This window comes from Symphalangus syndactylus, chromosome 2 (genome assembly GCF_028878055.3).
Source record: "Symphalangus syndactylus isolate Jambi chromosome 2, NHGRI_mSymSyn1-v2.1_pri, whole genome shotgun sequence".
NCBI lineage: Eukaryota > Metazoa > Chordata > Mammalia > Primates > Hylobatidae > Symphalangus > Symphalangus syndactylus.
In genome coordinates this window covers 32344611-32416699 of record NC_072424.2, presented here as the reverse complement: position 1 = coordinate 32416699, position 72089 = coordinate 32344611, and the positions used below count along the sequence as shown (strand labels likewise).

General features: G+C 36.2%; 1 long non-coding RNA gene across 1 annotated transcript; it reads left to right on the top strand.

Moving 5' to 3' along the window:
• Nucleotides 1–23025: 23025 nt before the first annotated feature.
• On the top strand, nucleotides 23026–71551 carry LOC129462658 (uncharacterized). The gene is made up of 5 exons (XR_008650915.2): nucleotides 23026–23186; nucleotides 66601–66713; nucleotides 67389–67436; nucleotides 69793–69870; nucleotides 71388–71551. It is a non-coding gene; the product is annotated as an uncharacterized lncRNA (long non-coding RNA).
• Nucleotides 71552–72089: the final 538 nt, after the last annotated feature.

The window sequence follows — 72089 nt, the reverse complement described above, 5'->3', positions numbered from 1 at the left end:
AGACACACATAGGCTTAAAATAAAGGGATGGAGGAAAATTTACCAAGCACATGGAAAGCAGAAAAAAAGCAGAGGTTGCAATCCTAGTTTTTGACAAAACACACTTTAAGCCAACAAAGATCAAAAAAGACAAAGAAGGGTATTACTTAATGGTAAAGAGATGAATTCAACAAGAAGAGTACCTATCCTAAATGTATATGCACCCAATACAGGAGCACCCAGATTTATAAAAAACAAATTCTTAGAGACCTACAAAGAGACTTAGACTCTCACAGAATAATAGTGGGAGACTTCTTTAACACTCCACTGTCAATATTAGATCAACAAGAAAAAAAATAATTAACAAGAATATTCACCACTTGAACAGAGCTCTGGATCAAGTGGACCTGATAGACAGATATCCACAGAACTCTCCACCCAAAAACAACAGAATATACATTCTTCTCAGGACCACATGGCACTTATTCTAAAATCAATCACATAATTGGAAGTAAAACACTTCTCAGCAAATGCAGAATAACTGAAATTGTAACATCGCTCAGACCACAGTGCAATCAAATTAGAATTCAAGATCAAGAAACTCAAAACCACACAACTACATGGAAATTGAACAACCTGCTCCTAAATGATTTCTGTGTAAATAAAGAAATTAAGGCAGAAATCAAAAAGTTATTTGAAACCAAAAAGAACAAAGACACAATGTACCAGAATCTCTGGGATGCAGCTAAAGCAGTGTTAAGAGGGAAATTTATAGCACTAAATGTCCACATCAAAAAGCTAGAAAGATCTCAAATTAACATCCTAACATAACAACTAAAAGAACTAGAAATCCCAAAGCAAACAACCCCAAAAGCTAGCAGAAGACAAGAAATAACTAAGATCAGAGTGGAACTGAAGGAGACAGAGACACAAAAAACCTTTCAAAAAATCAATGAATCCAGGAGGTGTTTTTTTTGAAAAAAAAAATTAATAAAATAAATACACTGCTAGCTAGACTAATAAAGAAGAAAAGAGAGGAATCAAATAGACACAATAAAAAATGAGAAAGGGGATATCACTGCTGACCCCACAGAAATACAAACAACCATCTGAGAATACTATAAATGGCTCTATTCAAATAAACTAGAAAATCTAGAAGAAATGGATAAATTCCTAGACACATATACTCTCCCAAGACTAAACCAGGAAGAAGTTGAATCCCTGAATAGACCAATACAAGTTCTGAAATTGAGGCAGTAATAAATAGCCTACCAACCATAAAAAGACCAGGACCAGACATTTACAGCTGAATTCTACTAGAGGTACAAAGAGGAGCTGGTACCATTTCTTCTGAAATGATTACAAACAATTGAAAAGGAGGGACTTCTCCCTAACTCATGTTATGAGGCCAGCATCACCCTGATACCAAAACCTGGCAGAGATAGAACAAAAAAAGAAAACTTCAGGCCAATATCCCTGATGAACATCTATGCAAAAATCCACAATAAAATACTGGCAAACCAAATATAGCAGCACAACAAAAAGCTTATCCAGCATCATCAAGTTGGCTTTATCCCTGGGATGCAAGCCTGGTTCAACGTATGCAAATGAATAAACGTAATTCATCACATAAACAGAACTAAAGACAAAAACCACATGATTATCTCAATAGATCCAGAAAAGGTTTTGATAAAATTCAACAACCCTCTATGTTAAAAACTCTCAATAAACTAGGTATTTACGAAACATACCTCAAAATATTAACAGACATTTATGACAAACCTGCAGCAGATATACTGAATGGGCAAAAGATGGAAGCAGTCTCCTTGAAAGCTGGCACAAGATAAGGATTCCATGTCTCACCATGCTTATTCAGCATAGTATTGGAAGTTCTGGCCAGGGCAATTAGGCAAGACAAAGAAATAAAGAGTATTCAAATAGGAAGAGAGAAAGTCAAACTGTCTGTTTGCAAACTACATGATCCTATATCTAGAAAACCCCATTGTCTCAGCCCAAAAGCTCCTTAAGCTGATGATAAGCAAATTCAGCAAAGTCCCATGATACAAAATCAATGTGCAAAAGTCACAAGCATTCCTATACACCAACAATGGACAAGCAGATGATAGGCAAATCATGAATGAACTCTCATTCACAATTGCTACAAAGAGAATAAAATACCTAGGAATATAGCTAACAAAAGAAGTGAAGGACCTGTTCAAGGAGAACTACAAACCACTGCTCAAGGAAATCAGAGAGAACACAAACAAATGGGAAAATATCCCATGCTCATGGATAGGAAGAATCAATATTGTGAAAATGGCCATATGGCCCAAAGTAATTTATAGATTCAGTGCTATTCCCATCAAACTACTCTTGACATTCTTCATAGAATTAGGAAAAAAAAACTACTTTAAAATTCACATGGAACCAAAAAGAGCCCATAGAGCCAACACAATCCTAAGCCAAAAGAACAAAGTTAGAGGCATCTCGCTACCCAATGTCAAACTATACTACAAGTCTACAGTAACCAAAACAGCATGGTTCCGGTACAAAAACAGACACATAGACCAATGGAACAGAAGAGAGATCTCAGAAATAAGACTGCACATCTACAGCCATCTGATCTTTGACAAACCTGATAAAAGCAAGCAATGAGGAAAGGATTCCCTATTTAATAAATGGTGCCTGGAAAACAGGCTAGCCACATGCAGAAAATTGAAACTGGATCCCTTACACAAAAGTTAACTCAACATGGATTAAAGACTTAAATGTAAAACCCAAACTATAAAAACCCTAGAAGAAAATCTAGGCAATCCTATTCAAGACATAGGCACAGGCAAAGATTTCATGATGAAAACACCCAAAGCAAACAAAAGCAAAATTTGACAAATGGGATCTAATTAAACAAAAGAGCTTCTGCACAGCAAAAGAAACCACTGTCAGAGTGAACAGATATCCTGCAGAATGGGAGAAAATTTTTGCCATCTATCCATCTGACAAAAGTCTAATATCCAGGATCTACAAGGAACTTAAACAAATTTACAAGAAACAAACAACCAAATCAAAAAATGGCCAAAGAACATGAACAGACAGTTCTCAAAAGAAGATATTTACGTGGCCAACAAACATGAAAAAAAGGCTCAACATCACTGATCATTAAAGAAACGCAAATCAAAACCACAATGAGATGACATCTGATGCCATTCAGATGGCATTAAATTATTAAAAGTCAAGGAACAACAGATGCTGGTGAGGCTGTGGAAAAATGGGAATGCTTTTACACTGTTGGTGGTAATGTAAATTAGTTCAACCATTGTGGAAGACTGTGTGGCAATTCTTTAAAGAGCTGGAACCAGAAGTACCATTTGACCCAGCAATCCCATTACTAGGTATATACCCCAAGGAATGTAAATCATTCTATTATAAAGATACATGCACATGTTATGTTCATTGCAACACTTTTACAATAGCAAAGACATAGAATCAACCCAAATGCCCGTAGACTGGATTAAAAAAATGTGGTACATAGATACCATGGAATACTATGCAGCCATGAAAAGGAACAAGATCATGTCCTTTGCAGGGATATGGATGGAGCTGGATGCCCTTATCCTCAGCAAACTAACACAGGACCAGAAAACCAAACACCGCATGTTTTCACTCATAAGTGGGAGCTGAACAATGAGAGCACATGGACACGGGGAGGGGAACAATACACACTGGGGCCTGTTGGTGGGGCAGGGAGAGGGAGAACATCAGGATAAATAGCTAATACAGCTGGGCTTAATACCTAAGTGATAGGTTGATAGGTGCAGCAAACCACCATGGCACAGATTTACCTATGTAACAAACTTGCATGTCCTGCACATGTATCCTGGGCCTTAAAATAAAATTTAAAAAAGAGAAAAGAATATGGATACATAAAGGGTCTGATAAATGAGGAGCCATGGAAAAACAACATGAAGTGTCAAAGAGATCAAATACAGTGTTCATCTACTTTTCAGATTTGTGTGAGGACTAGAGGGGGCATAATAATATGATTCACCTGAAAAATATAAAAATGAAATATTTTAAAAATAAAATATGGGTGGTACATTAGTCCATTCTCATACTGCTATAAAGAACTACTTGAGACTGGGTAATTTATGAAGAAAAGAACTTTACTCAGTTCCACAGGCTGTACAGGAAACCTGGTTGTGAGGCCTTAGGAAATGTACAATCATGGCAGAAGGTGAAGGGGAATTATGCACGTTTTGCCACAGTAGAGCAGGAGAGAGAAGGAAAACTGGGAGATGCCACACTTTTAAACAATCACATCTCCTGGGGACTCATTCACTCTCAGAAGAACAGCAAGGGGGAAATTCGCCCCCATGATCCAATCACCTCCCGCCAAGACTTTCCTCCAATTTGATATGAGATTTGGGTGAACACACAAATCCAAACCATATCAGGTGGGTAGTAGGGAGTATTTGGAACAACAGCCTGGCCTGCACAAGAAGGATCCAGGCCCGGGTGCAGTGGCTCACGCCTATAATCCCAAGCACTTTGGGAAGCCGAAGTGGGAGGATCAGTGGAGCTCAGCTGTTTGAGAACATCCTGGGCAACATAGCAGGACCTCATGTCTACTGAAAATAAAATAACTAGCCCGGAATTGTCATTCCTGCCTGTGGTCCCAGCTACTTGGGAGGCTGAGGTGGGTGGATCACTTGAGCCTAGTAGGTGGAGGCTGCAGTGGGTGGTGATAGTCAGGCTGCACTCCAGCCTGGGTGACAAAGGAGACTCTGTCTCAAAGAAAAAAGGATCCACCTTTTCATAATCAGTTAGGATTGACTTTGAGTCTATCTCTGCAATTTTTTCTTTCTCTACATCCTGAGGTAATCCTTCCCATCGTAATCCCACATTTCAGAGGGCTTCCTGATCAGCCCTGTTTAGGCTGAACTCACCTAAGTGGGAATAAAGCAAGGAATCAGAGAACAACCCAACGAGCCACCAAAAACCTGTGGTTCCATCCAGGAATGACAATAGGTTCCATCAGCATTCTACACAAGTATGGGATTCCTAGCCACCTGTGCTGTTGCTGCTTCTGTACTTTTTGTTGCTTACGTGTTTAAAGGTCCAGCCTAGTGTCTCCCACCTCACTGATGGAGGCAGACCTGTGGCTTCCAACATGAAAGGCAAAGACTACCACACTGACACTCTCTGTAAATGATAGCAACTTTCTTTCTAGACTTCTTGATTGTCAGCTGCACAAAGGGCATTCATAGCCTGGTAAAATATGACATTACCTGACCTGCCAAAGAGGCACCATCATTACAGACAGTATTTTGTCACTGCCAGTCATGTCCAAATGGCCAGCATTGTCTGCACTGCCCAACACAGCGGCTGGATTGCTGGGAAGTCAATTGTGTGATATGTCAGGACAAGCAGTACTTATATATCTCTCAATTCATTCCAGAATATTGACATTTCTTTAAAGTTTAAAAATTTTTAAAGCAATTCCAAGTGTGTTCTTTATAGTCATAAAATCCCTAACAGATAGGGTGGGAACAACTGTTACGCTTCAAAATCCAAGTTTTTATCATTACACAGAGTATGTGGAAACATATGTGATCCCGCAGAATGGATTCTTTTACTCTCCAGTTAGGCTGCATGTATCACGAAAACGATAATTATCCTTTTTCTTTTAATTTTACCTCTATATCATCCCATCAAACAGCTGTCCAAATAATACTTCTGGCTGATATTCAGTCTTGCATAAATTATATATTTCTGCTAGTTTTATCTTCATGTATTTTTTTTAAAAATAAGTCATTATTTACCTGGAAAGCCCTTTCATCCCAGTCCTAAATCACATTTGCAAGCTCACCTTCTACCTTATTCCTAATATCTATTCCTAATACCCCCTCAGATCCACTCAGAATCTTAATTTGCCTCCTTCAATACCACATTGGTTGGAACTCAGATCACCTACCCCTGTCTACCATCTACAAGTGCTATTTATGTAACCTTCTCCGTCCTTTGCGAGATCATGAACATCCAGAGGCCAGGGAATTTATGTTTGAGTCCCAGAGTCTAGCCAATAGCTGATACATAGTAGATGCTCAATAAATTTTGGATGAATCAAATTCACGCCACTTTGTCATTGTTTTGAAAAAGAATCATAAACCAAAGAATTATTTACTAGATCATGATCCCCTTGAGATCAAAAAACCACTTTTCTGTTCTTTTCTTTTTTGTTGTTTGTTTTTTGATACAGAATCTCGGTCTGTAGCACTGGTTGGAGTGCAGTGGCATGATCTCGGCTCACTGCAACCTCCACCTCCACCTCCTGGGTTCAAGTGATTCTCCTACCTCAGCCTCCCAAGTAGCTGGGATTACAGGCACACACCACCACGCCCAGCTAATTTTTGTATTTTTAGTAGAGATGGGGTTTCGCCATGTTGGCCAGTCTGGTCTCAAACTCCTGATCTCAAATGATCTGCCCACCTCAGCCTCCCAAACTGCTGGGACTGCAGCCTATAGATAGGTCTCATTAAATTTATTAATTATATAACTGCAGATGCACTGCAAACTTTTCATGATATTTAAATTCCTATATAACCAGGTGAGTGTATCTGTGTATCTGCTCATTTTAAAAATAATATCGATGTTATATACTAAATAAAAGGGACAGGATTGAGGTGTTCTCACCCAGGAAGAACTGTGACAGTGCAGAAAAATACCAGCGTTTTTAAAAATGCCCTTTCTCATTGTCTCCCCAGCAGTGCACAGAAAGGACATCATTGATAAAAACTACCTTGATGGCTCAGCCTTCAAAATCAATTGCACTGCTCATTGCATCTATTGTTAGTCAACAATGCCTACCTCACGCTCATTGGAAAACGTGTAATTATTTGAGCAGTAACAAGTTTAGGTAATACCAGGGGAGTCATAAATAGTATTTAGAGGTTTCTGTAAAAGCTGTTTGATTTGTTACTCCACAGCGCATTTACCTTGTATGCTATATGTCACAGAAAATACACTTCTAAGATACAGGGACTGGAGGCAAAATGTTATGCACATCATGGTGTGTTATAAAAATGTACCTTTTCATCCTCACTAAGGCTGCTATAGAAAGCAAGAATCTATGGACGTTAAGGCCACAGTACACAATTCAGAAATATGTGCAGCTCTTCTAGGACTGTGGGTGGCCTACATGTGTTTTAGACAGTATGCAAGAGGTTTGGTACTAGGCTACAGTGACTAATTGAAACAATTCCATAGGCTCTGGTGAACATGAAAATCTGCTGTACTCTAACTGGAAAAAAAAAATCTACTGCTTTCTCTTCCCTTCTTCAAATCCTAAAGAGAGAATAATTAGTTTTGCGTTCTTAAGATCATGTTTTCTTTAGGGGACCACTCATGTTCTAACTTCCATAGTGGGAAAATAGAAACATAACAAAACAAAAATCTATTTAATATATCGTTGTAAATAATTGGGACTTTTTGTTAATAATGGCTGTATGGATTGCTGGATGTTTTTGTTATACCAACCTGCGGGGTAAAAAGATTGTGAATCTTACAGCCAAAGAGCTTTTTTGTCAATGTGTAAGGAGGATCGTTTTCAAACTCTCCAATTTACAGATTCTAAAAAATCCCACACTCTTTCTTTAAATCCATCATTCAACCTATAACAGTCTTTCAATGGTTTGACCTTAACTCACTTGCCTTATAATCTAAGCTCCATGTTCTTTTCACTAGTATCTAATTATGCCAGTGTTTCCTTTATTCCATCCATTGTCTCATATATCATTATTTTTAGGTTAAAATCTAAGCAGTTCCTGAAGATTGGACTCAATTCCGTGGCATGTATAAAGCTTTTAGAATCTACTGAAAAGGTAGTTTGACCCTTTGTGTCTAAAACTACGTGCTTGTTAGTATATGCTTACTATTTGGATCCAAATTTTGCATATTTTTTAACATTGCTAATAACAGCTTGATTTACAAATGTTTCTTTTCCAATCTAAGATGATGGCAAATCTGATGCTTTGGTGAAAGATACTTAGAATATAGTGACAATTATATACAAGGATGCAATTAGAAGAGTAAATGGTAAATTCTTAAAAGTTGCAATTGTGCCTCCTACTTCAGCTATATTGGATTTAAAGCATATTTATTTACATTCAAAGAGCTTTTAAGATTTCAGACATGGCTTAAGAGCTCTCAGAAAGTTTGAAGAGAGATTTCTACAGCCCTAACAAACAGGAGATTTACTGAAAAATTACCAAATGTATGACTCAATTTATTCCAAAAAGATGATAGCAAACAGAGCCATTTAAGTATATATTTTTTTCCTTTTAGTGCAGCTCTAAAAATCAGGGTTCAGATATTGGAATTCTGTTCACTATTCCCCCACATCACGTAAATAGCATATTATTATATATTCGAATTAGCATTCTTGTATTTTTAGTTAAAACTAAACATTACAAGGTTACATATATTCTATTTCCGTGTGTGGGTGTGTGTGTTTACATGAACTGGATGCCCTCAGTGAGCGAGGTCCCTAGAACCATGGGTCTAGTGAATTTTACACTAAAGATTTGTCTTTTTTCTAATAAATATTCCCTTAGTAAATATTATTCAATAGTCGAAGACAGCGATAGGCAACATAAGGCCTCCAGGCCAAATCTGACCATCCACCTGTTTTGGTACATAAAGTTTTATTGGGCTCACGCCTGTAATCCCGGCACTTTGGGAGGCCGAGGTAGGCGGATCACCTGAAGTCAAGGGTTCAAGACCAGCCTGGCCAACATGGTGAAACCCCAGCTCTACTAAAAATACAAAAAACTTAGCTGGCATGGTAGTGGGTGCCTGTAATCCCAGCTACTTGGGAGGCAGAGACAGGGAGAATTGTTTGAACCCGGGAAGCAGAGGTTGCAGTGATCCAAGATCGTGCCACTGCACTCCAGCCTGGGTGACACAGTGAGACTCCATCTCAAAAAAAAAAGAAAAAAAGAAAAAGTTTTTATTGGAACACAGCCGTGTTTATTTGCTTGCATATTATCTATGGAAGCTTTTACCCTATAATGGCAAAGTTACATAGCTGCAACAAAACTATATGGCCCACACAGCATAAAATATTTACTATCTGGCTTCATCTAGAAAGTTTGCCAACCCCTGGTTTAAGTAAGTTCATCTAGAGTAGGAGCACCTGTCTCCAAAAGTACCATTTTTTTTTTTTTTGTCAAATATTTATAAATACCACCAAAGTCTTCAGATGGTGGGTGCTGCATAATGGAGTACTTTCTGCTCCTCTTCTGATGGTCTTCTCATACTTCCCAGTGCAGAGTGAAAGGGAAGAGGAAGGGAATTCTGAGAAAGAAGTAGGATAAAGAGTAGAGGATCGGTCGGTCTTTCCTTGGCTGCCTTACAATTAGACAATTATTTTCTTTTATTTTTTGCCACTGTAGCTTTTCAAACATATACATTTCCAGAATGGTCTTTAGGCTAATTGCAAGGGGTAGCTATTTTAATAAAAATGTATGGGAATGCTGCGTTTTACACTGGCATTTGCAATTTACCCCTGACCCTCAAAAGTTATGACAGCATCTGTTTAAGAATCATGTGATACTTGTGAAACCACATTCCTTTCTTCCCCCTCTGGACTTGTTAATTTCCAAGAAGACAGACACTGTCTTCACTTGAATTCATTCTTGTTTCAAAGGTACGTGATTCCATGTATACAAAAAGTCTTTCTTTTTAGGAATTCAATTATATAAAATGCCTGCTTTTCAACCCTATCTATTTTCCAAGTTGAAAATTGTGTATGAATTGAAACATTTTAACATGGAGACTAGCTCACTCACTTCCACTCATGAAGTTTGATGATATAAGATAAAGATAGTTAACATTCTACGCATCACTGTTTTATTTTCTTACATCAGAGTGAATTCATTTCTACATTAAAAAAATGAAAGAATGAAAGGCCTTGTAATAAAGATGTTTTTCCTCTGATTCCATGTGCAAACTGATTCAGTCATGTTCCTTTTGACCTCTGCCTCCTATGAGGGTTGTCAATGAGCTTGATGCTACATCTGTGGAGTCAGCTGCTCACAATAAAAATTACAGCCATTAATGCAATGGTTTTAAAATGAAAATAGTTCACAGAAGAGGAACATTATAGTTAAAATATCCTAAGTCTGGAAATGTGTCCTTTTATTTCTTTCAACAATTATACATTAGACACATTTTTAGAATATAATTAGAATTTCATTGTATTATGTTTAATGGTCTCATCATTGAACATGCAACATAAAAATACGGTAAAAGTTACAAATCCAGAAGGCTGACTGTTAGGATAATCAAGAAAATGAGACAAAAATTAAGGAGATTAAAGAGATTGGGCCAGATAGATCATTACATTAAGAGCCTCCCACTATTACTGTCCTAAACAAACTATATATTTTGGTTAAAATTAATTGATTCATATTCTCTGAGATTTGGTTCTTCTTTGAACATTTTGTTCCTATCTCGTTTCATTCGAAAGGATTTTAGCATCACGTCTGTCCTAATAAACAAAACTGGATGCAATATCTTTCTTTTCTGAAACCCTATAGTTGTCCATTTCTTTCACACGAAAATTTATATATACATATATAATATATATCAAACTTAATATCCACGTAAAATATCTATGTCTATCCCAGCTTGTTGGGCTTCCATGCTAGAGACCATCGCTGTCATAATACCTTACGCACACACACCACATCCCAACTATCTGAGGTTCATTCCTTTCCTTTGATTTTTGTCCTTGATACTTTACTCATTAATCCTCACTGATAAAAATAAGAATCTCCTCTTCAGCATGCAGTGTCTAGGCCATAATGCAGTTTGAATGAAGCAATACCAGAACCCAGCAGAACCATTAAATTCATTCATATCTGTTCTCTCTGACAGCATTTCTCCTAAGCACATGCAAGACTCTTCATCAGGACTTGCAGCCTGATGCCCTGCTCCCTCCCCAAGTTGTATTCACTAGACATGAGGAGGTGGAGTTCAAGCCCAGCAGGCATTGGGAGGGCAGGCATCAGTAATTCTAGGTCATCTTTCAATCCTCAGTGCAGCAGAGGAATTGCTCTCAGGAATTAGTACAGCCCAAGTGGTCCTTAATGTCATAGCTACTTGGACATATGGAAAGCAGATGCAGTAGAGGTGTGAGTTCCAGAAAAATATAGATTTTAGATTTGCGAATAGGCATCTATAACATTTTTTTGAGACATGGTCTTACTCTGTCGCCCAGGCTGAAGTGTAATGGCATGATCTTGCCTCACTGAAGCCTTGACCTCCTGGGCTCAAGTGATCTTCCTGCCTCAGCCTCCAAAATAGCTGGAACTACAGGCACTCATCACCCAGCTAATTTTCATTTTTTTTTTTTTCTTTTTTTTTTGTAGAGATAGGGTCTTGTTATTCTGTCCAGGCTGATCTCAAACTCCTGGCCTCAAGTGATCCTCCTGCCTTAGCCTCCCAAAGTGCTGGGTTTATAGGTGTGAGCCACAACACCCAGCCAAGAACTTTCACTACCCTGAAGAAAACTGTCAGGTTTCTAGAAATTGAAATTTCACGTGCCACAGTCATAGGCCTGGTAATGGTTTGAATGCACAGTAGGTCCTTAGCAACAAAGAGTTAAAGTAGTGACTGGAAACAAAAACTCAGAATGACTGTTCAGGGCACCTAAGTCAGGATTCAGCAATAATGAATAAACATTCATGGAAAATACATTCACTCTTTCATTTCCAAATATATATTGAATATATTCTATGTCTCTGATACTCTTCTTGGGCAGCTGGCAAAGCAATGAACAAAATGAAAAGGGTCTTCATCCACAGGCAGCTTACATTCTAATGGAAAAGATAACTACAATAAATAATTGAAAAACATACATCAGATAATTTTAGATACTGATGAATGCAAGGAAGATAATGAAGCCATGGGCTGGGGGAGTGACTGGGGAGGGGCTACATAGGTAAGGTGTTCAGAAAAGGCTTGGCCCATTAGGGAGTGATATTTGAAATGAAACCTGTCTAATGAGGAGCCAGAGATTTGAAGAGCCAGAGGAAAGGGCATCTATACTAAGCACTACGGAGAGAATGAGTTGGCGTTATTAAAGATGTACACTACTAAAGCTGCACGAGGCCAGGCCTTGGAGGAGGGCCGGTTCATGTTGTCTTCTCAAAGGTGAGGATTTAGTAATTTATTCTAAGAGTTGTAGGAATCCAGTGACAAGTTGTCAAAGGGGAATGACACAACCAGATTTTCATTTTCAAAATATCCCTCTGTTACTGCAGTGTATCCTGATTTGGGAAAGTTAAGAGAGGAAAATTGATGACCAGTTAAAAGGCCACTACTGTAAATCGGGTGAGAACTGATAGTGATATGTAGCAGTGACAGTGGAGGTGAGGAAATGTGAACAAATTAAAGGCATATTTGAGGGACAGAACTGATCAGTTGCTCCGAGAAAGTACAAAATAAAGGGCAGAAAGCAGTTAAGTATAACTGTCTATGTTTTGGAGTAAATAAAGACGGCAGACTGTAGCTCCATTTATGTAGACAGGAGAGAGAGGAGTAAGATGTTTCTGTGGGAAATTGGGCGACATATCAAATTTGAGATTTTTAATGTATATCTTGCTTAGTTCTTCCATCTTCATTTTGATGTCTAAATCCAAGCTTAAGGGGGAGTGCATGACTTTAGATTCTAATCTGAGAGTCATCAGAGTATTTCCAGCTCTGGAACTGAATGAGGTACTCAAAGACAGACTACATATGTACGTCTATATAAAAATATATATAAATGAGGTACTTAAAGACATACATATATATGTCTGTATATAAATGTATATAAATGAGGTACTTAAAGACATTTATTTGTCTATATATAAATATATACATAAAAGAGGTACTTAAAGACATATATGTGTGTATATATAAAGTTGAGTCTTATATAAAGACATCTATATACATAAAGACATATATGTGTGCATGTGTGTGTGTACATATATAGGTCTTTATATAAGAAGATTCAACTTCTCAGTACTCAAAGAACAAGTTGAGAAGGAGCAGCTGTGAAGAGACACTGAGAAGCAAGAGATACCTAAGAACTAAGTGAGCATGATCTCCTACAATCTAAGAAAAATTTTAGAAGAGAGGGAGAACAAGAGAGAGAAGGAGAGTGAGTCAAATGCCACAGAAAACTGTTTAAAAACGCTGCTGCTGAGACTTAAAGCAAGATAAATACAGAAAGAAATGACCATTTAATTTGGCCATTGAAAGGAGCAGTTTATATGGGAGTTGGAACAGAATGGAGCAAATTAGAGAGCGGAAGGAAAATGAAGATGAATCAAAAGTAGTATAGACTTGTTAGAAGATGTCAACTCTTTTTAGATCATTTTCACAGAGTCAAAAAAATTAATTTTTATCTTACCCCCTCCTCAGCCAAAAAGAAAAAAAAAGGCAAGCAAGCTCAGGAAAAGACAAACCATAAATGTTAGAGCTGATGTTGGCATCTAGGTGGTGTCTGGAACCACTAAACCTTTCTTGATTGGGGGCTAAAGGATAAACAGCATGTTAGAGGAGGAGACCTAATATGATAATATGTGAATTTTTCTTGTAAAAATGCAATACCTTATTGATAATCCAAAGAGGCCCTTGCCTTTGCCAATTATGGGAAGCTATTTAGAACTGTATACAGTCAATGATAGACACAAGATAAAGCCTTTAACATTACATTCAAGAGAAAAATCATGGAGGGTGAAATTAAATAATCCCTAACAAAAATGTCTTTGTCCAAATGAACAACATAAGAGGCAAAAGTGAGTGTAGCAGATTTCAAAATCACCTGTTCAGTTGTTTTATACATTATTTTGTTGAAGCAACAGTGTAAGACCCAAACTGAGAAAGTCTCTACAATCAGACTTTTGGTTTTATAGACACAATACAGTTTACCACTGCCTTATCTTTATAATGCAAAAACCCCTTTGTAGACACATAATGATATAGTTAGACTACAGCCACAAACATTATGGGTGTGAGAGTGAAATAATGGCAATTCAAGAAGAAGATACAAACTGACAAATTTAGGTACTGCAAAAAAGTAGGGAAGAATCAAAGGAATTATAGACAATGACTGTAATGTGCAGTAATACATTTTACTATACTGGATTCTGCCAAGGGAGATTTGTGTGTGAAACCTGCAAATTGCCTGCAGAAGACTATAACTTGAGTTGAGCTTTTAAGTAGATTATGACCAAATCTGAATTCTAGAGAGAAGAATAAATTTACTTTAAAAAGTACCTGGATCACAAAAAATATGTGAGAAATAAACAGAATTTATGAACTTGTTTAGTATCAAAGGCCATTTTTCATATAATAAGTGCAATAAAAAGACTAATTTTCCAAAATATTCCTTAGGAATTTATTATTTTCTGCATCTTTTTTCTGGGTCTTTTAAGGAGGGTAAATCTGCTTTGTGTCTGTTAAAGAATTATGAATTAGTGCATACATTATCTTCTCACAAATCATCAATCTGTTCCACAAGTAGAATCTTTGATCTGGTGTTATGGATTGAGAAGCTGATTGGAACCACATAGAACACTGAAGAATCTATTAGTGAGGCTGCCTCTGTGGTCAACAGAGAGGACAGAAGTGCTGTTTCTCTGCTGATTGGAGCACGCATTTTTAAATACTTCTTTATGCCTTTATTGATCATGAATGTGATATTTGGTGATAAAGATTATGATAATGGTATTGAACTGCTCCCCTTTCAAAAAGGAAAAGATTAATTCCAGACTGATTTAAAAATGATATATTCTTGCAGGAAATCTTATCTTTGACTTAAAACACACTAAAATTTACTGTATTGCTACATTTTTTTTTCCCAGATAAGCCTTTTGACAGAACTTTCTATAGAGAAATCAACAAGTTCATCTGGAGAAACTTTCTTAACATAGTCACAATAATACTGATAGATGTCATGTCAATAGGTAACAATTACTGATCATTTGCTCTATTCGTCTATGCATGTGCATAAACCTATTTAGTCTTTACAAATACCATCTGAAATGTGTGCCTTATTTAGCCTTAATTTACACTTGAGTACACTGAGGTCTAAGTAGATTCAGCAATGAACCCAAATACATACAACTAATATAGAGCAGAGCCTACAATTTGGAATGCTTTTTTACTTGAGAGCTTATACTTTTAAACTCATTTGTATACTGTATAGCCATAACTGGACATTCAGGTTTTGGATTAAGATTGTGTGTGTTTGAATCCCAATTTAACCTTTTACTACTTCTGTGACTTTGAACAAAGTAACTAATCTTCTTGTCATGTAAGTCTTCTTATAGGTAGAGGATAATAAAAAGGAGTAACATTCCATTAATCTCATAACATTGGAGATGATTATATGTAAAATAAGTAATATATTAAAATATATGTAAAATATTAAATAATGTATGTAAAATATTAAATGAAATAATGTATGTAAAATATTTCCTGGTACTTTAGGAAATGTCTGATGCACAATAGGTTTTAATCACAACACTAGTGCTAACAATAATACTACCACATAATTTGGAAACATGCCTCAATCATCAAAAAATGAGGGTAAATGAGCAGAGACAATCATAAAAAGACATTTACAGATTTGGGAGTCAGTCAATAATATGAATTATGAAGCTCTAATTGGAACTATTTTGTAGGGATCTACTCACTATTCTGCTGAAATAATTTTTAAAGTACAGAAGAGTTTCCCAAATTCAATGTTGTCACCATAGGCCTTTCTAGCTCGTAAGTGATTTCAGCCGAAACCTTTCTACAAGGATTACACTTGTCAGATGCAAAACATGTAGAGTAAAAATGGCTCATTCTCTGAATACATTTTGAAGTGGACAAACATTGAAATTCTATGAAAGTAAAGTAAGTCTCCATTCAGAACTCAGCCTTAATCCAAATTAGTCAATTTGTTTGACCATGAAACCATATAAAATTCCAACCCATTCTTTCTCTACAACCACAGTCTTACTAATTCTTACAAATTTCCACTGTCAACAAGCATTAAACGAGTGGAGAAAAATTCAGGTTGTCTTTTTGTCCTCTCATTCCCATCAAAAGTTTGAAGGTAACTGTCATCTGTCAAATTGATTTTCACTCATATGTACAGAACATGCTCACACAGTGAACTATTCAGCGGTAACAAGAGAGGATGAATTCTCCACAGATACTTTATCAACTCACTATCAACTTTGGAAAGCAGAGGAGGATTAGACTTGGGGGTCAATTTCACAGGCTAGATTTCCTTATCTAAAAAAAGATGATTAAAAAAGTATATTCCTAAAGGGTCACACTGGACAAAGTACTAAACTCTCTATAGAAGTTCCTAATAGAAAAAGATTAATCATGTATTTATCATGTTGATATAGTATCTATTACACTAATCAACTGCAGTGAGTGAATTTTGAAGGTAAAATGACAGATAAGTTCCCACACGAAATATGAAATATAACAAAATATAACTGCCCACACTGTGAAATACTCACACAAAGAAATTTTTAGAGGGAAACCATTAAAATGTGCAAAGTAGTTTTATGGACAACAAGTTGAAAGTCTGAATATTATAGGTCCCTCTTGAAGTTTCATAATGGACATTGACAAAATATTCTTGATAAGTCCAAAATTAAAATAATCTATTTACATTTTTTTTAAATACAGCCATTTCAAAATTGAGTTACCATGGAATCATTTTTTTTTTTTCTCTCCATATGACCTAGATTAACATTCTGTGAAATGAGAATTTTGTAAAATGTGTTTTAGGAAATGGGGTTGGTCAACAAAGACATTAAGGCAAGAAGATAGGGAGAGACACAAATAACACCTCTGCTGCTGCATTTATTGCCATAGGAAAGTGTGAAAAGGCACTCAACGTGCCATTGAAGAAGGATTGCAATTTTGATGGGAAAAAGTGACAGGGCTGGGAGAAAGGATTTTCTTTCCAGATGAAGAGAACAGTGCAAGTCAGGAGTGAGAGAAATAAGCACAGAGCATAATATGAAAACTACCAATCTTCCATTTTGTTTTGCATGCAGAATACTTGTTCATGACTACTGAATGGTTGCGCTAGAAAGGTAGGTTGGCAGGGGAGTAGATATAAAATGAAATAGACCTTGAATGCTAACCAAAAGAGTTATAGCTAAATTATAAAATAAAATATTAATAGCAAAAATATTATTATACTTATAAAAATAAAATCTGTTCAAAGAAGTTTTTAAAAATAAAACATAAGGAAAAAATCACTTATAAATTAATCACTGAAAGATTATTTAAAACAATGTATTGTTATTTTCTCTTTCAAAAGTTATAAAATATAGGCTGGGCACCGTGGCTCATGCCTGTACTCCCAGCACTTTCAGAGGCTGAGGTGGAAGAATCGCTTGAACCTGGAAGGCAGAGGTTGCAGTGAGCAGAGATCATGCCACTGCATTCCAGCCTGGGTGACAGAGCAAGAACCTTTCTCAAAAAAAAAAAAAAAAAAAAAAAAAGGTATAAAATATAAAAACATAGAGTATTATAAAATGTCATGCAGTCTTTACTAAGATTTACATAATTTATTCGTTGATATATTCTACAAATATTTTGAGCACTTATTAAGTACCACACATTCTTAGACATGGGTGATACAACAGTGACTAAGACAAATTTCCCAACTCTCATAGAATTTATATTCTAGTTGGAGAGAGAGGTAGTAAACAAACATGTTAACAAATAAGTATATAATGTGAAGTAATGAAGTATATAAAATGAACAGCAAAGAATCCACATATGTGTGGGATTATGGTGGGAGAGAACAACAGGAGACCAGCTAATAATACGATCTAGAGTCAGATCATAATGAGAACTATTAGGAGCAATAAAATAGGATAAGGAGATTGAAGGAGATAGGGGTTGACGGAGAAGATTGTATTATGTTTAATATAGTGGCCATGAAAGGCCTTTCTAAAGAGGCTGCATTTTAGGTCAGAGACATGAATAAAGTGAGGAAGCAAAGTGTTCACTCCTCTGTTGATGAAAATTTAGGTTAATTTTAATCTTTTGCTACTATAAAAATGATAAAGTAATTTTTGTCTCTTGTATACACATTGAAGTGTTTCTTTAGGGTGTATGATGAGGAACAGGATTACAGGGCTGTCCATCTTCAAGTTTGTTAGATATTGCATTGCATATTGACCTCCAAAATGATTGTACATCCATCCAGGAGCATATATAAACTTTGAGGGAGGAAAATCTGCCAGAGGATCTGTTGTCCCAAGAGAGTGGAGAAAACTCCAATTATATATTTTTTCCTCTTTGTCTTCCCACAGGCCAGAAACCTGGAGCTTCAATTACTATGATCTTCACTACCCCTAATGTTGACACGGTCATGGGTAGTATATGGCAGCATAGAGTAACCAATGCTCCAGCTTTCTGGCCAGAGGACAGAAAAAGAAAGCACTAGGGAACTGGAAAATACCTGGGAGATTTTAGGGAGAGCTCAGGAATACAAACCCATGAAGTTGTTTACAAACCAATGGGCTCTAAATGATCTAAATATACTAACTAAAGAAGTGAGACGGACAACATGGATTTTTTAAAATGGATTCAGCCAAGTGCTATCTATGGCAAACTCATGCCAAATGCAATGATAGAGTTAGATTAAAGTTAAAGGGTTGGAAAAACATTTCCCATACAAATGCTAATCAAAAGAAAGCTAGAATAGCTATATTAGTATCAGACAAAGTAGATTTCAGAGCAAAGAAAATTACCAAAATAGAGACATTACATAACAATAAAAGGGTAAATCCACCAATAAGCCATAACAACCCTACATGTACATGAATATAACAAAAGAGCCTCAGAACATGAAGGAAAAACTGAAAAAACTGAATGGAGAAGGAGAAAAATCCACAATTATATCTGTAGATGTATTTATCAGTCATAGATAAACTAGTAGATAGAATATTGGAAAAGATACAAAGGGACTGAATACCACCAATAATCAATGGGTTCTAATTGATATTTACATAATTATCCACCCCAAGCAGGAAAATATTCATTACTTTCAAGTGTATACCCAACACTCACCAAATAAGGATATCCTGATTCATAAAACAAATCTTAACAACATAAAAGAATTGATATCAAACAAAATATGTTCCCTGATTGCTGTGGTTTTCCCACCCAAACTCATGCTGGAACTTGATTCTCAGTGTGGTGTTGTTGGGAGTTGAGGCCTAGTGGGAGGTGTTTGAGTCTCTGAGGTGATCCTTTATGAGTAGATTCATGCCCTCCCATGGGAGTGAAATTTTGCTCTCCCAGGATTGGATTAGTTCCTAGAGAGTGAACTGTTAGAAAAGCAAGATGGACTTCCTACACTCTCTCTTCCTCCCTTGCCATGTGATCTCTTTTCCCATGCCGGTTTTTGACCCAGCATGTGGCCCTATGCTCTCGAGCTTCCCAGCCTGTAGAATCCTGTGCTAAATAAATGCATATAGAAAATAAACTACCAAGTCTCAGGTATTCTGTTATAGACACACTAAACAGACTAACACACTGACCATAACTGAATTAAACTATAAATAAATAATAGAAAGATAGGTAAATTTCCAAAGTCTTGGAAATTAAACAATACATTTTCAAATAGTCCATGGGTCAAAGAGAAGATCCTAAGAGAAATTGGAAAATATTTTCAAGAGAAATAAAATGAAAATACAACATATCAAAATTTGAAAGATGCTGTGGGAGCAGTGTTTAGTGGAAAATGTATAGGATTAAATGTTTATTTTAGAAAGAATAAAAATAATAGTCATTTTGGAAGAGAGTTTGTCAGTTTCTTGTCAAGTTAAACAGACACTCTATTGCCCAGAAATTCCACCCCACCCAAAAGAAACAAAACACGTGCATACAAAGACTGAACGCAAATGTATATAGCAGCTGTATTAATAATAGTCAAACCTGGAAACATTTATATGGTTCATTCAACAATATAAATAAAACAATATAAGCATTCAACTGGTGAATGTATAATCTAATTATGCTATATCCACACAATTAACTAGTACTCAGCAACAAAGGCAGTGAACTATTAATATTTGAAACAACGTGGATGAATCTCAAGAGCATTATGCTAAATGAAAGAAGCCAGATACAAAAATGAGATCATACATATCCTTGTCTACTTCCTAAAATCAAAGGACATTATTCAATATTTATTTAATCATGAAGAATTATGCTATCTGATGCCTTTGTGTTGAAACTTTTTACCAGATTGTGAAGGTTTTCTTCTGCTTCAAGTATGTTGAGAATATTTATTATAAGTGTTTAATTATATTAAATTTTCTTTTTTCCATTGAGAAAATCATTATTACTAATAGATTTTAAATATTAAATTCACTTACCTGGGATGAACCCCACTTGGTTATATTATATCCCTAAATCCAAATCCCTTTGCTATCTCCAAATCAAAATCTCTTTAATATTCCTCATTACAGTAATGCAGTGTTTCCAGAATTCATTGCTTCACAGAACATTTAATTTTTCTGTTAAGACATTTTTCAGACTTTGTGTTCCACAGAACTATTTATAAATCACTGACATAAAGAAGTTAATTAAAACCTGAAGTATATATCTAGCAATCATTAATTTCTTTCATCTTTACCCATGTATTCACCAATGACTTCTGATATTTTGAAATGAAAGACACAAGAATTGCAGTTACTCTTAAACTTACAAATGATCACTTTAAAGCATAATTTCAAAGAACAGGCTACATATTCAAGTGGGAACAACTTGTGAATAAATCTTAAGATATTATTTGCCACATATTGATATAATAGTTGTAGAAAATGTTTTACTCTGTGGATGGTAGACTCACTGGAAAGCTCTTGCAACTATATATTGATTCCTTAATGCAGTCATTTCCTTGAAATATATTCACTTAGCTTGATCTGGCTCTTTACAGTAAGAATTTAATCACAGTTTTTCCCTGGTTAACCACTCTGCAGTCCTTTAAAATTTCAAGTTCTGGTTATCATCTGAAATTAAATAAGGTAACCATTGACCTTTGAAGTTATATAAAAAAACTTTTTTAAATTGGAGATTGTTTTTTTCTGTAGTCAGAGTTACTATTTTCCCAGGGATGCTAAGTAACATTAATCTATGAAGATAGGTGCCTTTTCCCTGTGCACCTTCACACACACACACACACACACACACACACACACACACACGCCAATAGATACTTGAATTAGATACTTTCATTTGGAGAGATGGGGATTCTTGAACACCTTGGCTCAAGAAATCCATTTGCCTCAACCTCCCAAAGTGCTCAGATTATAGGAGTGAACCACTGTGCCTGGCCAAAAAATATTTTTTAAGTAGTGACTTAGGTATCAAATATAAAATGAAAAGTATTTTATAAACTGGACTAGAACATTTAGTAAACTTCCTTTTATTTATTTATTTTTTTGAGACAGTCTCGTTCTGTTACCTGGGCTGGAATACAGTGGGAAGATCATAGCTCAGTGCAGCCTTGAAGTCCTGGGCTCAAGCAATGCTCTCGCCTCAGCTCCCAAGTAGCTGGGCTTACAGGCATGTGTCAGCATGCCTGGCTTTTTTTTTTTTTTTTTTTTTTTTTTTGAAGAGATGGGGTCTCGCTTTGTTGCCCAGGCTGATCTCAAACTCCTGGCTTCAAGTGATCTTCCCAGTGTACCCTCCCAAAATGCCGGGATTACAGGCATGTGGCACCATGCCCAACCTAGTAAACTTATGTTTAAGGTAGCTTGGTTTAAATGTTGAAGTGCTATAGACACGAGAGACTTGACACTCTGCATTTGTCTGGGACTATTCAAACCTAAAAGTTAGACCTTTATCTTATGATGTGAAGGAAGGACTAGAACAAAGGTAATAATCATAGAGAGACCCAAACCAAGAAAGAATGTTCGCTTATGATAATGTTAAGGGAGATCACCTAGACAGCTTCTCCAGCCTGGCTGCTGGGGTAGATTCTGGAGGGGAGAGAGGAGGAGAAAGATGCCTGGGTTTTATCTTTGGTGAGTGAAGAATATTGTACATTACTTACCATACTCTTTTTACTGAAGGGAGAGAAGAAAGGTAAAATACGGGTGGGCTTTCTCCAGTTTGAAAGCAAGAAAAAGAAGACGATGGAAGTGACGAATCTTCCCTTCTGTTAGGAAGAAAGGGGAAGGCTTGGGAATAGGAGAGAGTAAGATACTAGAAATTCTTCCTTTGGAGCTCAGTACTATTTTAATACTCTCCACGTCACCCCCACTTTTTTTTGGCACATAACTTACTTCAAACAAAGTAAAGTAAGCACTGAAATGTAAATCTATGAATGTGGACCTCAGTTTTCTTCATACGTAAAGTGAGAAGTTTGGGCTAGTCTCTGAGATGTCTTCTATCCACATGTACCTGGAATGACCCAAGCTGCGGACACTGTTCGACACACCTCGTCACTACTGGAGTGGATGGCCAGGTGAATATTCTCGCTTGCTCATCCTGCTTGCAACAGCTGGGGCTGAAACAGCTTGTGGCAAATCTCAGGCTACAGAAGGCCTGGTCAAGGACTTACTCGCTGAGCACTGCTTCCTCTCCCTCTTGCTCAGCGTGGTAACAGTATCAAGGGCATAGAAACTGCAAGTTCCCCCAGGATCAGCAAATGCATTTTGTTCTTTAGGCTTCTCCTCCTGGTGCTCTGCTGCCCTTCCTTCTCAGAAGCCCCACTGGTGCTCACACTGGGGCATTTAGCAGCTCCTTTCAGTCACTTTTGTGACCAAGGGCTGATGCCCATGCACAGCCTGCTGGCTATTGACTAAAGGTTGGTGGTGGCCACCTCATGCGTGCAAACCACCAGGTTTGAGTATCTTGGGAGAAAGCTCTGGGACAATACCCTCCTTGATGTCAGAGTGTATGGGGTCTTGTTGAAGATTTGCCAGACAGCCAAGAGAAAGTGTTCCACACATAGAACAGGGGGAGACTTGAATCCTAGAGAAAACAAAACAAAACCTAACAAAACAGAAATGACTCTTGATGAACCTCTTGCTCTGGACTGGCGCCCTGGAAATGAATGAAACGGTTTTAAAGATTATCAAGAAGATATAAAATATCAAATGTGGCATTAATATGTGAGTATTATATTTTATTTTATTCTTAATTGTGGCATTACACATGTAAAATTTATCATCTTAGCGCTGTTTAAGTGCACAGTTGAGTAGTGGTAAGTGTATTCACATTGTTGTACAATCAATCTCCAGAACTCTTTTCATCTTGAAAAACTGAAACTCTGTGCCCATTAAACAACAATTCCTATTCTTCCCTTTCCTGGATTCCTGGCAACCTCCCTACTAGTTTTGTTTTTAATAAATGTGACTACTCTACTTATCTCATATAAATAAAATAACACAGTATTTGTGTTTTTATGACAGGTTTATTTCACATAGATAATTTCCTCAAAGTCCATCCATGATGTAGCATATGTCACAATTTCCTTCCTTTATAAGGTTAAGTAAAATTTCCTTGTTTGTATATACCACATTTGTTTATCCATTCACCTGTTTCTAGACACATGAGGTGCTTTCACCTTTTTGCTATTGTGAATAATTATGTTATGATAAAGGGTATACAAATATCTCTTTAGGATCCTGCTTTCCATTTTTGGGGGTATACATCCAGGCATGGAATTGCTAGATCATACAGTAATTCTATTTTTAATTTTCTGAGGGGTCACCAAAATATAAGTGCTATTGTCTGAATATGTGTGTCTCCACAAAATTCATATGTTGAAATCTTAACCCCCAAGATGATGGTATTAGGAGGTGGAGGCTTTGGGAGGTGATTAAGTCACATGGGTGTAGCCCTCACGAATGAGATTAGTCCCCTTATAATAAAGAACCCAAAGAATTCTCTTGATTTGGTGATTGACATCATTTCCTCCATGGAAGTGAATATAAAAAGAGACACTGTAGAGGACCCTGAGATAATATATGGGTAATGATGAGACCCTTGCAGGTGGTACAGAAGCCTCTGGTTTGCCAGGGTAGATTCATATATAGGATCAAAAGGATGACCCTAGTTGCTTAACAGGGAATAGGGTTGCATGAGAATGCAACAGTTTATTATAATTTATAATTATATTAATTTATAATTTATAACATAATGTTAAAATATCTTTAATTGTACACTAAAGTCATTCATATGAATATTTCTACAAACAAATCTTTCAAATGTAAAACCAGGAAAGAAGCTGATATTCAAACTGTCAGTTCTACTTCCTTGTCCAGCAAAGATGATATCAAGCAGAGTATATTGGAAATAACCTCATAAAAACTCAGGCACTAGTATACCATAGACCTAATCCTAATGTCAACAAATAAACCAGCTGCTTGATAGAAGCCTAACAAACAAGTTCCTACATAGCAGACTTTCATTTCCTTACCAGGATGATGAGGAGGAAAAGAGATATCATTAGCTCTAAGATGGATACTTTAGAAGGAACAGTTCTTTCAATGATTCTAGAAATCTTATCTGGCTTAACGTATCGTCTGACATTCACAGAGAACCTGTAACTATTTTGCATACATTTCTTCTGAACCTATGTCTTATTTCTGCCTGCCACACAAATCCAGAGTACCTATGATTTAGATTACTATATTATTTTCCCAGTTGCCATAATATATTCAAACAGATCAAGAATGTGAGATGTGCTCTAACTAGGCTCGGAATAAAATCCTTCTAGTTCTTTATTAATCCCATTTCCTTGAAAAGCAAACAAAACCCTGCCCTGAGGTATAATACAAAACACTTGCTTTGTTATTACTATGGCTCTCCTATTTCTTCAAGAGTGCTGTGGCCAAAAATGATTCTTCTGATTTTGGTGATTGTACTCTATATCATCATTTAGAGCTCACAGCTATGAGAAAGCAATTGAGATGACACTTGTTTTACTAAAGTCAATATTAGTTAACCTGTTGTTTACCTGTGCTTCAGTCCTATGTTTATAGACATGGGAATTCGATCCGTGTCTAGCCTATCTCTGAGCTCTGTAGGCAGAAGCAGAGATGATTTCTAGAAAATTAATCCAGATAATAAAGGATTTGCTTCAACCTTTGTACAGTATTTTCTCAAGACTAAATCCCATTAACAATTACGTCTACAAATGGATACCACATTTGTTTCTAACCACAGTTTCAATGACTTCTACATAATCTTAACGATAATAACATGGGATAGGATGTTTGTGGCTCCTGATGGAAATCATCACAGATTTTGATAATCCCATGCATATTGTTTTACAAGGTCCTGGAGAAAATATTAAGGCCATGAGAACAGCATCTATGAAATGAATGCAGTGGAGCTAGTGCCAAGGCTAGGGTCTAGGAAAAGTCGACTTATCCCAAATTTGCTGATTGTGCCATTCAGTTGACTCTACCCTTGCTCTTGGCTTGCTGCTTGGTCATATGTTCCTGGACTGAAGGCTTCAACATGCCTTTAGGAAAGAACTGCCAACATTTCTAGTAGGATATCCAGTACTAGGATCCAAGGCAAAATGCAGGCTACTGAAGAAGCTCATAGCTTCTAACAAAGCTCAATTATGTATTTGTTGATGAGAGAAAGCCTCAAGGTGAAAGACAGAATGTTGATTTAATTTCTTAAATGAGAAAACTAATGGAAATAGATTCAATCATTTATATTTCTACTTACCGTAGAAAATATATGATGATAGAACTACAATTTTCAGATGAGATTGAGAAACCAGCTGCCTTCAGCATCTTCTGTGACTGATTTACTCTAAACTAGGAATGAGATCTGCAAACCAACAGGTTCTACTCAACCACCCTTTACTTCCTGCTTTCTTGTGGAACCATGCAAGCTTAGGGAGACCTGTTAGGCTTGGGCTTGTGAACTACAGTTCTCCAACAGCAAATGTGTCATGCATTCCCTGGGCAGAAGGGTCCATGATCACAGGCTGTGGTATCAAACTGTCTCCAACAGCAACCAAAGAGTGTGTGGGATATCTGAGAAGGACACTAAGCAAGCTAACAGCTGGACTGGGAGAAAAAGATAACTTTCCATGGCATGTTCAAAAATTATGTGGCACCCTCAGAACATGCAAATAAACACTTATAGATATATGTGGATATAAGATGGCTACAAACATCTACACACACTGAAAATAAAATCTGCATCCATAATCAACAGAACTCTAGACTGGGTTCATATTCTTAAACATAAAATGCAACTTTTGAAGAAATTCCTAAAGTTTTATTCCTCCCTCCCGAAGAAAATCTTCACAACATTGTAATCTCTTCATAGATTTTGAAACACTTCTATGAACAAAAATTATAATTTTATTTTTAGTCAAAATATTGTCCCGGATAAGTACCACCATCCTTTAAGATGTATTATCAGTACAATTTTCCAAATGGCTAATTTCTAACAATGAAGTCCAATTTCCCCTCCACAGCTAAGTGTCATGTTTTCTCATCTACTGAAAGTCAAGTGGCTTCTCTGGCTTGTAGATTACAGGACAATGTTTAGATGAGGTGTCAGGCTGTACCTGCATATGCTTCCTCTAATGTAGTCTTATCATTATCAAAGTAGTGATTTTGAATTTTGAAATTGTGGCCTGTTTTTACACAACATAATTCACGTAACTCCACGTAGATATTGAGATTTATATAGTACGATGTATTTATCTAAGCCAAGCCCATGTAGGAATAGCATAGGAAACAATATGTCATACTTGCATGCCTGAGTTGCTGGTCCTAGGTTTGGTGAAGTTGACACTGTGGGTTAAGAATTTTCAGAACATTTTCCAGGGAGTACAGCGAGTTTTGGTATTTGGGTTGATAAAGTTTAAAAGATGCTTTCAAGGACTTCTGCATTGAGACAACACAATCAAAAGGCAAAAGTCTGTAGCTTCTAGCGTTTACCTGTTTCAACCCTGAACAATGTTCAGCCTGGACTCTAGTAAGCATAACCATTTGAAATTTTGGAGTAGAGTGAAAAGGTCATACCTCGGGACCTCAAAATGCCGAAAAAAAATACATGAGTCATTTGCACACAGCATTTGCTCAAATGTTGCACAGAGATTGATCATAGAATATTTGGAAACCATCTATGAACGTTTGTAACCATTGACTTTCGTTCAGATGAGTTCTAAATTTAGTAAGAAACAGAGACTAGATTCTTTTGATATTATTGAAATATTCAGTAACCACTACTCTTTTGAATGTTAATAGCATTAAATTTGGATTTGTATTTTGCCAAAGCATGCTCCATTACCTTACCCATGTTGATATAACTTTGCTTCTCGTAATATATACAAATGACCCTTAAATCTGTAGTAACAATGGTCCAAGAATGTAAATAACTGAGTATATGTGAATGAACACATGAATGGATGGACAGATAGATGAAGTAAAAATAAAAATAAATACATGCAGAAACAAATGAATGAATAAAGCCAGCAGAAAGTTAGTACCTGGGGAGCGGGGTATTCAACTTATGATAGGGAAGTCAGAGAAAGGGTCTCTGACAAGATAACATGAGTAAAGTAAGATCTGACCAAAGGAGCTGAGAATGTAAGCCTTGTGCATTCTTTGAAGAAGAATGTTTCAGATAGAGGAAAGAGAATAAAGACCTAGAGGCAGAAACACATCTGACATGATTGAAGAACAAAGAAAGAGGCCAGTGTGGTGAGAGCAGAATGAATGAAGGGGAGAGATGTAGGATATGGGTTATAATTCCAGGGGAGCCAGATTGTATGGGCCTTTAGAGGCCTCTATAAATATCTTGGCATTTATACCCAATAAATACAAATGTTTACTTAAAAATTTTAATAGGAAATGAAATTTAAGTTCAACTTTTCTGCATCACTCATAATTTGTCAGGTATTATTTTTCTAGTAGTGGATGAGTGTTGAACTATACTATTTCTCATCCTTTTTGTTGTCAATAGTCTTACTTATTGAGATGTGAGGCTTGTAGCTGTGGAATAAAAGAAAATTAACTGTAATTGTTACTGATTTAGTACCAAACACTAATATCCTCCATTAATATATTTCTTCAATGAGGATCTCTAAGCAATTTCTGTGTGCTCAGTACTGTGCTAGGAAATAATTGCAAACTCCAGGAGGATTGGGACATGATTGCTTCAAACTGCTTCTTTTCAGGATTAGCAAAGCTCAATAGCACATGCTCAATAATATGTCCAGAATAAAGAAGTTACTAATAAATGAGGATACAACAGTGAAGAGTATATAGTTGATGTCTGATTTCACGGAACATACAAATGAAAGAGTGATTTTAAAATAAGTGACTATAGTACAGGTATGCACCAAACAACATTTTGGTGAAGAACAGACCACATATACGATGGTGGTTCCATAAGATTATTGTGGAGCCGAAAAATTTTTATCACCTGATGATATCTTAATCATCTTGATCTTTTGTAGGTCTAGGCTAATACGTGTGTTTGTGTCTTAATTTTTAAGAAAAAGTTTTAAAGTAAAATAAATAAATTTGCAATAGAAAAAAGCTCATAGAATAATGATATAATGAAAGAAAATATTATTGTACAGCTATACAGTGTGTTTGTGTTTTGAACTAAAAGTTATTACAAGAATCAAAAAGTTAAACAATTAAAAGCTTATAAAGTAAAAAATTACAGTTAAGGTTAATTTATTATTAAAAATATTTGTTTATAAATGTACTGTAGCCTGATTATATAGTGTTTACGAAGTCTCCAGTAGTGTTCAGCAGTGTCCTAGACCTTCACATTCAATCACAACTCACTCACTCACCCAGAGCAACATTTAGTCCTGTACGCTTCAGTCACAGGAAGTACCTTACATAGGCGTACCTTTTTGTTTTTTAAATCTTTTACATTCTATAATGTTTGCACAATGACAAAATCACCTAAGGAATACTTTTTCAGAACACATTCCCACTGTTAAGCGACTCATGACTATGATGAAGGAAGGATAGTTTCAGAGTGATGGTGATTAATCATTGCAGAATTCAGTAACAAAGTAACTACTGCCTAAAGGCATTGAAATACTGACCAGTGTTGTTGGAGAAAATTGGAAGAAAAAGACTAAGCATACAAAGTGCAGATATTCATTTTTTGTTTAGAATATGATTAGGCTGAATGGTGAAATGCACCTAACAAAATTAAGTCAATTTTATAAATGGTGCCAGGTTGTTTATTAGATTTGCTTGAAAATTTCTCAAAACATTATCCAAGACTTTGGCAATTTACTACAAAGCCAATTCTATGAATATAATCACTAAAAAAAAAAAAGTCTATTGCCTCAGCGTCTTCACTAAGAACAAGAGTAGGGACAAAACTCAAGAGTAATTTCAAAGCATGTTGATTTCTCCCATATTCTTCTTATGGATAATTCATTAAAGCCTTGCAAATGTCAATTCACAAATAAAAGACACATTTGTATCTTCAGGTTCTTACATGTAAAAAGAGAAACCATCCATGTTTATGTAAGAGATGTCATTTCAATTTATAATTACCTGTCAGCTTTCAGGAAAAATGAATATTCAAGAACACGGGAGAATCACCGTACAACAAGAAGTAAAACAATATTGATTGTTCTGGAAGTCATTAACTAAATTGTCTATTTACAAACCTTAGCATGACTCTAAAATTACCTAATGCTTTTCTTGTAGAAAATAAAAAAGAAATAGTATCTAACAAACAGAATCTTGATTATTAGAAGGGATTTTTATAGTTTCCAAAGCAGCAGTTGGCAAACCTTTTCTATAAAGGGTCAGACTAAATATTTCAAGCTGTGCACGCTAAACACTCTCTGTCACTGCTACTCAACTCTGCCGCTGTAGTTGAAAGCAGCCTTTGTGAACAAATGAGCATGGTTGATAAAACTATTTACAAAAGCAGGCAGCATACCAGATGTGGCTCAGGGGCTACAGTTTGCAGACCCCCGTTCTAGAAGATTTTCAGATTAGAGAAACTCTGGGGGTGCTTAGTATTTATCTGACCACAACTAGATACATTCCAAAGTCATGAGAGCTATAGTAGTATCTCAGGTGATATCAAGCCTGGAGAATAAATCCTATTTATGTAAGTCAACTGAAAAACCAAATGGAAAACTTTACCTGAACTTGCCTGCAGTTGATACATTCTGGGAGAAATGAAAAATATATTTTTTAATGACAAATTAACCCATAAAGAGATGTTTGAGCAAGAGGGATGTGTAAATCAAGTGTGTTCAATCTTTTTCAGCAGAACCGCCTGAAATTTACAGAAGCAGAAAATAGATTAAGCTAGATGTCAAGATGTCTGGATTCTATTATGGGCTTTGCTACTAAGAGCTCATATGACCTCTACACTTCAATTTCCGTAACTCTAAAAAAAAAATATGTGAACTTGATGAACTTTGAAATTATTTCAGACTAGAAAAGTTGATGGTATTATGAATGAAATGAACGTTTTGATAATATTGCCAATAGAAAGAAACCACGGCTGAGAGAGCCAATAGTGACTAACAGGACAGGTGCCCCACCAGGCAGACCCGCTATGAGCATTCAGCATCTGAGTTGCCAGGGACTTTTTAATGATGATGAAATCAAGAGGATGGAATGCCCCGTAGAATACATGCCATAAGTTCCAGGCAGAGTCTGTTCAGCACCCAGATAACCAGTAGACAAATGTAGAATGTGGAAAAGGTAGAGAGCGACTAGCTGCCAATAAGCCAAAGCATTCATTGCTTGCAAAGTAGAAGCAAATGTTGCTCACATGAGAGCATATGAAGCAAGGCCTCCAATTTCAGTGTGTGTTGGCATCCATACATTTCTTTAAAGAAAAGGTCAATTTATACTTGGTTATATTTGATTATTAAAGGCTAAGCTGCTGCATTTGACTGTGAATCTGGAAAACCCTCAATCCAAGAAATTCTCAAGAAAGTTAATCTCAGATTCCTAGGAGCTCAGGTTTCAAAATTCATCAGAAAGTACTGGTGGAGGACTGCTTGGAGAATATGCTACCTCTTGATGACACTGGGTTCTCTAAAATCTATCCTTCCATTGAGTCAGATCATCTGAGAAACAAACTTGTCCAATCTATCCCTCCTACCTGCTCACCATAGAATTGCTTTTACAGAATCAGAGTTTGCTGCAATGCTATAAACATACACTGATGATACTTACAGCCACATGTTCTGGGGTGCCTGGGACAATCCTAGTTTATGCCTATGGTCCCAAAATAATGACTGATGATAAACGCTTTTCCAAGAACCATTTTTCTCTTAATGAAGGCAACTTAAACAATTCAACCATTTTTTAAAAAATCATGGGGAAAAGGAAACAAACAAACAATCACGATTTAGTGGACCCTCTTATTTTTCCTAAATCAAGTGGGAATAAAGAGAAGCATTCTCAACCAATGGATTTTCACCCTTCTAGAGCAGGTATGGCAAATATTGACACTGAAAAAGGAAAATTAATTAACATCTTTCTGCTTCTTGGTCACCAAGGAAAGTGGATCTTGACTTGAATCACAAGTGGCACAGTGTTTCTGTGATCAGGGTTCAGCAAATAGATGGCAGTTGTATGACCTGATACATGCCTGCTCTCTTGCCTCAGGTTGCCCTGGAGAAATGACCAAAGGGCCATAAGTCCCTTACTTTTTGAGGACGTTTCATTGCAAGCAGCCAAGCATCTAGCACCCAGAAAGATTAGATAAAAACAACTCACCAATCCTTTTCAAATATATCACTTCCCTTTAAAGTACAGTTATTTGTTCCTGGATTCAATTAGCTACACAATATTCTAGTTATAGCAGTTCACTATATTTTTAATATACCCAAATTTTAACTAATTTATGGGACACCAAAATGATCAAGTGGAGAGTACAAGATTTGTTTTGGAGGAACCAGACTCTAAAATATTATCATCTACATCCTTTTATTTTCTTTAGTTTACATTTATTATAGCTTGTTATTTTAAATCATTGTTGGAACAATGCAGTTTATAAATAACGAATAGAAAAGTATGAATGAAATAGTGAGATGGCATGATATTTCCCAGGATTCTTCAAATCATACTGAGACTTTCCAAGGGAAGAATGATCCTTGTTTATTCAACAATCAACAAATAGCAATGTGCACTACGTTAGGAAAGACAACACTATATCACTCCCTGAATATTCTATGTAGCTTTAGGGGGTCTTACTTATTTCCTTTCCTTCTCTAGTAGGAGAGCGCGGTTGCACACAATGAGCATCTCTCCAATGTGCAACTCTTTTAGTGAACAGCTCATATATTTGCTCAAAAGATAGGCCTGGGGAAATATACGGCAATGGAAGATTTTGTTCTTCCCACTAATTTATTTAAAAATCCTTAGGATTGAGTGGAAAGACAGTTTTAATGGTCTTTTTACATCCTACGAGAAATATAATAATCACCAGCTAACCCAAACATAACTTTTGAAGGAATCATAGCTAAAAAAGAAAATGGGAAGGCAGTGCTGTGGGTTAACTTGTGTCCTCAGTAAAGATAAACTGAAGTCCTTAAACCCAGTACCTATAAATGTGACCGTATTTAGAAATAGGGCCTTTACAAACATAAGGAGTTAAGATAACATCATACTAGGTACAGTGAGCCCTATATCCAATGATTGACACCTTTATGGAAGGCCATGTGAAGACACAGAGACACAAAGACACAGAGGAAAGAAGGCCACATAACAACCGAATTAGATATTAGGATGATAAAGCTACAGTTCAAAGAATAGCAAGAACTGCCAGTAATCACCAGAAGCTGGAAAAGACACAAAAGCATGCTTAAACAGAGTCCTTAGAGGGAGCAGGAGCCTGCTGACACCTTTATTTCAGGTTTCTAGCCTCCAGAACTGTGAGAGAACACATTTCTGTCCTTTTAAGCTATACATTTAGCAGTACTTGGTTACAGCAGCCCTAGGAGACTACAGCAAGGGACAAACTCCCTTTGTTAGGATCCCCTTATCACTTCCTTTCCAACTTCTTAATCTCCAGGGTAATATGCATTTTAATGAGATTCTGTATTTTAAGTTAAAAGATGACAGTATAGTTTGCTAGTGAACAGTGTGAGCTTTGGAGAAAGAAGGATCTATCTGAATTTTAATCTGGCTTTACCATTTGTTAATGAAGCATCTTGGCCAAGTCACTTGATCTCTCTAACATTCAGTTTCATTATAATTAAAGTGGGAATAACTACAATGTCTACTTAAAAATGTGATCATATAAGTAAACAATGAGCATTGACCTTACACAGGGGATAAAAGGCACAGAAATCAAAGACATTAAAGTCATAAAAAAGAAGTTAAATTGTTTGCAGATGCCATGATATTACATATAGAAAACCCTAAAGACCACCAAAAAAACCGTTGGAACTAAGAAAGGAATTCAATAACATTTCAGGATACAAAATAAACATATAAAAATCAGTTATTTTCTATACACTAACAACAAACTATCTGAAATCTGTGAGATATTGAATAAAGAAACTGAAGAAGACATAAATAAATGAAAAACTATTCTGTGGATTGGATTGGAAGAATATTGTTAAAATGTTCATACTACCCAAAGAGGATATTATATGCTTAATGCAATCCTTATCAAAATTCCAGTGACATTTTTCACAGAAATAGAAAAAACAATCTAAATTTGGATAGAACCATTACATAGCCCAAATAACCAAAGCAATTCTTAAGAAAGAACAAAAAAACCAGTAGCATCACAGTCCCTGATTTTAAAATATATTACAAAGCTATTGTAATCAAAACATCACAGTACTGGCACAAACAGACACATACATTCATGGACAGGAATAGAGAGCCCAGAAATGAACCCATACATATATGATTAATTACACTTTGACAAGACTGCCAAGAATACACAATGGGGAAAAGATATTCTCTTCAATAGAGGGTGATGGGAAAACTGGATATCCATGTGTAAAAGAATGAAATTGGACCCTTCTTATATACCATATTAAAAAATTAACTTGACATAGATAAAAGATTTAAATGTAAGACCAGAAGCCATAAAAATCCTAGAAGAAGATAGGGGAAAACTCCATGATATTGGTCTTGGCAATCACTTTTTGGATATGACACCAAAAGCATAGACAGTAAAAGCAAAACTAAACAAGTGGGACTACATCAAATTAAAAAAAAAAAAAAAAAAACTTCTGCATAGAAAAGAAAACAATCATCTGGGCATGATGTCAAATGCCTGTAATTCTAGCACTTCGGGAGGTTGAGGCAGGAAGATGCCTTGAGCCCAGTAGTTCGAGACCAGCCTCAGCAACATAGTGAGACCCCATCTCTGCATTTTTTTTTTTTTTTTTTTTTTTTTTGAGACGGAGTCTCGCTCTGTCGCCCAGGCTGGAGTGCAGCGGCGCAATCTCGGCTCACTGCAAGCTCCGCCTCCCGGGTTCACGCCATTCTCCTGCCTCAGCCTCTCTGAGTAGCATTTTTTTAATTAGCTGGGCATGGTGATGTATGCCTGTAGTCACAGTTACTTGTGAGGCTGAGGTGGGAGGATTGCTCGAGCCTGGGAGGTTCAGGCTGCAGTGAGCTGTATTCATGCCAGTGCACTGCAGCCAGGGTGACAGAGCAAGGCCCTATCTCAACAAAAAAGAAAAAGAAATCAACAAAATGAAAAGGCAACCTACAGAGTGGGAAAAACATTTGCAAACCATATATCTGACAAGGTATATGGAAATATATATGGTATATGGAAATATATAAGGAATCCAAATAACTCAATATATATGGCAATATAAAAATACAAATAAACCCGATTTAAAAATGAACAAAAAACTGAATAGATATTTTTCTGAAGAAGACATACAAATGACCAACAGGTATATGAAAAAGGTGTTCAACATCACAAATCATCAAGGAAATTCAAATCAAAACCATAGTGAGATATTGCCTCACTCTTTTTAGAATGGCTATTATCAAAAAGACAAGAGATAACAAGTGTTGGCCCGGGTATGGAGAAAGGAAACCCTTGTACACCATTAGTGGGAATGTAAGTTGGCACGGCCATTATGGAAAATAGTATAGCGATTCCTTAAAAAATTAAAAATAGAATTATTATATTTTCCAGCAATATATACTTCTGTGGATATATCTTGATAACCTGAAATCAGTATATTGAAGAGATGTCTGCACCACATGTTGATTTCATCATTATTCAGAATAGTCAACGGCTACACATAATCGAAGTGTCCATTAATGGATGCCACATGTATCATGGAATATTTATCAGCCATAAAAATAAGGACATTCTGCCATTTGTTACATCATAGATAAACCTGGAGGACATTATGCTCAGTGAAATAAACCAGACAGAGAAAGAAAAATACTATATAATCTCGCTTATGTATGGAATCTAAAAAAGTAAGACTCATAGAAGCAGAGAGTAGAACAGTGGTTGTCAGGGGCTGAAGGGTGGATGAAGTGGAGAGATATTGTTCACAGGGTACAAACTTTTTAAAATTATTGTTCAGTTTTGTTAAGGTATAATTGACAAATATAAATCATATATATGTATGAACAATGTAATTTTTTGATATATGTGTTGTGAAATATTTAAATCAAGCTAATTAGCATATTCATCACTTCACATACTTATTTATTTGTGTCAAGAACATTTAAGACCTACTTGCTCAGCATGTTTCAGGTATATGATACATTACTATTAACTGTAGTCACCATCCGATCAGACTAAAACTTTGTAAAAAGTTTCTGTTGTAAGATGAATATGTTGTGAGGACTAATGGATAGCATGGTGACTATAGTTAATAATACTGTACGGAAACAGTGGATTTTAAATGTCTTCAGCCCTCTACACACACAAATGATAACTATGGCTAATGATGGATGTATTAATTTGATTGTGGTAAGATTACACAGTCTACACATGTATCAAACCATTGCATTGTCCATCTTAAATATATACGATGTTGTCAATTAAATATCTAAAATAAGAAAAATAAAAACCGTTGTGTTGATTAGGCATCCACTAGTTCTCCAGTTTAGGATTTAGGTTCATTCCAGCCAGGAGTATGATTGCAACAGGTCTGGGGTAGAATTGAAATGGACAGCATATGGAAGTCTTTTCTAGCTATAGGGTCTGATGACCCACTTAATAGGGCAGTGGTGGCTATATGGATTCCTGCAGATTTGGCAGGAAACTCAGCAGGACATTGAGACTCTGCTAGAAGCAAGAAGCCCTGTTTTTCTTTCCACCCCCACCAATCTGTCAAGATTTAAGGTTTGGATTAGAAATTAAGACAAAGATGGTAGCAAAAGAAGCACAATGTTATTTTTCATCAAAGGGCCTCAGCTAAACCGCTCTTAAAGATTCAAGCTGGAATATGTTACCCAAACTCTCATTCTGTTCTATTTTTAATTTCTCAGCCATCGCAGATGTTGGGGTGTGTGTGTGTGGGTGTGTGTGTGTGTGTATGTGTGTGTGTGTGAACTAATTAACTTTATTTTGCATTATGACACTGCAGCTCTTGTTTTGGCTATATTTCTCCTATAAGTCAAGAAAGAGTAAGTAGAAAACAAAACTGCAAAGTCATACATATAGTTACCACTCCTCTAATATTTATCTAAATCAATATTTAGATAAAGGAATAAAAAGTAAAGAATAAACCAGAAACTGTGGTGTTTCTGAACCTTTCATGTTGCATAATACTCTATTACCACTTCTTACGTCCTCTGGTACCTGCTAGAGTTTAGAGTTGTGGTCATGGATTTGAGAAAGCAAGGGACATATCTACACATGCAAAAATGACTATGAAGTTCACATCCATGAGTTATTATCTTCCACAGTTATTTAGCTGACCATGGAGAAAAAAAAGAAATCTTAGCTAGATGAATAGGGGACAAGGAGGAAGTGGAAAATAATTTTGCATTAAGGCTCTACAGTGTAGGCACCCCACATTATTTCTCTTTTAAACATGAAATTCAAAGCACATAAATCATTAAGATATAGCAAAATCCCATGCTTTACTGGAATTTAAGGAATATAAATGTTTAAATACGAAGCATTAGTATTTTTCTTTCAGATGATTTATATTTTGAAGTAATCAAAGTAGTAAACTTGCATTCCTCCTCTCCTAGGAATAATTTTCCAAATAACCCTGTCATATTGATTTCTACTGTCTCACACAAATACACACACACACACACACACACACAAAACACAAGTAATCACAGAAGATGATGTCACAGAAATGTGTTACATATTTTGTTCTTTACTTAATGACCATCTGCCATAACTTATTAAAAATTGTATATATTCAAGGTATACAACATGATTTGATATATGTATGCAGATAGTTCCCAACTTATGCTGATTCAATTTCCATTTTTTCAACTTTAGAATGGTGCAAAAGTGATATGCATTTATACAGTACTCATAAAACTATTATGTTTTTCACTTTCAGTAAATCACATGAGATATTCAACACTTTATTATAAAATAGGCTTTGTGTTAGATGATTTTCAAATGACGTTATTTTCAAATTGTGATGGATTTATTGGGATGTAGCCCCACCACAAGCCAAAGAACATCTGTGCATTGTGTAATGATTACCAAAATAAAATTAAATTAACACTTCAAATACCACCCATGCTATACATTAGATTGCCAGAACTTGTTCATTTTAAAACTAAAAGTTTGTACCATTTGATCAGCATGTCCCCATTTTCCCCAATCCCCAGTTCCTGGGTGACCACAGTTCTATTCTCCATTCCTGTGAGTTACACTTTTTAGATTTCACATATAAGAGAGACCATACAATATTTTTATTTCATTTCACTTAGTATAATATCCTCCAGGTGCCATGACTCCTTAAGTAAACTGTGTGTTTCTTGGTGGCAGATGCTCTTTCCTTCTTTTATGTCCCCAATAGTTTCTAAACCAAGATTGCACAGAAGTGCTGCAGGAGTGCTACAGGGGATAGAGGCCATAGTTCCAGTTTCTAGTATTTATTTATTGTGTGTACCACAAAATGTAGATCAAGGATTTGTAAAAGAAGATATTAATTCTTGACTTTTAGTGGCTAGTTGTCATCTGACCCCATATATTGAAGGAAACCGTGAATCTAGGATGGAGTAGAGTGTCACAGCATGACAGAATCTCAGCAAGGCTATGGGCTCTTCTGAAACTAAATATACAGGCAGCAGTCAAACATTTACAGTGATGATTTGGGGATGTTAGGATTCAGGACATTTTATATTCTGATTCTGTAATCTAGGCAAAATGCTAAAAATACATTTTGATTGTTTGGAGAAACAGAATGAATAGAAAGGGCAAGCATCATGAAAACTGAAAGTTTCTAAAAGCTTTCTTCAAACGCAGGAAGGACTCTCACATGGAAGTGGACATGCTATTTCATGTGGAGCCAGAAAAGACAAAACAGCAATAGAAGTAACCATGAAATGTGTTATGATAACTAAATAACTTTCTTAATAAAAATATGCTCAAAAAGAAAAGGTGGCCTTCAGATACAGCTTACATTTACTAGAATCAGTGAAATAAACTTTTGATTGAGCACTGGCCAAGGACACACAGGGATTTCAAGTGAGTGTGTGTGTGTGTGTGTCACCTAAGTTACCTTCCAATTCTATGATTTTATGAAATGTAGCCACCCATTGCAATTAAAGGAAAATTTTAAGTGACTTAACAAAGATTAGGCACAGGCTCATGGACCATTAAGATATTATCATAAATCTCCAAAGAAAGGAGATAAGTTAGCATCAGAAAGATGCCTTGATTTTTGACCCTATGTCACTTTAAAATTGCAGAGATCCTAAAAGAAACCAAGGAAGATCAAAATTCAGGCTATAGACTCTTTTCCGGTGACGACTTACATCTAGACAGTGAAATGTTTCCTGATAAAACACAGTGATTTATGTTTGTGTTTTCATTTTGAAAAATGAAGATAACCATGGATTTAATTCTGGAAAATCAGTATACACTTGGTCATGCCCAGGTACCCACATCTGTATACTATTCATGCTCTGCCATGTTTTACAGTGCTCAAGCCCAACTGGTTTATGGTAACTGGGCCTAGCACTTCATGGTACCCTGGAAAAAAATGAAGTGAGACCATTAAACATGGAGAAAAACACTTATTAAGAAATCAAAAATTTATTATAATACAAGCGTATTAAAGGCTATCCCCCTCATTGTGGCCCAATATGACTGTCTTGTTTCATCTGATACCATACATACTTTTGTCTAAGAAACTTATGCTGGCCATAGTGACATTGAAGGGAAGAAAAACAGAAAAGTAAGCTTTTCTCCCCAAGTCTTCTTTCATAGCCAGGGATTCTAGACTCTGCGGATTAAGTTGCTCTCTATTTTTTCTCTGTTCTAGATTATTGGCCTAAGAAACTTCTAAAGAAGTGTGGGGAATAGGGAAGCTTCTTCAAGATTCTAGGCAAAAATTTTCCTCATGTAGCTCCCAGATCCTAAGAACCAAGGTCATAACATTCTACTCTCCACCAATACTCAGATGATAGATAAAACCTGAACGATAAAACTTCAAATCCTTTAATATCACCATGACATAAACTCTATGAGGCCAGTGATTGTTGTCTAATTTTTCTATAACTCTTTTTTTAGGGTGTGGCACAGTGCCCATCACAGATAAAGCATTCAATAAATGTTTGTTGAATAAATGAATGAATAACAAATCAATGTGTCATTGAATTAAGTTTGATAATGGCATCAAATTATAGAGAAAGTATTTGCAAATTCCTACACTCAGGAAAAGAAAACATTTTATGCATTAACATGATCATTGAGAAATTGATGTTTTAAAATTAGGCTCCTGCAGAGTTCCATTTTACTTCAATGATATATATATATCTCTCCAGAAAATCAAACATTATCATTGTTTATATGTTATTGATTTAGCTCTCTGGACTACATTTCAGAGCTGATCCTGCACCATCTCGCATTCAGGGCTCTTTGCAGGTGCAGGTGCAGGTGTAGCAACTGCTCCAAGAACTCAAGACAAAGGTTCTTCTTTGGAGCAGGTTTTGATGCTCACATTGAGAATGTGGGAACTTGTCAGATCGTTCTTTCTCACTGTGTTTCATTTGTTTATTTGTCTTTAACTAGCAAAAGTGAGAAACTCTTTATAGGTCAGTCGTTACGAGGTTGGCCCCTGGAGTCAGACTGCCTGGGTTTACCATTCACACCACTTAAAATCTGTGTCATTTCACCTTTCTGAGGCTTAATTTCTCCATCTATATAATGGACTCAAAGTAATACCTAACTCACAGATTTATTTTGAAGATTGAGTTTGGAGGTGGAAGTTCGTAACACAGTGCCTGGTATAAAGTAAGTGTTTAATGATTGATAGATTAATAGGTAGTAAGCATGGTAATAACTGTACCCCACCCTTCCTTTTCACGTTCCCTGCTATGTACCATTCTTCTACCCCTACCCTGCCACCTTACAGAAGAATCCCCTGAAAACATGCTGGTATTTGAAAATCCTGCATTCCCATGAAGGGTGTGCACATGGAGGATCCCGATGGTACCTGACTGTGTGCAGATGCAGCAGCCCAAACTCTGACTCTGACCCTACTTCTGTATCTTAAGCCCAGTGGATCCCTTGCAACTATATGATTCCTCTGTTATCAGTTGGTGATAATGGTGCCAGAGAGGGCAGGATTGTTTCAGAATGCAGAGAGAGGATGGCATATTAAAACTGGAAGAAATATTCTAGATCAAGACCCTCATTCAGTAGATGAGGACAACGAAAGCAGAGAAACAGTGTGCCCGACCCAGGTCTGGCTTACTGAAATTCCTGGCTGATGTCTCTGTGCCCCCTATTCCTGCCCACCTCTCCCACTTCCCAAGAATGTTTAATCATGAAAACCAGAAGAGATTCGTTAATCAGGGGACCCACTTTGGTGAAAGGAGATGATTCTGTATCATTAACTGATTAAACAAAACAATTTCCAATACAACATTTACTTTTCTGTCTGCCACCCCTTGGAGGAAAATTTCAAGAAGAAACAAAACTAACTAGCAAACTACATGTTAAGCATTCCAATATTCTGTTTTTAACAAAACATTTTAGTATTTTAAGAAAAAGAATATGAGGACTTTAAAATGGGGGGGTCCAGTTTTTCTTTGTTATTTTAACTTTTGATGAGCAACATTGTTCTAGCTATATTCATTTGAATCCATCTGGCTCACACAGAGAGACATTTCAAGTGCTTTCCATAATAGTGGGAAGGAATAATCTCATGAGGAAAGGATTTTTTTCATGCTGCTGGGTTCTTGGAGGCTTTTGCTGAGAATCATCATGTAGGGTGGGGTGGAGCATCACGCATTTATTTAACAAATATGTATTGAGTAGGTGACGTGCCAGGTACCGTGTCAGCTACTAGGTTTATGAAAATGAGATTCAGAACTTATTCTCAAGGAGCATAGAATCTAGTAGGAAATACTAGTATGTTAATTAATTACTAATAAAAGTCACAGTAAATGTAATGCTAGTGTATATTCACTGTGCTCTATTAGTCTTAGAAGTGGCCCCTAGATCATGCTGGGACTGAAATAAAAGATCTCTGAGGAGCTGACTCTTGATGGACAAACTGGGAAAGAAAAACTCTTTGAATTAAGTAACAGGAGTCTAAAAGCTTTGATTTTAACTTAGCAGATAACTGGCAAAGTCTAATCCAGCCTTACCTCACTTTCCATTGAAGAATTTCTTAAAATCACACAAATGATTACACTCTGGGAATACTCATTAAACACCTGTAAGATTCTATGGGAAATTTTCATTAATCAAGGCCCAGATGTGACCCCATGGCCAAATATTTGGAGACTATTGGAAGAAGGCTAATTTTTCCTTATGTCAGTTACCTGCTCCTATCCAGTAACAAGATTTCTGTCTATGAGGGAAAAGCAAGAACACTGGATATGTTTGTGGCTCTGAGTGGACCTTTCTAATAGTGCTGGCTTTCATCCTATCCTCTGCCCAGGTTGTGACCTTAGTAACTAGCAAATTAACCAGCCTCTGCATGTGAGCTCACTTTTCCTCTTTATGGGTTTGTTAAAACAATAATCTAACTGCCTGACACTTAAACAATGGGATATTTTTTAATCTGAAGGGCAGTTGTTTCATTAGAAAGAGCATAAATCTCAGCAAAGTTAAGGTTTTAAGCAGTGGTGAGTTTCACAAATAGTCGTAGTTCTACAGAGCACCCTCATTCTTGCCATTACTTCACATTCATGTCAGGTTTAGAACATTCTCTGGGTTTCAATTAGGAAAGGGGACTCGGGGGCTAGAGCTCTGATTGGAAATTAATATGTGGAATGTCAGACTTTGATTACAAATGTCACAATTATTTCCTTGGTTAGATCAGTTTCACAGCTTCATGTCATTGTTCAACAATTGTATTAAATATCCACTTTATGCCACACACTATTCTATATGCTAGAACATACCAGTAAATAAAAAGCTAGGGGTACCTACACACCATGATTTCTGTAGAACTGGGAAACTGTCCATCATAATGGCACCAGAGCACTTACATGTCAGTCCAATTGCTTGTCAGTTCCATCACTGCTGAAAAGTGATAGTAAATTCAACTTTTCTTTGACTCTCAAGAAATAGAAGACACTTTAAATCGGTAATTTTATTATAACAATGACTGGTGTAACAAGTAGCCAATAGAAGAAGAAAGTTAACATAACCAGAAGATGTAAATCTTAAATATAGGGCATGCTTGTTTATAAATATTCAGTATAAGTAGCTTTCCTACCTATACTTAAAACTTCTCTCTCTCTCTCTCTCCATATATAATATATATATATATCATACAGTAAGTGTACAGATCATAAGTGCACATTCCTTGATTAACACCTCATTTTAACTTTTTTAACATTTTTTTGGATTACAAAATAATATAAATTCCCAATATTCGTAAGACTCAGCTGATGTGTACGTCCCCAGCTTCATATACAGAAATTGATAAATATTGGTTTAAGGTAATGAATTTTAGATTAAAATATGAAAGGCAAATGGCACAAAAATTCCAGAGCCTAAAATAGTGATTTCTGAAAAAAAGTGATAATACTTTACAATCCAGTTTATGATGTAGGTAGTGGTGAATTCTATATATGCTGCTGTGTTTCTAAAATCTTGACCTTATTTGGTAGAAAAACTAGAAGGGAAATTGTCCACATGAATGCATGTGTGCCCATACACACACACACACACACACACACACACACATATCAACCCTCCTCAATTCAAAAGGGAATAGAGAAAATTCTGCTCATCTGGTATTCCTCCAGAACCTGAGATGTAAAACTAAAATAAAATATCCCCCATGGAATCCAAAATTGGGATCCAAATTTACACCACACATGGTGCATAAATTATGTAATGAGAACTTATTGTTAAAATAGGTCTAGGCTTATTAAGTTTTCCAAGCTCTTGGCAGAAATAAAACTCCAGATTTAATCAATAAAACAGAAACTACTATAACCCAACATGAGCAAAACTCTCATGGACAAATAATTCTTGCCAACGATAACCTCTTGTCAAAAGTCACCCAATACATGAAGAAATAATTCTATCTAATAGGCAGTCTATTGGCAGAACACAAAATAACATCACAGAACTTGATATAATGGTACAATCTGAAATAGGTTCTTAAATAAGTATAAAACATGAGATTAAAAGGATCGAAGACAAAATACAGAAAATAAACCAAAAAAATAAGAAGAAGCCATGAATAAACAGAAGAGATTTAATAAAACAGAATTTCTATAAATGAAGACTAGTCATTGAAATTTAAAACGTAGAAGATGATAAATAGCAAATCAGACATGGCTAATCTGTAAACCGATGATAAATTTGAGGAAATCATCTGAATCCAGCACAGGAATATAAGAACTAGAGCAGTAAGTCTCAAAGTGTGGTCCTCACATCAGAATTTCAGCATCACTGAAAACTTGTTAGAAATGAAATTCTTAAGCTCTATCCTAGATTTGTGGAATTAGAGATTCTAAGGATATGGATCAGTAATCTGTCTTTTAAGAAGCTCTCCAGATGATTCTGATACATGCAAAATTGAGAGCTGTACTACAGAATATAAAAGAGAGGTTAAGAGATATAGAAACATAGAAATTGTACAACGTACTCTAAATATTCTAGGGGAAATTAAACAGGATACATTTAAAAAGAAGCAATGTTATAAACTATATGGCTGAGAATACCAGCAAAATGAAAGAGGAGAGAGCTTTCAGATTGAGAAATAAAATGAGCCACCAACATAATAAATGAAAGCAAGTCCAATTATATATATTATAGTAAGCCTGCAGAGTATCAAAGGCAACGATGTTATTTTAAGGGCAACCAGAGAAATTTGCTATCGAAATAGTGGTGTAAAGCGTATATTGAACCACCTTCCCAGTAGAAAATAAAAATCATTTAGTGAGTGAATTTTTTTTTAAACTAACCATGCAAAGTCTTTGGAAATTGTCATCTGGGTATATTAATAAATGAACAACCATTTATTCAAGAAAATCTACTAAATGTATGTAAGAACAGCAAAAATATATGGCAATTAAGCCACAACTCACTACTGTTTCTATCCTGCCCCTCCTAGATCTGTGTGATGAAAACTCTAGTTCAGTCATTTGAAGACATGGGGCTTCCTCCCTACCTCGCTCTCAGTCGAGGATTACAGTTTTACTCCAGGAACAGCATGAACATGTGATTCCACTCCAGCTCTAAATTGCAGAATCTCTATTCTGGGTAGCCATGAGTGGCAACACTGATCTCCTTTACCTTCCCCAACACCCACTCCAGTGGCAGAAGTTATGCCCCAAGCACAACAGATCAAGGAAATTGGAATCTATAACAGCCCTGCCCAACTTGCTTAGGGTAGAGTTTCAATGTCAACAAGGACAAGTTCAAAAGTTCAGGATCTATTTCCCTGCCCAGAGTACCACTTGTTGAGCAGAGGTGTCACCCTGAAAGAAGTGGGGCCACTGTCTTCACCATCAGCCCAGGTAAAGTGGAACGGAAGTTCTATCCACAGGAGAGGCAGACAATAAGAACAAAGAGCTCAAATCTTTTCCTAAATGAGTTTACTTGATTTGGAAGAAACTGTGAGTTCATGACTGAGGGCATTGTTGAACACAATGGAGATCACCAAATGAGCAATTAAAAAGAGACTTGTAGCTCTCTGACACCCATAACAAAAAGCAAAATTGTAGATGAGATAGATATTTAATAGAGAGAACCAGAGAATAAGATAAGAGCCTTCATGAGTTCGGAGCAGCCTTCAAGACTGGAAAGATCCTCCCTCAAAGGGGCCTTACTTTTAACTGGATCACACTGTGGAACAATTTATACCTCAAAGCATTGTTTCCAAAAAAAAAAAAAAAAAAAAAAATAGAACAATCAGAAAGCAATTTGTGGATGCTAAAAGTTAGGTGTGATATTAATAGAAGCAGACTTTTCCAGGTGCTCATACAGATTATGCATGCCAAGTCTGCACATTCTGAGAAGAAACATCAGATGCTATACACTACTGGGGAAATAGAATTCACTGAAGTAGTCCAGTCGTCTCACGTTACTAAACAAATAGACACACAAACAAGAAGAAACAAGAAGTGCCAAAAGGGGTGAGAAAGCTAAGAATTCAGAGCTGCTATAGTATATGAAGTAAAATATCCAGTTTTCAATTCAAAATCATGAGACATACAAAGAAACAGGAAAGTGTGAGCCATATACAGGAATACTGTCTGCTTTGTAGAGGCAGACAATAGAATCTGCCTCTAAGAAGGCCCAGATATCAGATTTAACAGAATAAAAATAACTGAGTCAAAGTATCCCTTATAAATATATCAAAAAACTAAAGGGAACCATGCTTAAATATGTTAAAAGAAGCTATGATGACAATGTTTTAGCTGAGAAGATTATAAACATAGCCACATGTAAGTTCTGGAGTGAAAAGTTCTATCATCAAAATATAAAATCCATTAGAGAGGCTCAACAGTATATTTGATACAGTTAGCACATTTGAAGATAAATTGATAGAGATTATGTGACCCAAAAAACAGAGAGAAAATCAAATTTTAAAAAATGTATAGAATCTCGGAGAAATGTGGACACCATTAAGCATACCAACATATACATAAAGGGTGTACCTGAAAAAGAGAAGAGAAAGGAGCAGAAAAAATATTTTAAGAATAATGAGTGAAAACCAAAAATGGATGAAAAAATGATCGGCAAATCAAAGAAGTCCACTGAACCCCAAGTAGGATGAATGCAAAAAGATCTACCCAGGCATATCAGAGTAAGAATGCTGAAATCTAAAGACAGAAAATACTGCAAGCAGCAAGTGGAAAATGACTTTGCTTGGATACAGGAATCTTAGTGAGATTAAGATCTTCTCATCAGAAATAATGGTGACCAGGAAAGAGTCAGGTGGCATATTCAAAGTACTGAAAGAAGAAATAAAAAAAAACAAAAAAAGCTGTCAACCAAGAATCATACACCCAGCAAAACTATCTATAAAAATGAAGATGAAATAAATATATTCTCAGATAACAGAAGCACTGAGAAAATATATTGTTGGCAGACTCATCTTACAAAAATACTTAGAAATTTCGTCAGGCTGAAAGTAGGTGATCCCAGATGGTAATTCAAATCTGCATGAATAAAGAATGATTATTGGTAATGGTATTGTGTAATTTAAAATGATAGTATAAATGCATGTTTTGTCTCTTTTCTACTCTCAACAGATTGATAAAATATTGTCTAACACAATTTGTATATAATTGTACTTTTTATATTGGGCATATACCATGCAGAAATCTAGTATACAGACAGTTCCTAACTTTTGATGGTTTGACTTATGATTTTTAGACTTTATGATGGGTTTACTTGGACAAAACCCCATCCTAAGTTGGGGAGCATTTGGACTTATGATGGCTCAATTTATAAATGTTTAATTTTATAATGAGTTTATAAGGGTATTAAATGCATGTTTGACTTACAATGGGTTTATGGTACCACCCCTTGTAAGTGGAGGAACATATGTATTTGACAATAACAGCACAGAGGGATCAGGTGGGAACAAAGCTGTGTTGAAGTATAAAATGACATCAGTTGTCATTTGAATCCATAGGAACAAAAGAAGACAACCAGAAACAGAAAATAAGAATAATAATATAGTAAACTTTATAAATATATGCTTGCTCTTCTTTCTTTCCTGTTTTTTATAAATATAAAAATATATAAAATATCATTTATAATAATGTGTTTTTATATTATAACATGAATATAATATGTAAAATGATAATAGCATGAAAAGGAAGAAGATGGAATTGAGATATATAGGAATAAATTTTTATATTTCATTATAATTGTTAGTATAAATCTGAAGTAGATTCTGATAACAAACATATGGTAAGCCCTAGACCAATGACTAAGAGAATAAAAAAGTGAAAACAAATGTCAAGTTATTAAAACATTACACCAGAAAACCTTGGTTTAACACAAAGAAAGTCAGTAAAAGAGGAATAAAATAGGAGGAAAACACATGAGACATACAAAACACAAAAAGAAAAATGGCAGACCTAAACCCAACTATATCAATAACAACATTACATGCAAATGCATTGAGGGCAGGGTTTTTTAGACTTTATGTATTAAAAAAATTTTTCTGACAATATTCTGTTCTCAGGATGGAAAGATACTTTGTATCTTTAGATTCAAATATAGAAACAGGTGGACTGTAAGAGGAAGAAGACAGATATAGCAGGTACCCAGCAATCATAAAAAAACTGACCTATACTAATACCAGGCAAAATATACTTTGAAACAAAAATATCAGTAGAAGGATATTTTATAATGGTAATAGCATCAATAAATCCAGAAGGAATAACAATTATAAATAAATATACACATAACAACACAGCCCCAAAACTCATGAAGTCTGTAAGAGTTGAAGGGAGAAAGGGACAATTCAACAATAGTTAGATATTTTAATATTCACTTCAATAATGGATAGAACTAGAGAGATAACAAAGATATAGATGACCTTAACAACACTGAACCAACTAAATCTAACAAATATCTATACAGCACTTCACTCAGCAGAAGAATATATATTCTTCTCTGGTACTATGTAACATTTTCAAAATAGACAATATGCTAGACTATAAATCAAGCTTCAGTAAATTTAAACACATTAAAATCATATAAACCATGTTTCCTGACCACAATGATATTAAATTAGAAATCAATAACAAAAATAAATTTGGGTAATTCACAAATATATGGAAATTAAATGACACACTCCTAAATAACCGGAGTCAAGGAAGAAATCACAAGATAAACTAGAAAATTCTGAGATAATGGAAACAAAAATACAACATACTAAAACTTAAACTTATAAGATGAAACTAAGATAGTCCTGACAGAGACATTTATAGCTTTAAACATCTACATTGGAAAAAAAGAAGAAATCAAATTGATAATCTATTGCCATAAGAAATTGGGAAAGGAAGAACAAGCTAAATACAAAGCAAGCACAAGACAGGGAATAATTAAAATAAGTGTGTGAACAAAGGAAATAAACATAGAGAAAATCAACAAAACACTGGTTCTTTTAAAATATTACTTAATTGACAAAAATTTAGGATGATTAAGAAAAAATGATAAAAGATTCAAATTTGTAAATCTAAAGGCTGAAATACGTTTGGAACTGAAGCTCTGATTGGCATACAGTTACAATACTCTTTCCTTATTATTCCTTTATTTCTGTGTGTTTGGTACTGACATTCTCTTAATCAGTACCAAACACACATAATTTGAAAGAAATTAACAAATAAAGTATATTTGATGCTTTATACAAATAAAAAGTAAATATAAAAAGGAGATTAAATTAATAATTTCAATACTTTTCCCAAAGAAGAGCTTAAGATTCAGAGGGCCTTCTTGGTAATTTCTACCAAACATTTGAAGAACAGCCAATACTAGATCTTCACAAACTCTTTTTAAAAAGGAAGAAATTGTCTATGAGGTCAGTATTACCTTGATATTAAAACCAAAGACATCACAAAAAAAGAAATCTGCAGGCCAATACTTGTTATGAATATAGACACATAGACACAAAAAATATTGAAAAAATATTAGCAAACCAAATCCAATAACACATAAAATGATTACACTCTATAACCAAGTGGGCTTTATCCCAGGGTTGTAAAGCTGGTTTAATATCCAAATATCAATAAATATAAAACACCATATTAATATAATAAAGGGAAAAAACTATGCAGTCATCTCACTAGATACATAAAGGTAGTTGAAAAGAAATCCAATCTCATTTCATGGTTAGAAAAAAAAAAAAACACTCAACAAGATAGGGAAAAAAGGGAACTTGCTCAACGTGATAAAGGACATCTATCAAAACTCACAGTTAATCTCATATGTGAGGGTGAAAGACTGGATGCTTTCTCCTAAGATCAGGAATAATACAAAAAGTCAACTGAGATTATAACAAATGAGAACAAGGACACAGACATTACTTCAAAATGATATGATTGTCCCTAGAAATAAAAGAAAATTAACTCTAAAACTTTAAAACAATGAAGATATAATAGTGAGAATATAATATACATAAAGCTCTTAGCCTTTTATATTCCAAAACTCTTCGTCATAAAACAAAGTGTAGAACCAAAATCAGGAAACTACAGAAATTCATCATAAAACGTGTAAAGAGTTCAGATAAATGGAGGAATAGATCATTCATCTGGTGGGAATAAATAAATATATCTAATATTTTCAAAATTCTGCAAATAATATATATGTACCAAACATAATTGAAATCCTGATGACATTTTTTACAAAGTTATCTTACAATTTACCTTAAAAATTTCACCTATGAACTTTAGAAGATTTGAAAAGGAACACTGAGGGAGTGTTTGCTTTAAATATTAACACTAATATTAACACTATTGTATATCTTTTCCGACATTATGCCTAACAGAAAGATGTATCACTAGACTGTATGTTGGCATCTTTATTTATTCAGTGAATAGAGCCAAACATTTCAGAGTACACACTGAGACTGACAAGTCACCTTGAATTCACTTGTCTTCTTCCTTGGGAGGGTAATTGCAAGGGGCTAGTCCTCACTGTCTGGAAAGATGTGTATAAGATGTCCCATGTTTGGGGAATTAAGTGGTTCAGGTAGAGTAGGGAGTGGTTCTTGGCCTGTAGCAGGCTTGGTGCAAAATCCATAAGGTCACCGCAATGTCAAGGCTAGTTTGCACCTAAGAAGTTACTGTGTAATGGCGAAGACATCTAAAAGTATGGATCTTGTGCCTAAGCAAGATACTGAAATATCTTATTCCTTTAAAGAACCACTCTGAAGGACTCCCATCAGTTAACAAAGGTAGCAGGCACAAAAAACAAAACAAAAACCTATACTTTGCCACATCGCTGTAACCTCAGCTTCCAAGACTGTTTTCCTGGCAAGGTCACAGTTTATCCCCTTCTAGCTCAAGTCTTCTATGAATAAGATTTCTCTTCATACATGGAGAGAACATGCATGCTATCTCCACGTTTCTCTCCATGCATCTCTTAATGTTTGGGAAGTTCTTGTTTTCTACCAGGGAACCTCAAACGTATTACATTTTACACTTCCCCACGCCGAGTGGGCTATGCCTTGATGTACAACGGAATACCATAGCCAGAACTCTACCATCTTGTTCTCAAGAGATAACAGAGATTGTGCCATTCTGTATTATAAATAAATAAATAAATAAATAAAACTTCACTAAGTGTCAATAAACCCATGGAAACCTTCCCTTAAAGCAGCCTGGCCTTTATGGCTGGGAAGCTTAGCTGCTGAGGGAGATGATACCATTTTAGCATCCATAGCTGGGACATGGCCAGAACTTGATTCATCTACTGTACTTCGAACAGGATGTGCCAAGGCATTTTTAAATCTCAACCACAATCCAAGGCAGAGAAAACTTGAACACTCCTATTCCAAGAACTCATAGACACTACAGAACACCTGATTAAATAACCAAAGATTGAAATCTAGGGGGGGGGGATGATTTTCTGAACTGTAGACTATTACTACCAAGTTAGAGGTCTTTAGAATTTGTACACTTCTACCATGCACATATAAAAGTATGTCTTCTGAGTTTTCCATGAAAAGATAGGGAACCGGTGTTTATATGACATACCTTTAGTACGTGTATTCTCATTTAATCTCATAACATTTCTGTATTGACGACTGAAGTTTTAACTTTCTCTTTGGGTCATATTAGGCCTTCAGGTTTAGTAATGCTATTCTTAAATGCTATTTTGCATCTGCATCAATTTCAGTCCTAATATACACACTTCTCATTTTAAAAAAATATCTATTTTCAAAGAAATTAAAGCCAATAACTTTGTCCTGCAATTCATAAATTCTGAGAATTTCCGTGAAATTTCCTTCTTTGCAGATCTCCATATAAAATGTTTGTCAAATGCTCCAGAAGTTCCTTCCTCACTTCCAAAGTCCCAAAGAAATGAAAAGAATGTTGACAATAACAATTTAAAAAAACATTTCCCCCAGAGCTTTTGCATCCTCACCTAGTTGTTTGGTTCAGCCCCGAGGTGGATACGCAACATCTCTAGGGGTAGAGGTCTCTGATCACATTCATTGGAAAGGACCTGATTAGAACTTCTACTTTTGAACTATTTTCAGTGGTAGAAAGTTTTCCTTTGTCTTGTGTTGAAATTAACTTCCTTTTTCTTCTCTGTATGAATGTGTCCTCTGGAGTGCTATTGAATGAACTGATACAATTTCTTGCCTCTGAGTTGCTGTAGTTGCCTTCTATATCAATGTTGCATATTTTTATATAGTGACATTTTGAACCTTTCCCTGCAATATTTCTCCCATACCATTGGCTCAGATTTGGTCATGCTACTACACCCTATCTGTGGCATCAGATGATAGGATACAACTCATAAAACCAGGTGATGCTTTGGGGGTTTTTGTAAATATACCATCAAGTCGTAGACATTGCCAATAACCAGTTCAAGCTATTTCCCTCTTCACCTTTCCTGTGTACTTAATCGACTACTATAGCCTGAAATATTCATGACTTCTTACTCATAGAATCATCCATCACGTGTGATTTCCCGCAAAAACAAGCAGGTTTAAAGAAGCAGTTTTGTGCCAAAAGTTTGCAGAGTAAAGACTATCTTTTTCAGTCATTTCACAATACCCTGAGTTATTGCTGTGGTTTATTAATTCTAACTCTGTTTGTTTGACTTCATGTTTCAGTATAAGTTACTATGAGTCGGTTTCTGCAAGGTAGCGATATGTTCTCAAGTGCTAGTTATTTTCCAGGAATGTCATTTCTTGTCATGTATTCAATTAGTCATTTTAAAAAACACATTTATCGCTACAAAGCAAGGCTAGAATTAATGCTGATCTGCTACTTTTTCCTGGATTAGTGCATTTTCCAACTGTTTGTGCCTCAGCATATGGCCCCTATGTTCTTTTATTAAGAAAAAAAGAAAAACATTTACATTGGCTGTCTTCACTGCATTTTGTTAAATGTCATCTAAAAATTATATCTGTGGTCTGACCATCACTTGTTCATATTTGAAGTGCCCATCGTATTATTTACTAAGACAATTACCTCAGCATTTGGGATCCTTTTGATCTAAACACCATCACATATTTTAAAATGTGTTTCATCTTTTTAATTTAGTTGGTTCTGGGACTCAGGTTTTGGAATGCTATTCTTAAATAAATCATAGTTGATGACAAGAAGTCAAAGTTACTTCCTGAATTTGTTTCAGAGCTTTGGAATATGGAAAGCAGAATGCATGCTATATTTAGGGTAGATTATAACGTTTTCTGTGGATTCAAGTTATTTCTTTCCTCTTGTGAGGAACAAAATTGAACAGTCTCATAGATGGCAGGATGGCTCATGTGTGGTGTGGTTCTGTTGCTACAAAAAAAAAAAAAAAAACTACTTGAGTCTATACTAACAATATCCTATTCACTTTAACCTTATGTGCAACGGCTGAGAGATAACAGCTGTTTCAGTGAATATCAAATCTTGCCCAGATGAACACATGCATTGCTCTTTCTGTCTATATAGAAATTCATCAGCGCTTTTCTGCCCATGCACATCTGCTGGTGTGCCATGGCTCAAAAGGCAGCAACCACTCTCACTGAGCACCAAGGAGAAGTGAAGTTGGTCTTGGGACTATTTTGCATAGAGTCCTTGGTCTGGGTTAAAGACAAACAGATAGACCTTTTGAGATGCTCCTGCCAAGGAAAATCAAATGATAATAACCAGATATTTGTATATCACCTTATAGCTATACTATACAGAGAATATTCACAAATATCATTTCCTTTTTGTTTCACTGCAATCATGTGAAGTCAAGTAGCAGACCTTTTTTTTTTTTTTTTTTTTTTTTTTTGAAATGGAGTTTCGCTCTTGTCACCTAGGCTGGAGTGCAATGGTGCTATCTCGGCTCACTGAAACCTCTGCCTGCCAGGTTCAAGTGATTCTCCTGCCTCAGCCTCCCGAGTAGCTGAGATTACAGGCATGCACCACCATGCCTGGCTAATTTTTGTATTTTTAGTAGAGACTGGGTTTCACGATGTTGGCCAGGCAGGTCTTGAACACCTGACCTCAAGTGATGCATCTGCCTTGGCCTGCCAAAGTGCTGGGATTACAGGCGTGAGCCACCACACCCAGCCAACATTTTTTATTTCCTGCTCACCACCTTCCCAAGTGTTTGCCCTTCCCAACAGCTTCAACTTCTGCTTGGGAATCTCTATAGGTTCAAAGAAGCTGCTTCCTTCACCCACTCTAGGCTGAAACCCATAACTGAATCTAAGGCAATCCACATGTTTAATTTCCCTGGTCACAGTGATTGGTACAGGCACGGACATGGAACACATGCTCATCCAGTCAGGGTGAATCTCAGGAAATTTTCTAAGCACCCTGGAATGAAGACATCACGTCGTTCACATCACACATAAATGGCAATGCATCTTACTTTGGAAGCTTCTGGAACACATCTTGAGACCATGAGGAATAGCAACCATAGGATAAAGCCGGTATATTAGAAGTCTAAGCAAGGTGTTGGAGAGAAATCAAATCTTTGTAATATTGGCACTTTAGTAAAAGTGCAGGAATAAATATTTTTTCTGGGACTTTGAATTGTGTGAATCGAACAAATTTCTTTATCATAACAATCCCTTTAAATTTGGTTTTAATTTACTTAGCTCTGAAAGTGAATTCATATAAAGGGCTGTCTTTGATGAACTCTCCTACAGACAGAGCCTGAGTCAAAGGTTTGGGTGCACATAGTTAATTTAAGGTAAAATTTAACAAGATGATGAGAGTGGAGAAAGAAATTCAGAGCAGGAGAAAAGCCAGTAAAGGAGGTGTTAGTGTAAGGAATCACAGTAGGAGTGCTACAGTAGGCAGAGCAGGAATGATTAACATTTTTCATTTCAATGTATTTTAGAGAGGTTAAATGGATATCTTCAAATTCAAAGACTATAAGCAGTGGTTATGTCACAACAGTGCTAAAACCTGAGATTTACTGAACATTTACTGTAAGAGGATTATGCTAAGTTCTTATCATACACTATCTCATTTAATCTTTAAAATAATCTCTGGGGATAGTTATTATAATGCTTAATTTATTTAAAAAATGAAATTCTGGGTAGAGAAAATTGTGTAATTTGCTCAAAGCCACATGTCAAGCATGTCAGAGTTATATCCCAAACTCAGGTCATTCTGACCCCAACACTCCATGCAACACTGCCTCCTACCCAGCCACAACAGGTAAGCCAGCAAGGGAAGGAGCGGTCACCAACATAAGGAAACACTACCATTATTGAAAGAAACACATCTCTAAATTTCCTAGGTGAATTTATAATGTTATTTAATTTTAAAACAAAGATGTCTTGCTTTCTCAAATATTCAATTTTATCTTTCAGAAAGATGAAAGGGTTCAACCATAGAATCTCTAAGAGCCCTAATAATTCTTAGATTATATAATGGTCTGATACAAGCTTTTCAAATGCAAATATAAGTGAGTTTTAAAACATTGTCCATATGTAAGTGCATCTGAGAATACACTTTATTTAATACGTAAAATTGCAATGTGTATTTGGGTATTTTCAAGGCTTGAGGGAAAACAAGGGCTATGTGTGGAACAATCAGATGTAAACACAGATTAACACAATTCAGTCTTTCAAGGAGATTTATTGAGTATCCTCTTTAGGTCAGGTACTATGCAGCCATTGAAATATCAGTCCCTGGAAGCAAATAAAAACAAAAAGACACCTAAGAGTCGTTGGCAACCAATTTCATGCCACCCAACGAAGTTTCTTTTCTTGAATAGGATGAAGGTAGTGCAGGCCGAGAACAGAAAAGATAAAACAAATAATCTAATTCTAATTTGCACTTCAGTTTTTGCCAAATTATAAAGCTGGTTAGAGACTTATTTAGGATATAAAAATTTGTGTGAAAGCCTCTGAGCGCGTGCACGCGCACACAAACACACACACACACACACACACACACACACAGAGGCATCTATAATATGGCAGCATCTCAATATGGTTTTCTCTAAGGAGGCAGCATTAGCTGCTGGAAAGAACAATGATTTGGGAATTAGGCAGATTTGGAAATAAACCTTCCCTCAATCATTTTCTAGCTGGGTGATACCACTTTACCTTTCTGAGTGTTTCTGTCTTTTGAATGACTTAACTACAAATTTGTCAACTAGGGTTGATGTATACATAGTTCCTGTCCTAGGTACTCAAATAGATTAATAATAATAAGAAGAAACAGTTACTATTCATTGAGGTATTTTTAAAATCATTTACAGTATGGGTTTTGAGAAACTGTTTCTTTGAAAAATAAAATCCCCACAGCCTAAATCACAAAGGAAATTAACAGTTTTAAATGTCACAAATGATTGTACATAATTAATGACCACTGGCAAGATTTAAAAAGAAAATCTAATATGAGTGGGTGATTCTCCCTGGGATCCCAAAATTAATTTTAAAAATATTGGTACTCAAGCTAAATTAACTTAAATATAGAGACCGTTTTTCTATTTTAGCATCTTTTTTCCTTTGCTTTAATCAAATAAACATATAAAAATAAAGGACTTAGAAAGCATATTTTTCCGAGTTATCAAACATAGCCGTTACAGTTTTAAATTGCTGAGCTGAAAGGCTGAAGCTTACATTTTGGAAAACCATAAATACTAAAGCAAAGTCTCAATATGCCTATATCATTTTACCCTAGCTTGTGTTAGTTCTTATTATCAAACAGTTGTATAAAAGTGTGTCCAAGAAATTGATATATTATCTATTTTTTTCCTTTTAATGTTGATGATAAACTCCATTTACAGTTATGTGATTTGTCTCTCTGTAACTCTTCATGAATTATGTTGTAAAAATTTTGTTGTATTGTTAATGCTTGTATTAAACCTAACTTTTTAATGTATTTATATCTTTTCTCCTCAATAAGATTATAATATTATTGGTAAAAGATTCTGTGTCATGCTGTTCCCCTTTGTAGCCTCTGAGGTCAGGTAGCATATATCCTTTGTGTACAGCAGGAGCCCAGTGTATAACATATTTAGTGCTGGGCTGGTATTTCGCTCATCTCTATATTCATATTCATCTCTTTATGCTGATTTGTGTCTGCTTTATAACTCCTGTTCTTCCATTTGACTCCCCTATCATAGTCTCTGTTTTATCAGATTCCCTCCTCATTTTAAATCAAATCAAATCCTTCTGTTTACTTTCCACTTACATTACTGCCTGCAAGTGTCTATCAGGCATACTTATACCTAGATTATTTATGCTAGGGCTGTAATGCTTTTCACAATACCATATGCATCAAAGATGTTTCCCAAAGCAAAACTCCCATTTTATTGCATCTACTCAATTTTGCAAGCCCATAACTCCTCCCAGTTGTCATTTTCATAATAATACAAGGGAGGACATTGTTTGTATGAAAATTTTACACAATGCCTCTCTCTGTCTAGTCCATTTTTTAGTTAATCAAATTTTTATATTCTATTTTGCTGGTTCCTGGTAATCATTACCCACTTCACATTCTTCTGTATTTGAAATTGCCACAGGCTCCACCTCCTTTCATTCAAACTGTGTTCATTTTATACATGAGCTTTCCCTCATGGACATTTTAATCAGCTGCTCCATGTACCAAGAAAATGCTTTGAAACATAAGCAGACTGCATCTCTAGTAGAATAATTAGTCTTTGTTGCTGATTTATCTCTACCTAGGTAAAAGACAGAGATGTGGATTGTAACAAATCTGTTACCTTACTCTAACCTGTCTTAGTGACAACCAGTTACAGTATGACTTGCTTTTCTTTTATATACATAAGAGGGTCGGTGAGGGGCGAGATCTCTAATATTCTTATTTGTAGGCACTACCCAGTGTGTACCTAGCAATTGCATGATACAGAAAATACATCATTTTCTCTACTGAAAAACTCTTTATTTTATAATTATTCAATGGTAAGAAAAGAGGCTTTATAAAATTCTGACTGAAAAACTAGAATGTAGATCTATGGAACTATTTTTGGAGTATGCTCTCTCTGATTTTTAAGAGTTCAATTTCAAAGGAAGTGTCTCAAGCAAAGGGCATATCTCTTTCCTGAGACAGCTTCTAAGAAAGGCAGTGAAAGCTGATAGGGAGGACTTGATCCTAGGATCTAGCTGCCAGAGCCTTATCTTTGTGCATCCACTGGCCAATGAATAGGACATCTCCCAGGGCCAATATTGAACTTAAAAAAGGACTGAACATCTGTTGTCATGTTGCTAACAGACTCCATGTACACTTGGTTGAGAAGGAGATCAAGATTGTCTTTAATATTAACTATTTTTGAATTTAAAAATTTGGGGCCGGGCACAGTGGCTCATGCCTGTAATCCCAGCATTTTGGGAGGCAGCGGCGGGTGGATCACAGGTCAGGAGATCAAGACCATCCTCACCAACAGGGTGAAACTCTGTCTCTATTAAAAACACAAAAATCAGCCAGGCATAGTGGGGGGCGCCTGTAGTCCCAGCTACTCTGGAGGCTGAGGCAGAGAATTGCTTGAACCCGGGAGGTGGAGTTTGCAGTGAGCCGAGATCGCGCCACTGCATTCCAGCCTGGGCGACACAGCAAGACTCCGTCTCAAAATAAACAAATAAATAAAAATATAAGGAAGAAACGAAGATGTTCTTTAGAAATACGAATATCCAGATGTGGTTATTATAATAGCCCATTTAAAATTATTTTTGTCCAAAAAAACTGGGGACATGTGGTCACTGCAATCACAGCACACGAGTTCTCTCCATAAACCCCAGCCTCTGGATTGCGCCTGTGTACTTCCTAAGAAGAAATACTGAATAGAGGTGCCTCAAGACTAATCAGATTTAGTAGGGACAATCCGCTTTGCTGTTCATACTGAGAACAAAATCAGACCTAAATTGACTGATCCAGAATTAAGGACTTTACAGATTTACAATATAAAGAGTGACATCTTGTTAGGGATCTATGTGATACATTTAACCATACTAGTTTTCCAAACTGCATTTGTGAATTCACTTTGTTTTTTGGGAAGGCTGTTAACAATGAAGGTTGGTTGAGGAAGATTTCTATTTTGATGTATCTTTATTAAAAAGGCTTGAATTTAGACATATCTAGAGACTGCCACCTTGTGGGTAAAAGGCAGTAAAGTCAGATGGAGAAAAACATATCACATGTAAATTTTCACTATTTCTGATTGTTCTTTTTATATGTAACTAAGCCTGACAACCCAAATATTTCTTCAATCATACAGAGAGAAAATTATATAAAAGAAAGTGATGCAAATTAATCTAAAGATTTCAGAGAAATATCTTTCTGTTTCAATATTATACAAGAAAAGTGTAGTGTGTTGCAAAAATATATGTATATACACTGTCATATACGTGTGTGTATATGTGTATATGCATACTTTTGCTGGTGGTGTTCATAAAATATCAATACAAAAAAACAGCAAACCATTTGAAGATAGAAATATTAAATCTACCTTCACATTTTGATTTTCTGGCTCATCCTCAATTCTACACAATTATTAATTCTCAGATGCATGGACTAAAAAACTCGGCTTAAAAACTGATTTCTTGATATTGAAGAAAAACAAGGTTATGGACAAAATACAGTACTGCAGCGGGTTTTCATTGATGGCAACCTCTTGTTCCATGCACTGTGTTAACATTATGCAGCTTTAATGCGGAAATGGAATACATCTCATTTCTGAGGATACCTGGCTTGAGCCAGGCTTTTGTTTTGTTTGTTTGTTTGTTTGTTTTTTGAGACGGAATCTCGCTCTGTCACCCAGGCTGGAGTGCAGTGGCACAATCTCAGCTCACTGCAAGCTCCGCCTCCCGGGTTCACGCCATTCTCCTGCCTCAGCCTCCCGAGTAGCTGGAACTACAGGCGCCCGCCACCACGCCCGGCTAATTTTTTTGTATTTTTAGTAGAGACGGGGTTTCACCATGTTAGCCAGGATGGTCTCGATCTCCTGACCTTGTAATCCGCCCGTCTCGGCCTCCCAAAGTGCTGGGATTACAGGCGTGAGCCATCACGCCCAGCCGAGCCAGGTTTTTATAATCTGCAAATCATGTATTGTCATTGATTCTGGAATGATAAGCCAAAAATAGATCAAAGTCAAATAATTTCAAATAAATGTCAGCATTCATGTTTATGTCTATAGTTGTTTAAAATTTGTCTCATTTGAATAGCTAGAGTTCAATTCCTTGACTGCTTCGAATTGTTCAGAGGAAAGAAGATTTGGATACAAGGACCTTTTAGTAATTATTATAAAGGAATCAATTTCTTCCTGGTTTACCAACTTATTTGAATCTTGATGAAAGAGACAGTGAATATGTCAGCTGAACTCTATTTCTAACTTCAGATGAAACGAACTGTTCATATATAAAAATGATTTGTCCTATAAAACTACTGGTTTAGTTCTTTATTTTCAAAATGTCTATGTTCACGTCCTTTCCTGCCTCATACCCTGACTCTGAGCCATTGCACATCCATGTCTCCATCTGTCCCAGACAAGTCTCAGAGGTATATGTCACAAGGTTGAAAAAGTCAGAGCAGGTGGTTTAGTTAGGAAACACCTTCCAGTCCTATTGCTATTTGTCTTTTGTTTCTTTCCATCTCTTCCATGAAGCCATTCTTGACTTTTTCATGCTCTCCAATCTCCCTCCACTTAAGTCTCCTGTAAATCTTCACCATACAATTAAACCCTTAATTATATAATGTGATATTTGTCCTCTAATTGTTTTACAAGTGTTAGTCTTGTTTTTGCACTATATTGTAAGCAACTTGGGAACAGGAACTATGTATTTTACTTTTTCTAAATCCTGCACAGCATTCATCAGAGTGCAGTCCTCCATAAATATTTAAAAATATTGGCCTTATCCTGTTTAATATTTGGGGAAATGACTTAGAGGGCTTAAAAGAAATGCTTTTTGAATTTGCAGATATCCCGAGGTTGGGAGTGAGAACTCAGGCTCTAGTGGGAAAGACAGATATGCATTCATTTAGATTACCACGCATTATCAAATATTAGACTAAATATTGTCAGAAAAGTTAAATGGAACTTCCTGGAGGAGTCAGTAGATACTGAGAAGCAGCACTTGAGCTAGTGAGAGGGTATTCTGGACAAAGATGGCATGCACAAAACAACAGACTAGAGAATGATGTGGAATTGCTTGAAGAATGATGTGCTCATGGAGGCAGAAAATGCATGTGCATAGGTGAGACTTGTAATCCATTATTGCATGAGTTACAAATTAAGTACAGGTTGTAAAGAACATTATGTACCTTGCAAAATGGCTATGATTTAGATACATGGATTTTGTGCATTTCAGTATTTCTCTCCTTTCTATTCCCGATGCTGCAAATCTAAAATTTCTCCTTTTATCTTTAAGGAAATAATATAATAATCCCCTAATAAGTATCCCCATCCCTAGATTCTTTCTAAATAAATCAGGCTTCCACATAGTTGAGTAATATCATAACTTTACATGAAAACCACTTGTAATTTTCCAGTTCCTACCAAGTTGAAAATAACCTCCCTGTAACAAACTAACCCTGGCAATAGGGCCTTGACTTAAGTACCCTGCACTCTCTATATTATTCCTTATGACACAGTAAGATGTAAATTCTCTTGGCTCCCAGAAATATACCCATCTTTGGAAATTATCCACATTTTCCAATTACTCATGCTTTGCATTTTGCTTCAAGTACCCTATTATCGGCCTACCAAATTCTATCTCCTTCAAGTCCCAACATGAGGGACAAATCCTTCATCAGTCATCCTCGGAAACCCACTAAACCATATGATTTCAGTCTCCTTTGAATCTCTCAAGTCTTTGCTTATACTATATGAACCTGACACGTCTTCTGTCTTATAACTATATAATAGTTATTTGCGTTCTTGTCACACATAATCACCATATCTATCTCACCTTGTTCTCTCCGTGACAGAAAAAGATGTGGAATATAGTAGTCTTTGCAGACCCCAAAGCAGTTGGCATTAAGAAGAACTTGCTCATACCAATTTTTAGCACTGTTTGCTCTTTGGTGATCTGCTGACACTAAGAATGTATTGCAGAACCCAACACTCTATGTCCTCCACAGAGCCCACAATCTAGAGGGAGAGAGATTACTAGGTACATACATCATAAAACAAGGTGGAAAAATGAACTGGGGAATATAATGGAATTCCTAAGTATGAATTCAGTATGGAAGTGGCAAGATTCCACCATTCAAATTGAAATAATGTGGTCAGGTATAGACTTTGAATCTTATCTCAAAGTCTAAGTGGTAAGTGAACTAAAGTAATTTCCTCAGCAATCACATGTAGAAGAATAAATTTCATGAGAAGGGATGAGGGCATCCTAGATTTCCAGGGATGGGTGGGTCCAGTGACATTCCTTACCAGGATCCATAGGCTGCATAAAAGAACTGCTGAAGCCCTCTTTAACAGCAGAGCAGTTATTGATTGTTTTTATGTCTATAAAGAAACATATATTTCTTATAGAATATTTGGAAAGTAGAATTTTGAATAGTTGCCTTTTTAAAAAAAATTATATAAGCATATTATTTGAGATTATATTACATCATGTTTATATCCTGACTTTTTTTTTTTTTCCACCAAACAATATATTTGAAAGATTTCTCCCATGTCATCATAGAGTCTTTAAAAAGAACAGTTGCCGGTGCTACACTATATCTTTGCATCATAATTTATTTAAATAGTTGAGTGGGACCACTTTTAAATACATCTAGGTGTGTGTCAAAGGGTAAACAATTAGCCAGGATTGAATGGACAGCAGCTGTTGGGGAAAACTACCACTATCACAACTACTTAGTTCCATCATCTATTGACCTCAAGCTGTTTTAATGTCATTTCTGCCTAATGTTCCTCCCCTTGTATTCTGGAACATCACCAACAAAACACATAATGGGGACCTAGGTTGATAGAATGTGTCCTCTTCTGTAGTGAGACAACTTTATTAATTCATTTACTTTCAAAGACGAATAACTCAAAGCAGAGATTTCCCTGAAAAGAGATAACCCCTCCTTTCAGTATAAAGGGCCAGCTGCTTTATCAAGGTGGACTTCAGATAGGAAAGCAAAGGAGCAATTCCCAAGGAAGTCACCAGGAAGGTGTCCATTTGTTCTTAATGACATCAACCCCTCTGGCTCTGAGCTTTTCTTCTCCAGAAGGAAGCACAGAAAAGGGGCATGGAGTGGGCTTTGAGTCACGCAGGACTGGGGTCTGCTTCCTGAGCAGATTCTTTCATCTCTTCCTAGATCTCATTTTCCAAATGCAGCTGTTATTAATTTTGAATAATGTGGGGTTTGAAAATAAATAATAACAACAAAAACAACAATAAATCACCCTTAAAACTGATGAGGAAACAATATTCTTACACAAAGACTGCAAGAGGCAGATGTGTTTTATAGAATGAAATGCCAGTTCTAGCTACACGTGGATGCTAAGGGCCTATTTATAGATGGAAGTGGGTCAAGGAAAGGCTACCGATAGACACAACCTCAAACCTACCTTAATCATGGATTTTATGATTCTTTTAAAGTCCTAAGATATAATCTCATATATGTCAGATAAAGATATATACATTTAGGTTTAGAGGTATATATATACATATATACACATAAGGACATATAACACACATAAAAAATTTAGTACTTGGCCGTGAACCATAAGTGCTTTACGTACATTACGTTATTTAATTTAGTAACTCAAAAAAACTGTTATATCCCTCATTCTCTAATGAAGAAAATGAGTCTCAGATTTGCCATTGATCTATTTATTGAGTGTTTGAACTACATACTAATCTAAGCAATTGATATACGTTATCTCCTTTAAACTCTGTGGTACCCTGTGATTAATGTCTAGTGGATAAGTAGATATCTTGATTATTGTTGTTTATTGATTGTTTTTCTTTTCTTCAGGAAATTCCTCTTCCCTATTCTGTTGGGGCTGCCAATAAAACAGACTTGCTCTCCTAGATATAGGAACAGACAGGAGAACAAATTAGCGCAACCAGATTCTCTGTCCAAAAATATGAATCTTAATAAAATACAAAGGAATGGCCAGGCATGGTGGCTCTCGCCTGTAATCCCAGCACTTTGGGAGGCTGAGGCGGGCAGAGCACTTGTGGTCAGGAGTTCAAGACCAGCCTGGCCAATATGGTGAAACCCCATCTCTATTAAAAATACAAAAATTAGTCAGGCATGGTGGTGCACACCTGTAATCCCAGTTACTGGAGAGAGTGAGGTAGGAGAATCACTTGAACCCTGGAGGCAGAGGTTGCAGTGAGCTTAGATCATGCCACTGTACTCTAGCCTGGGTGAGAGAGAGAGACTCTGTCTCCAAGACATAAAATAAAATAAAATAAAATAAAATAAATAAAATAAAATATAAAATAAAATAAATAAAATAAAATAAAATAAAATAAAATAAAATAAAATAAAATAAAATAAAATAAATAAAATAAAATAAAATAAAATAAAATAAATAAAATAAAATAAAATAAAATAAAATAAAATAAAATAAAATAATAAAATAAAATAAAATAAAATAAAATAAAATAAAATAAAATAAAATAAAATAAAATGGGAAATGGAACATAGTTGAAGCCAGGCCATCTGTTCAGAAACACCTGGCTCTGCTGTGGTTTTTACTCTTCCCATCAATGTTCCATTGCTCAATTCATCCCTTGACTCTGTGAACTACAGTAAATTATTTTTCATTGCATCCTTAAAAATTGTTTTTCAAATATCAGTCACTTTGATTCCTCTTGCTTACATTCCAATTACAACCCTCTGATTCACAGATCAGGCTACTGAAGTTCAGAGACAAGATATGATAGCAATGTTTGGAGAAGACAATTGCAGAAACTCATCCAACTGGCAAGTAAAATTTAAATGCATTTCAGGCTGACCCCCAAGCCTGTATTGTGCCATGCAGCTTTGTCTCCTAACAGTGCTTCTAGTTCTTCTCATGGAATCTAAGTTATTCCCAAAGTGAGGGAAGACTTGATGGCACTATAAAGATGAACCCCCTTTTTATTAGAAGCAGGAGTGCTATTCCTAATCTTCAAAACTTGGTCAGGCAGTCATAACTCCTGTCATCTACAGTGTTGAAACAGAGGTTGACAGATCACCTGTGGGGCCAGATATAAACTTGGATCTTGAATATCAAGGGTTCTCTGAACCAAGGTGGCCAGGGAAGCTGGGGAACCTAGGGGGCTCAGGGCATGGCTATTTACCAGCTGGTATGGAAATATTTCTGTTATTTTTTAATAAACAAAAAGACCAGACATAGCCATTCTAGTACACATGATCTGAATATCAGAACTGGATGGAAGGTGATCTTTGAAGGGGTATTTGTGAAGAGAATCGTAGTAAAACACATCGGCATGAAAAACAGCAAAATTGGCTCACACATGTGGCTTCCAGTGTCTATAGGCAGATCTGAAGATTTATTTACCTTGCCCCCCAATACTGTCTGGGCCCAGACGAGAGGAAACCTGGTGGGTTTTCCCCAGTGTTCTGAACATCATATTTTCACTCTTTTTTCTACATCTCAACTGGAATGGTATGGAATATTTGTAATTATTTGAAGAAAAATTTGAAAGCCATCTACATAGTAAAACAAATGAGGGAAAAATTAGAAAAAAAGAAAGAAAGTGTTCCAGAGATTGGCAGTGACTAATGAGAAAGCATAACTAACCTGCTGGCTGGCATGTCTGTGTTCCTGCTGGCCTGTAGCCAAGGTCTCTGCTGTCCAAGAGGTAGGGAACCAGGAAAGCCATTGCCTCCAGACAGAATAGATGGGAGCCTCCCTTAAGACTTCTGCCTCTTAGGCTGAACTTGTAGAAAGGAAGAGGCTGTTGAAGGTGTGCAGCAGCTCAAACTATCCACCCTAGAGGCAATTTCCTGCCTAAGGCTTTGTCATACAAAGAAACAGTGCTTTGTGTCCTGTTTGAGAAAAATATTTCTACAGGAATACACATACCCTTTATGCTACACTGACCTCTGGCAAAATAAATTGTCTCTATATGTTTACATTTATGTATATATTTTTTAATACAAAGTGCTTTCCAATGTCCACATAGAGGGCTCGTGTTGCATAGGCTGAAACTCCCCACGCCTCATTAGGCCTATTTAAAATACACAGTTCTTGCATGAAACAGAGAAAGCAGACTTAAGCTCTGTTTCCTTTCCTCATTCATTTCTCTCTTGGAAATAGCAAATAGCTTGTTCCTTCGTGCGGCTCTGCATGAATTCCCACTATTCTATGTGATTTTCCAACATAAAACTGTTAACTAGAGTCAGAAACTAAAGCAGATGAATTGGACCTGAGGGGATAGCACACAATGTGTTGTGCTCCCAGACAACTTCATTACTTTAATTACCTAAAAAGTATAAATAGTTTGGCAGGGTAAGAATCTCATTTCTCAGCCTAAACGATAATAGTTAGCTGGGAGAGATCATCCCAAATGCTGCCGCTTATAGATTGCCCTTTTTTTTTTTTTCTGAAAGCAGATCCATTGACCTTTATGGGTATGCAGTCTACACCCTTGAAAGTGGCTGAGGGACTGACTTTTGGACACACAGGGAGTTGAGAATGGATATTTACTAAAGCCCTATTATGTAGCATTCTTCTATTCAATGAATAATTACGATGTAGCTCCATACCATGTACTGTTCTGGGAACAAGTCATAAAACAGTGAAAGGGAGCTGAAGTTCTTGCCCTTATGAAGTTTATATTCTAGCTAAAGTAGGAGGAGCAGGGGAAAATAATCAGAAACAAATACATGGATACACTATTTCTAGATGTCAAAAAGAGGAAAAGGTGAAGATCAGGAGACAGAACATTCCAAGGATATAAAAGCAAACGTGAAAACGCCCTGAAGTGGACATCAGCTTGGCATGTTGAAGGCTGAAAAGTAAGTCTGGGCTGAGTAGATGGGGCTGGCATCACATTTCATAGTTTAGCTCTGCCACTCAGTTTTCGTTTTCTACTTAAAAGAGTTACCCTCATTTCTCATCTTAGGTTTCCACATCATTACATGTGGCTTACAATGCTTCCATTACAAGGTTTTCTAAGAATAAATCGCAGAATGTATACTGACCATTTAGTGCTTGGCAAATATTAAAATGAAAATAAATATTAGTTGTCACTGATAATTGTTATTAATTTGTAATATCTTCCCTGTCTTCCACAGTATACCATACTCCAAACTGAATCATTATTCTAACTATTATTATTATTAGCAGTATTCATATTATTTTGTAGAGAGGGGTTCTTGCTTTGTTTCCCAGGCTTGTCTTTAACTCCTGGGCTCAACTGAACCTCTGACCTCAGCCTTCCAAAGTGCTGGGATTGCAGGCTTGAGCCATCACGCCCAGCCTAAATGATTCATTATTCTATAAATGTGATGTTTCATTTTTCAGAAATGCCACCCCCATCCTGAACCCCATGCACTGAAACATTCATCACCACCCTCGCCATCTTTTCTGTCAGCCCGTTCAAAAGTTCCATCATTCCAGACGGCTCTTGAATGACTCTGTCTTCACATTTGACCATATGTTAATTGATTCAATATATGCCTATATTACAGATCCAAGCTAAGTCTATGTTGCCTTCACCAGTGTTCAGATACACCTGGGTAGATATTTTGTAGGGTTGGGACTCCTGAGGTCTATTTGCATGGGCCTATATCAGGAAAGTGAAACCCATTCCAGGTAGCCAACTAGTAAGATTTTAAAATAGAAAACTAGCTACAAACACGTAGGAGGAGCTTAAATATCAAACAGTTGATAAAAAGGTAACCCCCAAATTAGCAAAAGCAGAAAGTTGTTGTCACCCTTAAGCTATAGGAATAAGGGACGGAATGGAATTTCCAGAGTCCGTGAGACTGGTTACCTTGGTGGGGTAGAAACGGTAGGAGGTGAGGTCAAGGGGAGATGTCCAGCAAGAACAGGAACCACAGGAGACATGCAGTCCTCTCTAACAACACTGCCAAAAACAGAGAAAATGAGAACTAACCCAGGTTTTTCTTTTCTCCCTCTGTTCAAGCTCTTGTGAGTGTTCACTGTTGGCCAGACCTCGCTGGAAGCCAGAAGGAGAGGGAGTCCTGGGAAACAGTGTGTGCAGGGGTCAATCCCCTATGATATGAAGCCAAGCAGGGGAAATGCAGGAAATGCACCTGAGCACAGACAAGTGAAACAGACAGCACAGGAACAGACACCAGGACCGCCATACCACACACTGCACATCCCCACCTGAACGCTCTGCTGTGATATTTGTGCAGCGCACACAGGCAACTTGGGAGTGATCAGACACCTAGGAAACAATTTGTCTTTGAATAAGAGTCAGATATTCATATTTTCCTGAGAAAGGGGACAATGCATGATAAGCACACATTGCCAGTCACTTAACTTCTCCCTCCAGCCTGAGCTCAAGGACAGTCTGCAAACCAAACCTGAATGAGCTACTTAATGAATACATTCAAGTATAAGGGGTCTCAGGCAGAACTGCCTTGAGTTGTGGGCAACAGAGTGTGATACAAAGGTACAGCCAAAAGATCTCCCACATTAGCAGAAATTACACTGACTTTTGTCATAATAAGCTCAAATCACTCTTGTAGTCATAGGCCTTAATGCTCTCCATAGTTACCTTCATGCACCAGATCTTGACTGCTAGACACCCCAGTTCGGGTATCAGCAGACAGCAAAAACAACAACAGCACAGCAAGAAGTCTTGTTGGGTCCCAGCTATAAAGCCCACATCATGATACCTGGACCTAAACATTGACTCACCACACTGAACTGGATCAAGAAGGAATAAAAGAATAGAAATATTAACACTGCTGATGTGATTGTCCATGAGCCCATGATAATACATATCATTTATTGTTATATAAGTATGTGCTTCATATAATTTTCTCTTTCATATAATTCTCTCTTTCATCACGTTTGAGACATTGCAGATTCTAAATCATATCCCAATTTCAAAGATGCTGAAATAGAAAAAAATGCACTTCAGAGCCAATGAAATATATGATACATAAAATTAGACATATATTTATAATAAATAACAATGGATCACTTATTTTACATCAGGCACTGTACCAAACATTTTTATTCTCATTAATCTTTATAACAAATATGTGGAGGGAGGTACTTTGTTTATCTTTACTTTACAAATGGTGAAACTGTGATTAGGAAACTTGTCTATGGTATCAAAACTATTAAGCTGTGTAGTCTGGATTCAAATTCTAAGCTCATGCTGACATCCATTTTTTTACACTGCTTCTATGTGGATCACTTCTTCAGAGCTTTCAAACAAGTAATATCTTAGGAAAGATACTAAAAAGAGGATATAGAATATATCTGACAATGTTAAGTAGGAGACAGGAGAATTTAGGCTTTTTGTTTTGTTATTGTGAATCAATAACTATATCCATTGCATACACACATATACACGACACACAAAAACACACATCACACACATATATACACAGTGGTGTGACCTAAGAAAAGCTGGATTACAGGTAGGTGTTTAATCATAATGATATTTGGGTTTTGTGGGTGGACCAGGACTATATATCTATTATCACTATACACCCCATGGCATCTGTTTCAGTGATTTTCACTTGAATACTCAACACGTGCTTTGTGAGTGAATAAATTAATATATTAAGCATTGTGTGTATACAGGGAATATGGGTACAATGATACTGAGTAAAGAGGGTCTAAGAGACTGTTCCTAGCCTGATTAGGGCATAGCTAATCAATGTCATCTAGGTGTAAGCAGAAAAATATGCCAATTGAAAGGTTAGATCTCTTTTAATTACACTGGGGCACTTGCAAAAAAGAGGCTGTCTCATAAATTTTTCACTAGCTAAAATGATAAAATATTGATTTAGAACTCACAATTAATCCTTACAAGTAGACGAGGCTTTTAATAATTCAGTCATGTCTCTCCATGGTCTTGTTTGTTCTGTCCCCATGGCTGGGTAGAAGCTGCTTTCCGAAAAGATGGAGACCATTTTTACCCAACAGAATCAGCTCAGATTCCTGTGATTCTAACATAGCATGGTAAATATTAACTAACTCTTAAGTGCTTAGCCTCATTCCCCAAACACTTTCTAAAGCAGAAACACAGGTCATTCTCCTTCCATGCGTGCCTACTTGAAATCTGTTTTCTTTTAGATGTTCAATTGGATACCTTTTTCTTTTGACTTCCAATTAGCTCTGACACTCTTTGAGTTATAAAACACACTACAGTTTTGAGAATGTAGATATAAAAATGACAAATGGACAGTTTCTCAAAGGGTTGCATACAGGGTGACTACAGACTTGAAGCCCTGGCTCTGTCATCAAGCTGCTTTGAGAAAGCATGGCACCCTACCAGGCATCAGTTTTCTTATTTGGAAAATGTTGGTCCCCTCAAGGCCTCTTTTGACTTAACTTTCTTGAGCCGAAGTACTACTATTCTATGAGTACAGGTAATTTTGGTTCAAATAAATCCTGCAGAGTACACATAGTAAGAGGGGCAAATTTTTTTTCTTTTTTTTTTTTTTTTTTGAGATGGAGTCTCGCTCTGTTGCCCAGGCTGGAGTGCAGTGGTGCAATCTCAGCTCACTGCAACCTCTGCCTCCCGGGTTAAAGTGATTCTCCTTCCTCAGCCTCCTGAGTAGCTGGGACTACAGGTGCGTGTCACCATGCCCAGCTAATTTTTTTGTATTTTTAGTAGAGAGAAGGTTTCGCTGTGTTAGCCAGGCCGGTCTCGATCTCCTGACCTCATGATCCACCCGCCTTGGCTTCCCACAGAGCTGGGATTACAGGCGTGAACGACTGCGCCCAGCCAATGGGGGCAACATCTTAGTCAAAAAAAGAATTTCCTGTTTTAGTAGAAAGGATGCCAGATGTGAGGCTCTTCTATTCCCGATGGTTTAAGGGTTTCTATGATGTTGTTTTTTAGTCCATCTCCAAAGTAAACAAATTCCCATTTAAACCATGTGCTCTGATGTTGTAATCCAGATGTTATTTTTTCTTTTGTTTCTATATTCTGCAAATCTTAGTTGGCAGACATATCTCGGACCCACAGGGGAAGAACACATATTATAATACCATTTTTATGTTTACAATTCATATCAAAGTAGGGAATTGCATAGATACAGTGTTGGAGAGAAGAAGAGGTATACATTTCAAGTAAGGTCTCTAGATACAGGAGTTTAAAATGTGTATTTTTGATCAAACAGAATCCTCTGGCTCTGTTTCCTAACTTTCTCTAAACTTCTGCAGTTTCTTCTCTTATTTCCCCTAAAAATATAATTTGTTCCTATTCTTTGGTTTTTGTTTTCTACTTTGAAAACAAACTTTCAATTCCAAGTGACAAGGCAAAGGCACTAGGTGAAGACATTTAAATTTGAGACTCTGAGAAGTTTAAAAGCAAGTTGAGGTTAAACTATTTAATTGCCATATATTATTTATTATCTTCTAGAAGTCTGCATTCTTACTTTTTCTTATGGCTTGATCCACTAAATTCACCAGTGAGTCTGACATTTTTTGCTTTCTTTTCTTATACACATATAAAATCAATCTTGCTATAGATTGCTTCTTCATCCCTTCTGCCATGTGAGGACACAGTGAGAAGATGGACAACTAGGAACCAGGAAGCGAGCCCTCACCAGACACTAAGTCTGCCAGTGCCTTGATCTTGAACTTCCTGGCCTCCAGAAATGTAAAAAAAAAAGTATATGTAGGTTGTTTATAAGCACCTAGTCTGTAGTATTCTGTTATTGTAGCCCAAATAGACAAAGACACTAGGTTTTTAACTATTGATCTTGTATTCTTTTCCTCATTCAGCTCTTTATAAATTGTGTCCCACTGGAGATAATATTCTGTAATATATTGATCATGTTCCCTATTGTATCTCTCCTTGCAAAAATAATACAAGAGATAAACTTGCTAAAAATTATATAACTCGACATTGTCATAAATCCTATCCAACTCCTCCCCATGTGGGAACCCCACCACCACCACCCACCACACACACACACACAAAGAACACTCAGTAACATCTTAACAGGAATGTTAGTGTTCTCAGAATACAGTTGGAGGAAGTCACATTGACCATGGTCAGAACACTATGAATTATAGTAGTTGTAGTACCCATCGTTTTCTGGAGTGCTGACCTGCCTGCCAGTCCTTGATTCAAAAGTCATACTTCTATTATATACATCTGGTCAACCCATTCTGGTATATTACTTAAATCAAAGCCTGCTTCTTTGTTAGTAAAATGAGTATAATAA